The sequence below is a fragment of the Mus caroli genome, unplaced genomic scaffold (genome assembly GCF_978045245.1).
Source record: "Mus caroli unplaced genomic scaffold, Mus_caroli_1 scaffold_4, whole genome shotgun sequence".
Classification (NCBI taxonomy): Eukaryota; Metazoa; Chordata; class Mammalia; order Rodentia; family Muridae; genus Mus; species Mus caroli.
In genome coordinates, this window is record NW_028227259.1 from 25,302,904 (window position 1) to 25,374,572 (window position 71,669).

Consider the following 71,669-nt stretch of genomic DNA (forward strand, 5'->3'; position numbering starts at 1 on the left):
CATTGTCTTCCTAGGGCACCTCAATTTGCACATCAGGAATGCTTACAGGCTCCTGAGGGCTTCCATCAGGGCCTGGCTACTTGAACTATACTGTCAGTAGATCTGTCCAGGCCTCACTTTTTGAAGATTTTGTGTAGTCTTGGCCTCATTGTTTTAACTTTATTTATTTATTTATTTTTCCTATTTTTGCTTTGAGGTTGTTGTGCAAGGCTTAAGCTGAGGAGAGTGGCGTGAGCACCACAGTAAAGAGAGAGGGCAGTGAACAGAGAATGTGAACTGCACAGTGACTAGGGCGGGGTTGAGGGGGCGAGTTCCCTGTGCTCACTGCATCCTGGGGAGTTGCCAACAGCTCAGACTAGGTGCATTCTGGGATGAGGGCTTCCCAGCAGAGGGGCCTGAGGTAGCATCTGCTGCTGTTCTTTCTTTAACTGGATCTTACTGTGTAGCCCTGGCTGGCCTGGACCTCTCCATGCCTATAGCTCACATAGCTTTACCTGCCTCTGCTCTCCTGATGCTGAGATTAAAGATGTGTACTCTTACTCCTGGCCTGTTATTTTTAATGCAATGAAATTAAATATAGCCTTAATATTTTGGCTTGTTTAATTAAATGAAAGAGAAAATACAGGAAAGCTCCCGGATCCCACCCACAAAAGCACACTAACATTTCCTCTTCCTGTTAAGTAAACACATACAGTCAGGTGCTCCATAAGGAAGTGCTGGCCAGCGCTGGCCTGAACTGGACACAGGCTTTGGAATGTTTTAGTTGGTGTAAGTGAACTTGCTTGCTATGCTGTCACCTGAAGAGAGGTTCACAGATGACAGCTGTCTGTGATGACACCTTTCGGGCTCAGTCTCAGCCCCTCCTTCCTGTTCCTTCCTCTGGTGGATATTTTCTGCCTAGATTATAGTGTTATGTTTCAGCGTTATGTCCTATGTATAAAGGTCCACTGTGCTGTGAATCTTTAAAGCAATTTCGTACAACGTTTCAGCATTATCTTAAGAAAACCTCTTCAGTGCTGTCTTTAGTTTCTATAACTGCTAATGTATGCAGTTCTGAAGCCAAGTCTAGTGAGACTATAAAATTTAGCCTCCTTTTGAAGACTCCTCTTGCTTCAGCTTCCCCATGCTGGAATTACAGACATAGGTCATTAGGTCCAGCTAACATTTTAGCAACACAAATATTTTCCAGTTTTTCTATTATATAGAACGGGTGGCCTTGCCCACCTGCCCGAGCAGGGATCCGAGCTGCTCTGGTTGTGTGGCTGCTCTGCAGCTGGCTTCTCAGGAATCCAGTATTGGTCTCTGCTCACTGGCAGCTCCAGCGAATGTAAAGTTACCTGGCATTTAGAATTTGATTTCTATGCTTAGGGGTAAACCTGAGCATCATTCCTTAGCTGTTCATGTTTTTTTCCATTTTTTTAAATTGCATTTTTGGCAAGTTTTGTGTTGTGGGGACACTAGGCATCATGTACTGATTTGTTACAGTTATTATTCCTATTTTTGTGATTATTTGTTTATTTTTGTGGTGTTTGTGTGTACTAATCACTGAGCTACATTCCAAGTGCACTGTGACATTTTTAAAGTGTGAAATTTTAAATTTGATAGAGTCAAACATTTCAATATTTTTCAGCTCATAATGTTGCTATTTTTAAAAGTGCACTCCAATTCCAAAGGAATTGTGGATTTTCTGAATTAAGTTTTGAATTCATGTGAAAGATAGCTAGCTGATTTTATTTCTAAGTCTAGGCCAGTTCCCCCCTGCTCCGAACCAGTGATCAACAAGTGCACTCCCATTTGACACTCCTTTTCTGTCACACCGTGGTCACATTTATGCTTGGTAATATTGTTCTGGAGATAGGATTTTACCAAATAGCTCAGAACTGTTAATCTTCTGCCTCAGGCTCCAGAGTGCTGGGCTTACAGATGTGAGGCACCATGCCTGCCTATGCTTAGGAACATTTGGTCTTTATTTTCTTCATTGATGTGTTTACCTGTCTCTGCTCCAGGAATGCAGTTTGAACCCCATTTTGTGTTACACAGTTTTCTCTAGTGGGTTTGATGTTTTCCCTCCCTCCCTCCCTCCCTCCCTCCCTCCCTCCCTCCCTCCCTCCCTCCCTTCCCTCCCTCCCTCCCCCCCTCCCTCCCTCCCTCCCTCCCTCCCTCCCTTCCTTCCTTCCTTCCTTCCTTCCTTCCTTCCTTCCTTCCTTCCTTCCTTCCTTCCTTCCTTCCTTCCTTTCTTCCTCCCTCCCTTCCTCCCTCCCTTCCTCCCTCCCTCCCTCCCTCACTTCCTCCCTCCCTTCCTTCCTTCCTTCCTTCCTCTCTCCTTCCTCCCTCCCTCCCTTCCTCCCTCTTCCCTCCCTCCTTCCCTTCCTTCCTTCCTTCCTTCCTTCCTTCCTTCCTTCCTTCCTTCCTTCCTTCCTTTTTCAGAATGATTTGGCTTTTCCTTTAGATTGTAAATTTTAGAACCAGTTAGATAATTATAAAAAACTAATAGGGATCTTGATTTGAGATACTCTTTTTATAGGCTAATTTAAGATTTTTACATTTAATTTGATATTCATGAATAAGAATTGAGTCTTCATTTCCTGTTCATGAAGGCAGAGCAGGTGTTGCCATTGTTCATTCATGTATTGTGAGTTTTTCAAAAAAGTTTTATCTTCTTTATATTCTTCCACATGCTTTTTTGGTTAAATTTATCTATAGCAGTTTTTATGTTTTATTGTGTGTAAATTTATTTTTATAATTAAACTTTCTGACTAGTTCTTGCTAGCCACACAAGCACACTCTCGGGACTGCAGCAGCTGAGAGCGCATATTGCTCTTTGCAAGGAACTGAGTTCAGATCCCAGTACTCATGTTGCGCAGTTTACTGTAGCTGCCAGTAAGCCCAGCTCTAGGGAATCCTATGCCCTCTTCTGGACTCTGTGAGACACATGTACATTCCTACATGCAAATGCCGATACACATGCATAACTTGAAATCAAATAAATCATAACATTTTTGAGATTTGTAAGTTATTTTTGCATGCAGCAACATTTGTTTGATAGTCTACAGCTAAACCCTCCCTCCCTTCCTTCCTCTCTCTCCCCTGACTGTTTTTGTGGTATATGTGCTGTGTGGACATGAGCATCTGTGAATGCCTGTGGACAGAGGCGAGAGGTTGATGTTCATGTCTTTGTTCATTGCTCTGCATCTTAATTTTTGAGACAGTATCATTCTCTTACCTTGGATCTTATCAACTCTGCTAGGCTGCCCTGCCAGCTAGTGAACTCCTGTTTCTGCCTTCCCAGCACTGGGACTCTGCATACATAAGTCTCTGCTCGGCCTCTACATGGATGTTGGGGAGCTAAATTCTGTTCTGTTGCTTGCACAGCAAGCGCCTTACTGATTGGGCCATCACCCAGCCCCATCTGCAGGCAGGCCATTGCATTGCTTGCAAATAATGGCTGTTTGGCTAATTCTAATCTAATTCTAATTCTAAAAATTCTAATTCTGATTCTGGTCTTCATTTTGCTTCCTTATCATGGCTGTTTGTAATATTTGCTCGTTCTTTTGGAACATTTCTTTCTTTATTGTATGTGGGGTGCACATGCCATACTATGCATATGGAGATAGAGGACAATGTCCAAGAGTCAGTTCTCTTCCTCTATCACATGGGTCCCAGGGATTGAACTCAGGTCGTCAGGCTTGGTGGCAGGCACCTTTACCCACCGAGCCATCCTGCTGGTCTATGGGTATGTGTGTGTGTGTGTTATGAGGGCTAGAACTTCTATTAAAACAGTAATTAGAACTTTGTCTTACTGACTTTGAAGAGAGCACAGTTTTAGTGTTTCATTAGTGGTTCTATATAGGTGTTTATGGCCGTGCTATTTCAGGTTTAAACAATGTTCCAAGATCTGTGTCCAGTGACACATGTCTGGAATGAGCCCTTGGGAGGCAGAGGCAGCAGGACCAGGACAGTTTATCTTCTTCATCTTGATTATATCCCATTTTTTACTTTCTGAACAGAAAACTTAAGACAATGATTTAAAATAATAAGACACGGTGTATTCTAAACACTTAATTGTTTTTCTAAAGGCAGTTGTTTAATTTGACTCCTACAGTTCTGCTGTGATGGTTTTGACATTCTTAGTATTTCTAACTATTTTATCATAACTCCAAATGTGCTAAACAAACAGTTACTCTCTGTGTACTTGAAGTCTTACTTTAAGGATACACTCGATGACTACTTAAAACACACATACAGAACACGTTTTTAATATTTGCAGAACACAGTATTTGCAGAACACAAGAAGTCTGTTCAGACACTTGGATTTTGTTTCTTTGCTCATACTGAGATCCACAAAAAAGCTAGGTAGCAAGATCTCATTCACTTCAGCAGTGCCACGGATGGCCCCACCAATGTCCACTAAACAAATACAGACATGCTCAGCAAAACTTAATGCCTGGAAGTATGATTGAAAAATATGTGGTGCACACCTTTAATCCCAGTACTCAGGAGGCAGAGGCAGGCAGATTTCTGAGTTCAAGGCCAGTCTGGTCTACAAAGTGAGTTCCAGGACAGCCAGGGCTATACAGAGATACCCTGTCTCAAAAAACAAAAACAACAAAAAACAAAAACAAAAACAAAAAATAAATAAACATGAAGAGGTCATAAAGAGTCTGGTTTTTACTGAGCAGCTTTCCTCAGATGAAACAAAACCCAAAAGAGAAGTAACAACAAACTAGTTACAAAGAAACAGTCTGGGAGCTGGGCAGGATAACCCAGCACTATAATCCAATCAGGAGGCTGAGGCAGAAGGATGGAGAGTTTGTGCCAGCCTGGATCACACAGAAAGAAGATCTGTCTCAAAAACCAAAGTGAGGCTACTAAACAGAAAAATCCTATTCTGCTCCAGGGAACTGACTTTGATACAATGGGGGTGCGCAGTTCTTGATTTGAAACTTCTGAAGAGTGTTATGGACTTGTTCTAGGGCCCCCTGTTTCCTAATGTAAGATCTGTGACATCTCCATCCAATCTGATTTAAGTTGATGTTTCAAGTTCTTGCTATATGGTTTAATATGCTATGAGATTCTTTATTTTGTTTAAAGGGAGGAATGTCTCTTTGTTTCTAGCAATTTGGGGTCAAAGGGCAAGGTTTCCTCTTGGCCTTTTTGGACACTTAGTTGGAAAGGGTCTGTGTTAGGGCTGGGTGGGGAGGAGGGCAGGGCTCTGTAGCTTGCAGTGGGTGCTAGGGTTGCTGAGCAACCTAGGTTAGACAAGTGCTCTGCCACTGAGCCTCATCTCCAGCTCAAGCTTGTGTGTCTTTATTGCTTTGCTTGGATTTTATTGCTTGCCATACAATTATGAAAATAAGTACCATCTCCCTCCCCCACTTCCTCTCTCCCACATCTCTAGTCCCCTCTCCTCCCCTCCATGCCACCAAAACTTAGCTCTGTTAGGGCCTGGGCTCAGAACAGGGAGGGATAAGATTTACTTTACTGTCATTTAAATTCCTGTTTGTGCTCCTTTATTTCCTGTCAAGTCTTAGGCTTTTGCTGGGGTGGGGTTGGGCTATGGCTTTCTTTCCCTTTGGGTTCATGTTTTGCCCCCAGATTCTTGGCAGACTTGAGCTATGAATTGTGGGATCTTTTCCCTCACCCCCCCCATTCTGTACTACTAACTTGACAGTTTAATTGGAAATTTATACATAATTAATTAAGCTTGTTCTTGCCAGACAGTAGAATAACTCTATCTTTTCCTTTTTTTTAGAAATATATTTTCTGTGTGAGTGTATCTTGCTGCACATATGTCTGTGCACCACATTCCTTTCTTGCCCACAAGGTCAGAAGAGGGTGCCAGATTCCCCAGGACTCTAGTTACAGGTGATTGTGAGCCAACTGGTCCTGGGAATAGAACCCAGGTCCTCTGTGAGAGCAGGCGCCCTTGACCACTGAGACATCTCTCAGGCCCTTCTTGTATCCTTCTCTTTTCACTATATTTCGCTATATTTTACTTCATGATGCTCTTCTCAGGAAAAAAAGACTTCCCATTCACTTTTAAATGCTGCTTTAATTCTGCCTCTGTAATCATTTGAGGGTGTTAGAAAACCCTCTTTTTTTTTTTCTACTTTTAGAAATAAGTTATGTGTATACTTATTTGTTTTGGAATAATGTTTTACATTTACTTATTATTACTATTATTATTATTATTATTATTATTATTATTATTATTATTGGTCTGTGTGTGTGTGTGTTTGTGTGTGTACTTGTGGCACAGTGTGTACAGAGGTCAGAGGACGAGCTGCTAGTATCAGTTTTCTCCTTCTACCGGTTGGTCATGGAGTTGAACTCATGTCATGAGGCTTGGTCGCAAGTGCCCTTACCCCCAACCCGACATGCAACCCCTGGAAAAGTTTTTAAGATGAATTTTCCACAAAGTGCATCTTACAATTCCAGATAGGCGAGTAGTTGGATTTGTTAAACTTCCCACTGTGGAAGTAGTGGGCTGTGCTGCAGCATAGGCTGATAAGGCTGACACAAAGTTACAGATTCACTTAATTCAGTTGTGCAGTGAGCTTGTAGATGACAGCTTTGTGTAGCAATGCTAAAAGCTGGACACAACCTGCTAGGGAATAAACATTTGAATTTTGTTCTGTTATCTTCCCTTCCAGCCCCATAATTGAAAAGCAGATATGCTGCCCAGGGTTAGCTATGCCTGGCTTTGATTGACAGTCTCAGGCCCACACACCAGGTGGTCTGTAAGTTACTGAAATGGAGCCTGTGGTTCTGAAAGGCCACTTGGTGGCTCTGTGTGAGGCTTTGATACAGTTTCACCACCTCTCACTTCAGGTGAGTTAGGACCCCTGAGTGTGTGTGCCTTGTCCCCATTGTGATTTGTTCTAAGGAACACTTTGTGTCCTTATTCACTCTGACACTGCTTTAGAGTGACTTTTAGAAGGTAACTTACTGGATGAATCCATTGTTACAGTGTTTCCGATTTCTCCCCTCAGTGGTTCCATCTTACTGCCCATAAGTGTTGAGGCACATTTTCAGTGTGGTGTTCAGTTTGGTGCTCTGTGTTCCTGGTGAGTGTCTGTATGTACTGTGTGCAGCCCTGCATAGGGGGTGGTGGGATGCAAATCATTCTAACATAAGCCTAATTCTGTAATTATGCCAACAGAACATCCTAAGGGGTTTGGTGTATGTCTAGTAAAGCCACAGTCTCCATTGCAAATATGGAGTGCATGCTGAGTGCACTTACTTCAGAGCAACTAGCCTGGGAGTCCTGAGCTCTGTGTGCAAGGGGCTTTCAGAAAGATCACGTACCCTCCCTTTTGAGGCACACACAGGATTCTCATGATGGAACTCTGAGGACCTCCTGTTTATTGGCAGTGGAGACTGTGGCTTTACTAGACATACACCAAACCCCTTAGGATGTTCTGTTGGCATAATTACAGAATTAGGCTTATGTTAGAATGATTTGACATAGTTTGACCATTTTCCAAATTCACAATCAGTATTTCAGAAGAGTAGACTTTTAACACAACACACATTTCATAGTGCTCACTGGTGTCAGCTGCTCAGATGCAAAGCCTGGCTCTGTTTCTTGGAAGCAGCATGACATAGTCCCTACCTGATAGGCTCCCCTGATGACTTGGTGACAGTGCACAAAGAGGAGCAGCAGAGTTCTCCCTAACTCTCTGTGCCTCTTACTTTAGTAATTTGCATGTGCCCACCCCTGGAGATGTAGTAGAAGATGCACTTGGAGGGTCTCCAGTCTCAGGGGTGGATTGGTTGGTACTCTTTATGAAGGATGAATTGATGGGAGGAGGAAGGGCCAGTGGACACTGAGAACATGGCCTCACTGCTTGGTAGTCAGGGAATGTTTCCAGCAGGGGATGGCTTTCCCCAGAGACCCGAGGAGGAGGAGGAATTGAAGGGAGCTCCGACTGTGACCAGGGCTTAGGAGTGTTTCCCAGTTTATTGGATATTAATTCTGGAGTAAAGTTTATATGATTATTTATTACTAAGTGTAGTTGCAAAAATGTACTGTTAAGATCTTCTGCGGTATTTTTCTTTGAATAATTGTATCTGTCATTTTGCAATAGATTTGGGTCTTTAACCTGATAGCTTTATTTTAGTTGGAAGGCACAGTTCCTCCCCCTCTATAAATAGACTCTATATCTAAGAACTATTTGATGTCATTTTATTAAAATGACTTAAGAATATATACACATTCAGTTTCCCTTAATCTTCTATGTTGTATAGAATTTTGCCCCCGCACTGTATTTTATAATCAACCTGTAGTGGGTGTATAGTCTATAACATCCCCTGATTTCTTAAGGGGCTCCTCCAGATGAGGCCGATGAATAACATTGCTTCGGTGCCAACATTAAAAGCAGTTCCCTTGCATCACACTGAGATGATACTGGAAAAGAGCTGTTTGTTTCTCTCTTACTTCACATGCTCACCACACCCCTGGGAGCATCCCAACCCCTATACAACCTTAGCCATCACCATTCACTCATATGGACATATAGATTATGTTAACTGTTCCTGATAATTCAGGCAACTCGTGGAGATTGAAAGAAAAACATCTGTTTCCCCTCAGGTATCGCCGTCCTAGAGTCCGCAAAGGTAGTTGATCAAGCCCAAAGGTGGGTGTTGAGAGGAGTCGATGACCTTGATTTCTTCATAGGGGATGAAGCCATTGACAAACCTACCTACGCTACCAAGGTATAGTTGTGCCAGCAGTGTGATTGTGTAAGAGCAGAGCCAAACGGAGCAGAGCATGGCTGTGTCTGGAGGCTGTACCTGTGAGTTGTGGAACGCTCTTGTTTCTTATGCTCAGGTGGAGGTGGTTAGTTGAACCGAGGGGGTTGTTTTTGAAGAGGTGGATTTCAGAGTGGAGTACCAAGTGAGCTAGCACAGTCCTGAGTCACACAGTTGTGATCAGGGTGAGCAAGACCTTCCCTTCTGGGAAGGTGCATGTTGACTGACATACGTGTCAGATGTGGAGACTGAAGACTGAGTGACTAAGAAGAAGTGCTGATATTAAATGCATGGGGTTTGCTTTGTTGTGTGTGTGTGGCGGGGGGGGGAGGGTTGGTTTTTCCAGACAGGGTTTCTCTGTGTAGCCCTGGCTGTCCTGGAACTCACTCTGTGGAGTATGCTGGCCTCGAACTCAGAAATCCACCTGCCTCTGCCTCCTAAGTGCTGAGATTAAAGGTGTGTGCCACCATGACTGGCTATGCATGTGGTTTTTAAAGAAATAATTTAAATTAGTTTTTAAATTTAGCATACCAAGCGATGGATTGCATCCTGATATTTTCATAAACACGTGTCATTGTACTTTGTTCTTCTTCTCTCACTTCCTCTGATGACCTCAAGACCTCTTTGGTCCACCCACCTATTCTTGCCAGTTCCCTCCTCTCCTCCAAATACTCCTCCTTTCTGCCCTTATGATACATGAACTCCATCCTTCTTTTCTCCCTCCTCCCTTAAGATCACTTCCTTTCCTCCCATGGTACCCTCTTTGCTTTCACTCATCACACACACACACACACACACACTCACACACACACAGACACTCACACTCAGGCACACACAGAGACTCATTCACACACACTCACACACACATACACATGCACAGACACACACAGACACACACACACACTCATACACAGACACACACAGAAACTCATTCACACACATTCACACAAAGACACACTCACACACACATACACACACAGACACATTCATACACAGACATGCACACAGAGTCATTCACACACACATACACAGACACATACACACATATACTCATACACACACACTCACATACACATACACAAAGAGAGACAGACAGACAGACAGACAGAGGGAGAGAGAGAGAATGATTTAAATCAAGGTCCCATATATAAAACATGCAATCTTTGTTTTTCTGAGTCTGGCCTATTTTATTTATCTTAATAATATCCCTTTACATCCATTTTTCCCCAATCATCATGATTTAATTTTTTAAAAGATTTATTTATTTTTATTTATATAAGAACACTGTAGCTGTCTTCAGACACACACCAGAAGAGTGCATTGGACTGCATTACAGATGGTTGTTAGCCACCATGTGGTTGCTGGGATTTGAACTCAGGACCTCTGGAAGAGCAGTCAGTGCTCTTAACTGCTGAGCCATCTCTCCAACCCCTTGATTTCATTTTTTAATGGCTAGATAAGATTCCATTGTGTATCAATATTACATTGAAAAGGAATTCATCCACTTTTGACAGACATCTAGCTGGGTCCCGTTCCTTGGCTCCTGTGAATACACAGTGGTCACCATTGCCATGCATCTATCTCCGAAGTTTATTGACTTGGAGTCCTTCAGTTGTAGCCCTGGTCTATACCGCAGTTCTGTGTTTAGTTCTTATTGGGAACCTTCACACTGACTTCTGTAATAGTTCTGCCACTTTACAGTCCACCAACAGTGCACGAAGTGTCCTTTTCTCCACCTCATCACCAGCAAAGCCGCTTTGTCTTCAGTAAACACAGAAGGACCAGAGGGAGTTGCATGGTAGATGGGTCTGCCACGGCCATCAGGTAGTTCCATGTACTGAGAGGCACTGCTGTAAATACATGTATGTTGCTTATGTTTTTGTCAATGGGAGCTGCCCCCCAGAAGGCCTTCATTCTGTGGGAGCACACAGCCTCCTCTATGTTCCTTTGGTGACACTGCTGCTTCTGCCCTTTTTGCTCCAGTGGCCTATATGACATGGCCTGTTGAAGACTGGGATCTTATGGAAAGGTTCATGGAACAAGTGGTCTTTAAGTATCTTCGTGCTGAGCCTGAGGACCATTACTTTTTAATGGTGAGTAGTTGGAACCAAGAGAAATACACTCCTGAGAGTTCCAAAGTACTTAGATTTCCTTTTTTAAATGCAGAGTCCTCCTAAAGACTTTGCATGAGTCAGGCTGCTTTTAGGGGCAAATACCAGAAAGTGCAAGAAGAATATCAAGATCCTACAAGGCTTAGCATCTTGCAGACCAGGAAGGGCAAAGTCCGGCTGCCTGGGGCTCCTCGGACCATCAGCTTCAGGATGAACCCAGCTTTTAGTGTGGCCTCTTCTGTTGGCTCTCTGGTGCCTCAGGACAGCTTTCCAACTTCCTGTGTTGCTACTTCAGAGTCTTTCCCTATTTCTGCTCAGTAGTAGAAGGGAAACTTTCCCTGCAGCTTTCCTAAGCTTAGGAACCTTTCCGGTGGTTTTGCCCTGTGTGCCTGAGCTGTCTGTGGGTCTCTTAGACTGGGAGGAGGGGTGAATACTGTAACCTCAAGCATAAGGTCCAGAGAGGGAGGCTTGGGAGGAAAGCTCTTATGTCCTGCAGTGTCCTCAGGAGTGGACGCTCTGACTATTATTCTGTTATTGCAGAGGAACCCCAGCCATGAGATCACTTTCCAGTGTTTAGGTTCTATTGTAGGAGGGAACTGATCTGAGTTACAGCCTCTGATGATGGTATGTAAGTGTCCTGTCAAACAACAACTGCATAGAGAAATGAGAAGAAATATCTCCTGGGATCTCTGAGATCTCATTGTTCTATTTAACACAATGTTTCCTTCCATGGAGCAGTCCTTTTACATTAAAGGTAGCCTAAGGTATAATATGCTTGCTTAGTAAACAGAAACTCTGTACAACGTAAGCTGCATATTAAAACTCACATGAATTAGCTTTGGATTTTTCTGTGCAAGTATATTGTTAAATGGTTCCAAATTCAGTTATAATGATTTTCAGTGTTTTCCCATACACACTCTTTAGAGTTGTCTGGCTTAGAAGGTGGTAACTACAAGGTTAATAGTTAAGGAGTCTACAGAGTTAATGTCTGTCAAGGCAGTCTTTGAGGGTGCTCTGAGCTGCCCCTTAGGTGGGATTGTCAGGCATGGCTTCTGTGTCTTACAGGCCTCTGTATTTCCTCCCTGGAGTGGTTATAGTGACTAAAGGAGGCCAGGGGACTGACAGCATGAGTTCCTTTGTCTCAGACTCTGCATGCTGGGCTTGGCGCTTTCCCTGCTCCTGCTTATCACTGACTACCTGTTGGACAGGATTTTAGGGCCTGGTACCACTCCAACTGCTGCCTTCTGCCTGCTTCAGCTTACTGTGCCAGGGCTCTTCTCTGCCTCTGCGTAAAGGGGATCTGACCTAAGGCTTGTGGAGTGAGTGCAGTGCATGTCACAGGACACTTTTCCTAGAAAGAGAGAGAGAGAGAGAGAGAGAGAGAGACAGACAGACAGACAGACAGACAGACAGACAGACAGAAAGATTTTGTTCTCTCCTGTCTCTGCCTCTAATTTCCTCCTGGTCTTCCTCTTGGTCCTCTTCCTCCCCTCCCCCCATCTCTCTCACACATGCACACCCTTCCCTGATTTAGCATATATATAAATGGGAAAAACAATCAGTTTCTAGGAAGAAACGGAGGTGGAGTTTCATGTGAACCTAGAAAAGTCCATTTGCCAAAAATAGGTACCCATGGTGAATTTTAAAAATATTCAAATCCATTTAACAAATACAAAGTAGATCATACTGCACACACTGCACTATGAATCTGCAAGTGTTGAACGTGACTTTGGGAATTTCCTGTTTCTTCCAGGTATATGTGTGTGTATGCGTGTTTTCCACATATGTGCAGGTGCCCACAGAGCCCAGAAGGGGGCTTTGGGTCCCCTGGAGTTAGGGTTACAAACATTGTAAGCTGTCAGACAAGTGTGCTGGGATCAAACTTAGGTCCTCTCTAAGGTCTTAACCATTAAGATAACTTTGTAGCCCTTCTACTTCATTTTTATAGTAAAAAAATGACACTTACAGATTTTGTGTGGTGGTGGTAGGGTATGTGTGTGCTGTGGTATGCAGGTGTGCAGCAGAGCACAGCTTACCGGGTCGGGTCTCTCTTTTACTGTGTAGATCCTAAAAACTCAGGGTTTGGTCTTTGAGGAGAGTGCAGAGCCATTGTGCTGACTCTGCTTTACTTTTTGAGGCAGAGCTTTCCTCTCTGGCTATACTGTCTGTCCAGCAAGCCACGTGGGTCCTTCTGCCTTGCCTCTCACAGGTGTGTTTGCTAATATTCCTGACCTTTTCCGTGAGTGCTGTGGGTGTGAACTCAGGACAAAGGTAGCAGGCACTTCACCAACAGAGCTATCTCCCAGCCTTGTGTTCTTCCCCATCAGTGGGTGGGGTTGGGAGGAGGGAAGTGGATGCAGGAGGGAGGGGAGACATCTAACTGCTTTTTAGGTGAGGACTTGGGGTTTAGTGTGTATAAGCCCGAAGTGACTCATATCACCAGCCTGTTAGGAGCCCACAGGACTGTCCTTTGTGTTGTATCTAGTCATTGGAGGGTTCAGAGCAAGAACGAGCTGGTAATAGCATGTTTTCTTTTTCTTTTTTTTTTTAATATTTTTTATTACATCTTTTCCTCAATTACATTTCCAATGCTATCCCAAAAGTCCCCCATACCCTCCCCCCCCCACTTCACTACCCACCCATTCCCATTTTTTTTGGCCCTGGCGTTCCCCTGTACTGGGGCATATAAAGTTTGCATGTCCAATGGGCCTCTCTTTCCAGTGATGGCCGACTAGGCCATCTTTTGATACATATGCAGCTAGAGTCAAGAGCTCCAGGGTACTGGTTAGTTCATATTGTTGTTCCACCTATAGGGTTGCGGATCCCTTCAGCTCCTTCAGTACTTTCTCCAGCTCCTCCATTGGGGGCCCTGTGATCCATCCACTAGCTGACTGTGAGCATCCACTTCTGTGTTTGCCAGGCCCCGGCATAGTCTCACAAGAGACAGCTATATCTGGGTCCTTTCAGCAAAATCTTGCTAGTGTATGCAATGGTGTCAGCGTTTGGAAGCTGATTATGGGGTGGATCCCTGGATATGGCAGTCTCTAGATGGTCTGTCCTTTCGTCACAGCTCCAAACTTTGTCTCTGTAACTCCTTCCAAGGGTGTTCTGTTCCCAATTCTAAGGAGGGGCATAGTGTCCACACTTCAGTCTTCATTCTTCTTGAGTTTCATGTGTTTAGCAAACTGTATCTTATATCTTGGGTATCCTAACTTTTGAGCTAATATCCACTTATCAGTGAGTACATATTGTGTGAGTTCCTTTGTGATTGTGTTACCTCACTCAGGATGATGCCCTCCAGGTCCATCCATTTGGCTAGGAATTTCATAAATTCATTCTTTTTAATAGCTGAGTAGTACTCCATTGTGTAAATGTACCACATTTTCTGTATCCTTTCCTCTGTTGAGGGGCATCTGGGTTCTTTCCAGCTTCTGGCTATTATAAATAAGGCTGCTATGAACATAGTGGAGCATGTGTCCTTCTTACCGGTTGGGACATCTCCTGGATATAGGCCCAGGAGAGGTATTGCTGGATCCTTCGGTAGTACTATGTCCAATTTTCTAAGGAACCACCAGACTGATTTCCAGAGTGGTTGTGCAAGCTTGCAATCCCACCAACAATGGAAGAGTGTTCCTCTTTCTCCACATCCTCGCCAGCATCTGCTGCCACCTGAATTTTTGATCTTAGCCATTCTGACTGGTGTGAGGTGGAATCTCAGGGTTGTTTTGATTTGCATTTCCCTGATGATTAAGGATGTTGAACATTTTTTCAGGGACAGCATGTTTTCTGATGATTTAGACGCACACTGGCCTGTGAACTGAGCTGGTGGCAGATAGGGGTCCTGTGCTTGTCCCTAACACTGAACTGACCAGACCTTAACATAAAACTGGGTGTTTTGAGGCATTCTGTTGCCTAGACTGGCCCGGGACTCACTATGTAGCACAGGCTGTCTTTAATTCATGGCAGTCCTGCTGCCTCAGTCTCCAGGTGTTGAGATTAGGAGTGTGAGCCACTAGCCACCACATTTGCCAGAATCCTGCTTTAAAGAGGTTTGCTGTTTTTTCTTTTCTTTCTTTGTTCTAGGAATTGATCCTTAGGCTTTGAGGTTTGCATGGCAAGCTCTCCACCACCTGGGTATACCCCTAGTGCCCACTGTGTCTCTCCTTAGTGTCCACCACGCCCCTACTGCCCACTGTGTCTCTCCTTAGTGCCCACCGTGCCCCTGGTGCCCACTGACTCTCCTTAGTGCCCACTGCGCACCTGGTGCCCACTGTGTCTCTCCTTAGTGCCCACCCAGCCTGTGGTGCCCACTGTGTCTCTCCTTAGTGCCCACCGCTTCCCTGGTGCCCACTGTGTCTTTCCTTAGTGCCCACCCTGCCCCTGGTGCCCACTGTGTCTCTCCTTAGTGCCCACCGCACCCCTGGTGCCCACTGTATCTCTCCTTAGTGCCCACCCTGCCCCTGGTGCCCACTGTGTCTCTCCTTTGTGCCCACTGCACCCCTGGTGCCCACTGTATCTCTCCTTAATGCCCACTGTGCCCCTGGTGCCCACTGTGTCTCTCCTTAGTGCCCACCCTGCCCCTGGTGCCCACTGACTCTCCTTAGTGCCCACTGCGCACCTGGTGCCCCTGTGTCTCTCCTTAGTGTCTCTCTTAGTGTCCACCACGCCCCTACTGCCCACTGTGTCTCTCCTTAGTGCCCACCGTGCCCCTGGTGCCCACTGACTCTCCTTAGTGCCCAATGCGCACCTGGTGCCCCTGTGTCTCTCCTTAGTGCCCACTGCTTCCCACTGTGTCTCTCCTTAGTGCCCACTATGCCACTGGTGCCCACTGTATCTCTCCTTAGTGCCCACCATACTCCTGGTGCCCACTGTGTCTCTCCTTAGTGCCCACTGTGCTCCTGGTACCCACTGTGTCTCTCCTTAGTGCCCACGATGCCCCTGGTGCCCACTGTGTCTCTCCTTAGTGACCACCGCACCACTGGTGCTCACTGTGTCTCTCCTTAGTGCTCACCCTGCCCCTGGTGCCCACCGTGTCTCTCCTTAGTGCCCACCACACCCCTGGTGCACACTGTGTCTATCCTTAGTGCCCACCGTACTCCTGGTGCCCACTGTGTCTCTCCTTAGTGCCCACCGTGCCCCTGGTGCCCACCGAGTCTCTCCTTAGTGCCCACCGCACCCCGGGTGCTCACTGTGTCTCTCTTTAGTGCTCACCCTGCCCCTGGTGCCCACCGTGTCTCTCCTTAGTGCCCACCACACCCCTGGTGCTCACTGTGTCTCTCCTTAGTGCCCACTGCGCACCTGGTGCCCACTGTATCTCTTCTTAGTGCCCAACATGCCCTGGTGCCCACTGTGTCTCTCCTTAGTGCCCACCCCTTCCCTGGTGCCCACTGTGTCTCTCCTTAGTGCCCACCATAATCCTGGTGCCCACTGTGTCTCTCCTTAGTGGCCACCATGCTCCTGGTGCCCACTGTGTCTCTCCTTAGTGCCCACCATGCCCCTGGTGCCCACTGTGTCTCTCCTTAGTGCCCACCGTGCCACTGGTGCCCACCGTGTCTCTCCTTAGTGCCCACTGCGCCCTTGGTGCCCACCGTGTCTCTCCTTAGTGCCCACCGCACCCCTGGTGCCAACTGTGTCTCTCCTTAGAGCCCACCATACTCCTGGTGCCCACTGTCTCTCTCCTTAGTGCCCACTGTGCCCCTGGTGCCCACCGTGTCTCTCCTTAGTGCCCACAGCACCCCTGGTGCTCACTGTGTCTCTACTTAGTGGCCACCGTGCCCCAGGTGCCCACTGTGTCTCTCCTTAACGCCCACCCTGCCCCTGGTGCCTATTGTGTCTCTCCTTAGTGCCCACCCTGCCCCTGGTGCCAACTGTGTCTCTCCTTAGTACCCACCATACTCCTGGTGCCCACTGTGTCTCTCCTTAGTGCCCACCATGCTCCTGGTGCCCACTGTGTCTCCCCTTAGTGCCCACCGTGCCCCTGGTGCCCACCGTGTCTCTCCTTAGTGCCCACCATACTACTGGAGCCCACTGTGTCTCTCCTTAGTGTCCACCATGCTCCTGGTGCCCACTGTGACTCTCCTTAGTGCTCACTGTGCCCCTGGTGCCCACTGTGTCTCTCCTTAGTGGCCACCATACTCCTGGTGTCCACTGTGTCTCTCCTTAGTGCCCACCGTGCCCCTGGTGCCCACCATGTCTCTCCTTAGTGCCACCGCACCCCTGGTGCTCACTGTGTTTCTCCTTAGTGCCCACCGCGCCCCTGGTGCCCACTGTGTCTCTTTTTAGTGCCCACCCTGCCCCTGGTGCCCACTGTGTCTCTCCTTAGTGCCCACCACACACCTCATGCCCACTGTGTATCTCCTTAATGCCCACTCTGCCCCTGGTGCCAACTGTGTCTCTCCTTAGTGCCCACCATACTCCTGGTGCCCACTGTGTCTCTCCTTATTGCCCACCGTGCTCCTGGTGCCCACTGTGTCTCTCCTTAGTGCCCACTGTGCCCCTGGTGCCCACTGTGTCTCTCCTTAGTGCCCACCATACTCCTGGAGCCCACTGTGTCTCTCCTTAGTGTCCACCATGACCCTGATGCCCACTGTGTCTCTCCTTAGTGCCCACTGTGCCCCTGGTGCCCACTGTGTCTCTCCTTAGTGCCCACCATACTCCTGGTGCCCACTGTGTCTCTCCTTAGTGCCCACCATGCTCCTGGTGCCGACTTTGTCTCTCCTTAGTGCCCACCCTGCCCCTGGTGCTCACTGTGTCTCTCCTTAGTGCCAAACGTGCCCATGGTGCCCACTATATCTCTCCTTAGTGCCCACCACGTCCCTGGTACCCACTGTGTCTCTCCTTAGTGCCCACCATGCCCCTGGTGCCCACTGTGTCTCTCCTTAGTGCCCCCACTGCCCCTGGTGCCCACTGTGTCTCTACTTAGTGCCCACCATACTCCTGGTGCCCACTGTGTCTCTCCTTAGTGCCCCCCTGCCCCTGGTGCCCACTGTGTCTCTACTTAGTGCCCACCATACTCCTGGTACCCACTGTGTCTCTCCTTAGTGCCCACCATGCCCCTGGTGCCCACTGTGTCTCTCCTTAGTGCCCACCGTATTCCTGGTGCCCACCATGTCTCTCCTTAGTGCCCACTGTGCTCCTGGTGCCTACTGTGTCTCTCCTTAGTGCCCACCATGCCCCTGGTGCCCACTGTGTCTCTCCTTAGTGCCCACCATGGCCCTGGTGCTCTCACTGTGTCTCTCCTTAGTGCCCACCGTACTCCTGGTGCCCACTGTGTCTCTCCTTAGTGCCCACCATACTCCTGGTGCCCACCGTGTCTCTCCTTAGTGCCACCGCAACCCTGGTGCTCACTGTGTCTCTCCTTAGTGCCCACCACATCCCTGGTGCTCACTGTGTCTCTCCTTAGTGCCCACCGCGCACCTGGTGCCCACTGTATCTCTTCTTAGTGCCCACCACGCCCTGGTGCCCACTGTGTCTCTCCTTAGGGGCCACCCTACCCCTGGTGCCTACTGTGTCTCTCCTTAGTGCCCACCGTGCCCCTGGTGCCCACTGTGTCTCTCCTTAGTGCCCACCATGCCCCTGGTGCTCACTGTGTCTTTCCTTAGTGCCCACCGTACTCCTGGTGCCCACTGTTTCTCTCCTTAGTGCCCACCGTACTCCTGGTGCCCACCGTGTCTCTCCTTAGTGCCACAGCAACCCTGATGCTCACTGTGTCTCTCCTTAGTGCCCACCCTGCCCCTGGTGCCCACCGTGTCTCTCCTTAGTGCCCACTGCACCACTGGTGCTCACTGTGTCTCTCCTTAGTGCCCACCATACTCCTGGTGCCCACCGTGTCTCTCCTTAGTGGCCACCCTGCCCCTGGTGCCCACTGTGTCTCTCCTTAGTGCCCAACGCGCTCCTGGTGCCCACCGTGTCTCTCCTTAGTGCCCACCATACTCCTGGTGCCCACTGTGTCTCTCCTTAGTGGCCACCATGCTCCTGGTGCCCACTGTGTCTCTTCTTAGTGCCCATCGTGCCCCTGGTGCCCACCGTGTCTCTCCTTAGTGCCCACTGTGCCCTTGGTGCCTACTGTGTCTCTCTGTAGTGCCCACAACGCTCCTGGTGCCCACTGTGTCTCTCCTTATTGCCTACCGCGCCCCTGGTGCCTACTGTGTCTCTGCTTTTTTCACATTCTGAAGCAGGGTCTAAAGTTGCTGAGTGTGGGCATGAACTCTCTTTCTCTGAAACCTTATCAGGCCTCAAAATTGTGATCCTCCTGCCTCAGCCTTCCGAACAATTGAGATCACAGTCATGTGCTACTGGCCTGATCGCTGTGGCATTGAGCGGAAATCAAGTTGTAACTTTAGAAAACATCTTTCAGACTTTATGAATATAACTCAAAAAGAAAGAACAAGTCAAGGAGCCAAGTAAAGCATTGAGATGGGGTGGGTGCGGCATGAGATGGGAAGGGAAGAAGGGAGACTGGGGCCACTGTGTGGTGGCAGGAGGTGGAGCTGTGTGCTGTGCTGTGCTGTGCTGTGCTGTGCTGTGCGGTGCTGTGCTGGGGCTGGTGATAGTGAGTGTGGGAGAGTAGGAGATGACAAGCAGCCACTCTGTGTGCTCCCTCCTGCAGCCTTGGGCATTGTGCTTCAGATGTTATCCACCCTGTGTGTGTGTGTGTGTGTGTGTGTGTGTGTGAGAGAGAGAGAGAGAGAGAGAGAGAGAGAGAGAGAGAGAGAGAGAGAGAGAGAGAGGAGAGAGGAGAGAGGAGAGAGGAGAGAGAGAGAGAGAGAGGAGAGAGAGAGAGAGAGAGAGAGAGAGAGAGAGAGAGAGAGAGAGAGAGAGAGAGAGAGAGAGAGGTTCTCTTTTTTTATGAAGTCATATAAGGATTGATTTTCTTTTTTTTTTCCTTTTTTTTTTATAGTATAGAATAGAGTTTATTTAGGGCAAGGGGAGGGGAGTCAAGAGGGTAGCAGTGGCAGAAAAAGGCAGAGAGAGGTAGAGAGTAGAGAAGTAGAGGCGGGCCATGAACAAGTGGAGAGAGGGGGAAGGGAATAGGGACGGGAGGGAGAAGGGAATAGCCCAAAAGGGCAAGAGAGAAATAGCTTTTTTTTCCTTTTTAAATATTTTTCATTAGGTATTTTCCACATTTATATTTCCAATGCTATCCCAAAAGTCCCCCATACCCACCCCCCCCACTCCCCTATCCACCCACTCTCACTTTTTGGCCCTGGCATTCCCCTGTACTGAGGCATATAAAGTTTGCATGACCAATTGCGCTCTTTCCACTGATGCCTACTAGGCCATCTTTTGATACATATGCAGCTAGAGACACGAGCTCCGGGGTACTGGTTAGTTCATAATGTTGTTCCACCTATAGGGTTGCAGATCCCTTCAGCTCCTTGGGTACTTTCTCTAGTTCCTCCATTGGGGGCCCTGTGATCCATCCACTAGCTGACTGTGAGCATCCACTTCTGTGTTTGCTAGGCCCCGGCATTGTCTCACAAGAGACAGCTGTATCAGGGTCCTTTTAGCAAAATCTTGCTAGTGTATGCAATGGTGTCAGCGTTTGGCGGCTGATTATGGGATGGATCCCTGGATATGGCAGTCTCTAGATGGTCCATCCTTTCGTCACAGCTCCAAACTTTGTCTCAGTAACTCCTTCCATGGGTGTTTTGTTCCCAATTCTCAGAAGGGGCAAAGTGTCCACACTTTGGTCTTCGTTCTTCTTGAGTTTCATGTGTTTTGCAAATTGTAACTTATATCTTGGGTATTCTAAGTTTCTGGGCTAATATCCACTTATTAGTGAGTACATATCATTTGAGTTCTTTTTTTGATTGGGTTACCTCACTCAGGATGATGCCCTCCAGGTATAACCATTTCCCTAGGAATTTCATAAATTCATTCTTTTTAATAGCTGAGTAGTACTCCATTGTGTAAATGTACCACATTTTCTGTATTCATTCCTCTGTTGAGGGGCATCTGGGTTCTTTCCAGCTTCTGGCTATTATAAATAAGGCTGCTATGAACATAGTGGAGCATGTGTCTTTCTTACCAGTTGGAACATCTTCTGGATATATGCCGAGGAGAGGTATTGCGGGATACCCTGGTAGTACTATGTCCAATTTTCTGACCACCAGACTGATTTTCCAGAATGGATGTACAAGCTTGCAATCCCATCAACAATGAAGGAGTGTTCCTCTTTGTCCATATCCTCGCCAGCATCTGCTGTCACCTGAATTTTTGATCTTAGCCATTCTGACTGTGTGAGATGGAATATCAGGGTTGTTTTTATTTGCATTTTCCTGATGATTAAGGATGCTGAACATTTTTTCAGATGCTTCTCAGCCATTCGTTATTCCTCAGGTGAGAATTCTTTGTTTAGCTCTGAGCCCCATTTTTTAATGGGGTTATTTGATTTTTCTGGAGTCCACCTTCTTGAGCTCTTTGTATATATTGGATATTAGTCCCTTATCTGACTTAGGATAGGTAAAGATCCTTTCCCAATCTGTTGGTGGCCTTTTTGTCTTACTCACAGTGTCTTTTGCCTTACAGAAGCTTTGCAGTTTTATGAGGTCCCATTTGTCAATTCTCGATCTTACAGCACAAGCCATTGCTGTTCTGTTTAGGAATTTTTCCCCTGTGCCCATATCTTCGAGGCTTTTCCCCACTTCCTCCTCTATAAGTTTCAGTGCCTCTGGTTTTATGTGGAGTTCCTTGATCCACTTAGATTTGACCTTAGTACAAGGAGATAGGAATGGATCAATTCACATTCTTCTACATGATAACCACCAGTTGTGCCAGCACCATTTGTTGAAAATGCTGTCTTTTTTCCACTGGCTGGTTTTAGCTCTCTTGTCAAAGATCAAGTGACCATAGGTGTGTGGGTTCATTTCTGGGTCTTCAATTCTATTCCATTGGTCTATTTGTCTGTCACTATACCAGTACCATGCAGTTTTTTTTTTTTATCACAATTGCTCTGTAGGACAGCTTTAGGTCAGGCATGGTGATTCCTCCAGAGGTTCTTTTATCCTTGAGAAGAGTTTTTGCTATCCTAGGCTTTTTGTTTTTCCAGATGAATTTGCAGATTGCTCTTTCTAATTCCTTGAAGAATTGAGTTGGAATTTTGATGGGGATTGCATTGAATCTGTAGATTGCTTTTGGCAAGATAGCCATTTTTACAATGTTGATCCTGCCAATCCATGAGCATGGGAGATCTTTCCATCTTCTGAGATCTTCTTTAATTTCTTTCTTCAGAGACTTGAAGTTCTTATCATACAGATCTTTCACTTCCTTAGTTAGAGTCATACCAAGGTATTTTATATTATTTGTGACTATTGAGAAAGGTGTTGTTTCCCTAATTTCTTTCTCAGCCTGTTTATTCTTTGTGTAGAGAAAGGCCATTGACTTGTTTGAGTTAATTTTATATCCAGCTACTATACTGAAGCTGTTTATCAGGTTTAGGAGTTCTCTGGTGGAATTTTTAGGGTCACTTATTATATACTATCATATCATCTGCAAAAAGTGATATTTTGACTTCTTCTTTTCCGATTTGTATCCCCTTGATCTCCTTTTGTTGTCTAATTGCTCTGGCTAGGACTTCAAGTAAAATGTTGAATAGGTAGGGAGAAAGTGGGTAGCCTTTTCTAGTCCCTGATTTTAGTGGGATTTCTTCCAGCTTCTCACCATTTACTTTGATGTTGGCTACTGGTTTGCTGTAGATTGCTTTTATCATGTTTAGGTATGGGCCTTGAATTCCTGATCTTTCCAAGACTTTTATCATGAATGGGTGTTGGATTTTGGCAAATGCTTTCTCTGCATCTAAGGAAATGTTCATGTGGTTTTTGTCTTTGAGTTTGTGTATATAATGGATTACGTTGATGTATTTTCGTATATTAAACCATCCCAGCATCCCTGGAATAAAACCTACTTGGTCAGGATGGATGATTGTTTTAATGTGTTCTTGGATTCGGTTAGCGATAATTTTATTGAGTATTTTTGCATCGATATTCAAAGGGGAAATTGGTCTGAAGTTCTCTATCTTTGTGGGATCTTTCTGTGGTTTAGGTATCAGAGTAATTGTGGCTTCATAGAATGAGTTGGGTAGAGTAGCTTCTGTTTCTATTTTGTGGAATAGTTTGTTAAGAACTGGGATTAGACCTTCTTTGAAGGTCTGATAGAACTCTGCACTAAACCCATCTGGTCCTGGGGTTTTATTGGTTGGGAGACTTTAATGACTGCTTCTATTTCTTTAGGGGAAATGGGACTGTTTAGATCGTTAACTTGATCCTGATTTAACTTTGGTACCTGGTATCTGTCTAGAAATTTGTCCATTTCGTCCAGGTTTTCCAGTTTTGTTGAGTATAGCCTTTTGTAGAAAGATCTGATGGCGTTTTGGATTTCTTCAGGATCTGTTGTTATGTCTCCCTTTTCATTTCTGATTTTGTTAATTAGGATGCTGTCCCTGTGCCCTCTAGTGAGTCTGGCTAAGGGTTTATCTATCTTGTTGATTTTCTCAGAGAACCAGCTCCTCCTTTGGTTGATTCTTTGAATAGTTCTTCTTGTTTCCACTTGGTTGATTTCGCCCCTGAGTTTGATTATTTCCTGGGTCTCATCCTTGGGAAAGTCTAATTGTTTCTCCCTCAGCAGTGCTCTCCCTCAGCTGCAGTTGGCTGATGTCTAGGGTAGAGCACCGTGGCCTTCCACTTCGGCATGTGTATTGGTCTTGTTGGTTATGTTTCAGTACCATGGGTGAAAAGCTTTCCCTGTCATTCCTAGGAGATTGCTTTGTAGTCTCAAAGCAGACCTCCTGGACCCTAACAATCTTTCTATCCTGTCTTCTCTCATGCTCCCTGAGCCTTAGGTTGTATTTGTTGCAGCTGGGCACCTCATGACCTGATATTCATTGTATTTTGACTAGTTGTGGTTTTCTGTGGTGGTCTCTGTCTCCTACAAAGACAACCTTCTGAGAGAGGACTGATGTCTTAGGGTTTCTATTGCTGTGATGAAACACCATGATCAAAAAAGCAAGTTGGGGAGGAAAAGGGTTTATTCAGCTTACACTTCCACAGCACTGTTTGTTCATCACCAAAGGAAGTCAGGACAGGAACTCAAGTTGGGCAGGAGCCTGGAGGCAGGAGCTGATGCAGAGGCCATGGAGGGATGCTGCTTACTGGCTTGCTTCCCCTGGCTTGCTCAGCCTGCTTTCCTACAGAATCCAGGCCTACCAATGTAGAGATGGCACCACCCACAATGGGCTGGGCCCTCCCCCACTGATCACTAATTGATAAAATGCCTTACAGCTGGGTCTCATGGAAGCCTTTCCTCCATTAAGATTCTCTTCTTTCAGATGGCTATAGCTTGTGTGTCAAATTGACATGAGAGTAGCCATCACAGACGAGATTTACACTTACCTATGGGTATAAGAATAAATGCTTCCATTGCTGTTGGGAGGTGTGCTGGTCTAATAAAGCTGTGTTAGTAGGCTCTCCTCTAGACCCAGGACCTCTCTGACCCCAGCAGGCGGGCTAGGTGGTCAGTACCAGGCTGTTGTGAAAGCCTTAGGTCCGATTGGTTACCAGCAAGTCTGAGAACTACTATTTAGGACTGTCTTGAAGGGCCGGTCATTATTGTGGTTCATCGCATTTTCACAGTCAGGTAGGACTACTAATTGCTAGCCTACTTTGGCATCTTGCATTGCACCTTCTTAAACTATGAAAGCTAGTTCTCAGAGAGGAGGCTTTCTCTGAGCATTCTTTATTTAAAGATAATTAGGGTTTAATTTGGGATTCTCGAGCAGTAACAGTGTTGTGATTATATACAGTCTATAGCTTACCTCACCCTGAGCAGCATATAAAAGGCCTTCTCAGCATTAATATTATTTTTCTGAGTTGATGACCAGTTAAAGACACTTTGGTTTTGCAAAACGTTAGATTGACATTGGGGCCAGATATTATTGGGCTGTCCTTTGTGTCATGGAGACTCTGTGCACCACAGAGTTAAAGTGACCATACTGAAGCCAGAGGCTTTATTTTCTAACTTGAAGTGTTAGTGGTGTGCTCTGCTGCCTTGACAACACCACAGACAAAGTGGTTCAAACAAGAGGCATGTAGTTTTCATAGTTTTGGAGGCTACAGGTTCAAGGCTAGGGTGGTACTGTCTGGGACGGCTCCTGGCGAGGGCCCTTTTCCTGGTCCTTCCATGCTGCCTTCTTGCTTGGCATCTTCCCTGTGCTAACATGTGTAAAGAAGAAGGGAGGCAGAGAGGCAGGTGGTAGGAGAGAGGAAGAGAGGAAGGAAGGAAAGAGGGAGGGCAGGTTTGTGGGTTTAGGGCCTTAATGCATGGACTATGGGGGACCCCCACTTGAGTTCAGAATAAAGGACTTTTTGCCAGAAGGCCTAGACCATTTTCATTTATTTTTGTAGTTTACATAAATATAAGATGTAGAACTTTATTGCTTTGGGAGAATACAGCGCCTTGTTTTAGTTTTTCTGCTGTTTGGTGATTTTTATCCTATTTTATGGTAGTTACTGTTTTTAAAAGGCTTCACGACTTGCTGAGAATCTTTCAAGAGTCTCATCTGCTTTTTTCCATGTCATGCTATGTGCACAACCACTATCCCTTACTCCTCAAAATGTGTGCAACCAGAAGCTTTTGAAGTTTGGAATACTTGAACATACATAATGAGATTCCATGGGCTTAGGACTGAGGTCTAAATGCTAAATGTATTTGGGCTTTACAAGGATCTGTACTTACAACCCCAGGATGATTTTATACTGTGCTTTTAGTGTACATGTGTACTGACTGACACCTGTCATGTAAGATCACTGTGACATCAGCTTGGTGCCCAGAATTTCAGGTTTGGAGTATCGTGGGCTGCTTCCTGTCCATCCGTCTGTCCGTCGGTCCGTCTGTCCGTGTGTGTGTGTTTTCCATTTGTGTTTCATTTACTTTTCTCTTTGTTTTAGTATTTTTACACAATATTGAATGTTAGCATTTGTTTTTAGTGCATGTGTGAGTGTGGGCTTGGTATGCCCAGGGCGTCACTGCCTGGGGAACATGGCGGCCAACCTGGAGTGTGGTGGGCGGAGCCTGCCACTGCTGCTGTGAGTGACAGGTGAGAGGAAGCTTCTGCCTGACCATTGCCTCTTCTTTGGAGCGCTCAGCTGTCTCTGGTCCAGGCACGGGGCCTAGCGTCATGAGTCTTCACTCTTGGCTGTATTCTGTTGCCTTTGGTGTTATGCACCAGGGTTCTTTGTTTCAGGGTGGTTGGGTGTAATGTAGGTGATGAAGGAGCTCTTCCTTGTCTTTGACTTGTTGAACTTTGACCTTTGGTTGAGTCATGAGAGCAGAAGCCCCATACTGCCTTCACTGTACCTTGTCAAAGCTTTGAAGACCCACAGTAGGCGCCCTTAACTAGTCACCTTCAGTGAGGACCCTCTTGGCAACTAGGGAGTTCTAGAATACTCTGGCCAATGTATCTGTAGGTTAGCCTTTTTATTAACTCTGATGTAGTTAATGTTTTCTTACAGACAGAACCGCCACTGAACACACCAGAAAACAGAGAGTACCTTGCAGAAATCATGTTTGAATCATTTAATGTACCAGGACTCTACATTGCGGTACAGGTAATTAAAGAAAAACACCCACATTATCTTTGTGATTCTGTTGTGTAAGAAGCAGTAATTCCAAGGTCATTTGTGCTCAGTCTGGCTGGACACTCATAACTACCACTGAAGTGAGATTGGTCTGGATCTACAGATTTCCTAGGCAGAGTCTCATGTGTTTTTATTTGGGTGACAAGATAGAGATGTAGAGGCCTTCCTTCCTTCCTTCCTTCCTTCCTTCCTTCCTTCCTTCCTTCCTTCCTTTTTTAAAAAAACTTCTCACGCTTACTTTGCCTCACTGTTAAGAAAAAACAAAACAAACCTAATAACAGTGAAAGTGAAAAAAACAGACATCCTAAAATCCATTGGAAAACAAGGTAACCTGGGAAGCGTGTCTCAAGCCTCATACTACCACATGGGGGCATAAGGCAAGAAGTCAACCTGGGATAGATTTGTGTTCTGAGGCAAGTCTGAGTTGCAGAGTGAGATCCTGTCTCAAAAACACAATAAACAAACAAACAAACAAACAAACAAACACCGAGCCAAAACAAAGTCAATGCCTCTAGAGAACCCTAGGATTCGGCTGCGTTAGTTCTGTGCACTCTGGCTTCGGAGAGGCCCTGAGCTCCCAGGGGCTTCAGGGCTCATCTTGAAGCTTTTTCTTGGCTTACAGTCTCATTGTTGCTTTAGTGGTTGTATATGAAGAAGTTGGTTGGAGTTTTGAGGAGTAACTGAGATGCATCTCTTTCCAAGATTCCTGCCTAATATTGCTTCCTTCTAAGAGAGAAGAGTCCCAGGGGAGATGCAGTTTGGAGGTGCTGTACTGTTGTCTCCTCATGATCAGTCATAGTGCCTCTTGACACAGCAAAGGCTCCAACAATTCTTACAGGGGAATCTAGAATCATTATTTTTTCTCCTGGTCTTTTTTGAGATAAGGTTTCTCTGTGTAACCATGACTGACCTGGAACTCACTCGGTAGACCAAGCTGGCCTCAAACTTACAGAGATCAGCCTGCCTCTGCTGGCATTAAAGGCATGAGCCACACTGCCCAGCTGAGACCTATTCATTCTCTTCTCTCCCAGGATACCTATAATGTATAGAATAGGAAGGTACTCAGGAACACCGAACTTACTATTATTATTTGAACTATAGCCTACAGTTGCCTCAAAGTCAGGATGATCCCCCTGTCTCACCCTCTTTGAGTATGTGATGACAAGTGTGTTCCACAATGTCCCACAATAACTATTAGTTCTTAAGATGATCCACATGCCATACTTAGAGTCTCCATGACATGAAGGACAGCCAAATAATTTGGTATCTGGCCACAATGTCAATCTAACATTTTGCAAAACCAAAATATCTTTAACTGTATATCAACTCAGAACATTGATGTTAATGCTGAGAAGGCCTTTTATATGCTGCTCAGGGTGAGGCGAGTGTTGCACTGCTAACAGTCATGTTTTTTAAAAGTGAATTCCTATGTTCTGCCTTGGCCTGACATTCGCTGGACAGTTCCTTGCTGTGGGTGTCCTGTGCATGGCAGAGTGTGGGGCAGCAGCCCCCTTGCCCCCCACATACACACACCGCCTCCTCACCTCTGACAAACTGTGACTGTGGGCAATGGCAGCGGACATGGCCAGCTGCTCTGTGAGGAGAGAGTTGCCTTTGGCTGAGAACTGCTGTCTTGCATCTGTCAGATGAGACTTTCTGAGTGGGGGCGGCCCTCATCATCCGTGAGAGAAGAGCTCCATGCGGGCTGGGAGAGTGCTTGCCCAGCATAAACCCTGGGGTTGATCCCAAGCCCGGAATAAACTGTGTATGGTGACACACATCTGAATTCCTAATACTCTGGAGCTGGAGGCAGGAAGATCAGGAGTTAGGCCATTCTTGGCTGCACAGTGAGCCTGGGTTTCATGAGACCTTGCCTTGAACCACAAACTCCCGAACAAACAAACAAACAAGCAAAGAAAAGCCCCAGCTCCATGTGTCTTACCTTGTAGTGTTTGTGGCTGCGCTTGGACCACCAGCAGATTAGAAGTTAAACCTTATGATTTAGCAGTGGGATTCCACTTCATTGATTTTGTTTGTAAAACTTTATAGGTTCTTGTTGAAAACTTGACTCCTTCATTTGAAGTGAAAACTGGCATGCAGGTTAGCTGAGTGAGAATTGTAATGTAGGAGATGTGGGGTCGGGAAAGGGAAGTTTCTCAGATTTATTAAGTAAGAAAGAGTTCACTGCAGGATCTGAGACCAGCTGAGCAGTGGCTTTTGATCTTCCTGATTGTGATGCCTCTCTTCAGTGGCTGATCAATGTCTCTCTTTCTAGGCAGTGCTGGCTCTGGCAGCCTCTTGGACATCCCGGCAAGTTGGTGAACGCACACTAACGGGGATAGTTATAGACAGTGGAGATGGTGTCACCCACGTTATCCCGGTGGTAAGCACGGGGTTCTTATTTTACTCTCTGAGGTTTAAGCTGACCTGGGGTAAGAGAAGAAATGAAAAGGCAAATCAAAACGCAGCCTACTCAAGTAACATGCCAGCTTTTACGTGGTGTAGTAGAAACAGCTATGGGACCGACCGACTTCTTCCTTCCTTCCTTCCTTCCTTCCTTCCTTCCTTCCTTCCTTCCTTCCTTCCTTCCTTTCTTTCTTTCTTTCTTTCTTTCTTTCTTTCTTTCTTTCTTTCTTTCTTTCTTTCTTTCTTTCTTTCTTTCTTTCTTTTTTCCTTCCTTCCTTCCTTCTTTCTTCCTCTCTTTTTCTCTTTCTTTCTTTCTTTCTTTCTTTCTTTCTTTCTTTCTTTCTTTCTTTCTTTCTTTCCTTCTTTCTTCCTTCCTTCCTTCCTTCCTTTCTTTCTTTCTTTCTTTCTTTCTTTCTTTCTTTCTTTCTTTCTTTCTCTCTTTCTTTCTTCCTCTCTTTTTCTCTCTCTCTCTCTTTCTCTCTCTCTCTCTCTCTCTCTCTCTCTCTCTCTCTCTCTCTCTCTTTTTCTCTCTCTCTGTTTATTGTGAGATAGGATTTTCTTGGCTGGCTTGAACTGACAGACATCTATCTGCCTCTGCCTCTCAAGTGCTGGGATTCAAAGTATACGTCACCATGCCAGCCTTGGCAATGCGAATTTAGAGTTCAGGAAGGTGAGAAAGAGTTCAAAAAGTGGCTATGTTTGTGCCTTCGTTGGTTTTGCAATATGGAGCAAATTATGTAGTCACATGCTTTTTTTTTGGCCAGGATTTTGCTGTATTCCCACGAGTGTCACGTGAGTGTCCTGGCTTGAATGAAAATGGTCCATAGGGAGTGGCACTGTTAGGGGGTGTGGCCTTTTGGAGGAAGTACATCACTGGGAGTGGGCTTTGAGGTTTCAGATGCTCAAGCCAGGCCTATTGGGCTATTTATTCCTGCTGCCTGAGGATCCAGATATAGACCTCTCAGCTCCCTCTTCAGCACCATGTCTGCCTGCAGGCCACCATGCTTCCACCATGACAATAATGGACTAAACCTCTGAACTGTAAGCCACCCCAATTCAATGTTTCCCTTTATAAGAGTTTCGATGGCCATGGTGTCTTCACAGTAATAGAATTCCTAAGTAAGACACTCATCATTGGAGCTGCTGCAGTTAGACATCATTCTGATGTCAACGCCGAGGGTCAGTGACAGGCTCTGCTCATCTGGGGCTCAGGAGAACTTGCTCTTGCCTCTGAATGAATTCAAGAGTGACAATCACATTTGATTGCAGGGCTCCTTATGCTATCACCTTTGGGTTTTAAGTCGTTAGGGGAGTCAATGCAGGAGGCTTTCTCATCTTTCCTTTGGTCCAAGGGATGACTTAAAGGAATAATTTAAAAAATCAACAGTGTCAGTAGAAAGTCAGACAGTCATGATCATCCCCCTTCAGGTTTTCTCAGTAGCCATAGTTACGGTGTTAACCACAGTTACTTATGTTACCCATCGTTATAAACACACACATCAATTATATGAAGTTCTGTGGCTTGGTTTTGTTACTTGGAGGGTGTGTGTATACTGTGTTTGCATGGAGTTGCATGCCATGATCATATGTAGTAGTCATATGAGCTTGTGGGCCTCACTTCTCTCTACCATGTGAGCTCCAGGGATCAAACTCAGGCCGAGCACCCTTATCTGCTAAGCTATTTTACCAGCCCTTAAATAAGTTTAAGTTTTGAAAAAAAAGTTATTTAATGATGTTTGTGTCTCTGTATGGGTTTGTGCACATGAATACAGGTTCCCCCAAGAGGCCAGAGGCATTGAAACCCCTGGAACTGGAGTTATTTTGTCTGCTGTCCGATATCAGCGCTGGCAACGGAGCTTAGTCTGCAGCAAGAGCAGTTCATGACCTTAGTCGCTGAGCCATTTCTCCAGCCTCCTAAATGTAAATTTAAAATGCAAATAAGAGAATTAAAAAATCCAAAACTGAGTGGGGTGGCACAAGCCTGTAATTCCATTGTTTGAAAGGTGAAGGCAGGAGATTCAGAAGAGAAAGGTCATCCTTGGCTTAATACTGAGCTTAGGGCCAGCCCGGGATACGTGAGACCCGTGTCAACCAGCTTCACAAAATTGAACATCTTCTACCTTCATGTCGTGTGTGTATACACACCAAACAAACAAACAAACAAACAAACAAAACCCAACTTGGCTAAAGCCAAGCAAGACGGGTGAACTTCCTCTCTTGCTGCTTTGTGTCTGCTGAAAGGCTAAAGTCATGAAAGGCTTTATGGTCCCTGTCACCCTGTACCCCTGCCCACGTGTCCTCTTCATGGGAGGAGTGGACCCTTCAGAGCCGTCTCAGAGGCTGGCTCTGTGGGAGTTGCTGGAGGAGGTGCTGCCCCTCTGGCTTTCTCACTGCTGTGCTGCCTTGTAGAGCAGAGGGCCTTCGCTCCCAGTGCTGGAGCCCCAGGTCTGCCTGCACCCCTTCTCCATCATCTCCACACTGTGGGCCAGGGTGAGCAGAGGCCCTTCTATCACTTGTTCCCTTTGCCCAGGGTCAAGGGTCACTCAGAAAGTATATGGTAGGAAGAAAAGACATTTCACATAGAGCCCAGGTCCAGAGAGAAAGGGTTTTGTAATTTATTACTGTAGATTCTTCTCCCATTTATAAAAATTAATTTGTTACTGATAATCTGGGTAAAGTTAAGAGAACAAAATTACTCATAAATCCATCTAGACAATCACACTATGAACTGCATAGCCTCTCAAGTGTTGGTTAAAATACACATGCACAAGCACAGAGAATATCTTCTGTCTAGTTTGTGTTCTAACAGAATAAATAATACTAAGGTTGTATTTTGCACATTCATTTAATGATACCTTTTCTGTATGGTCAAACATCCTATGAAAAATTGTCACCTAAAATCATGGTGTGTGATCTAAAGTGACATGGTGGTGACTGTCCTGCTGTTGGGTGCGAAGCACACTGAGAAGCCTACTTAATGCTGGCTTTAGGAATTGGTGTATGTGGGTCTCACGGGGTGATTGGGAAGATTCCATGTGTTAGAAGCTAATGTTTAATTGCTTGTACATACCGTTTCTCTAAAAATATTTTATAAATAGTTGTACTTTGCAGAAAGGACCAATGTTTTGTCTAGAAGTTAGGAGCATGGGGGAGGAGCCCAGGAGGACTTGGGGAGGTGATCCTTACAGCTTAGCATGGCTCTGTCTGTGCCTGTACTGATGGATGTAGTACACACACACACACACACACACACACACACACACACACTCACACAGAGTACACACACAGTACACACACACACACACACACACACACACACACACACACACACATGCGTGTACCCAGCATGGAGCTGTGGTTCATCTTCATGTCCTCTCTTTCCCCCTGGCCCTGTGGCACAGCGACCACAAAGTGCTAGTGTGAGAAACTGACCACCAGTGTCCCCACACCTGAGTCTCTGCAGACAAGCTGCATGGGTGGCCAGGCTTGTGGCTGCAGTGGCAAGTGTGTGCCCACAGAAGGTCAGTGAGGGGACTTTGGGCCCATCACTGCTGTGGGCAGGTGGACTCTAGGCACTCCTGCTAGTGGATGGCAGAGTTATTGTGGACTCCCACAGGCCCCTCACAGACATGCCTTTAGTAGCTCAGAAAGGCATCAGGGAGCATCCAGATCCTAAGATGCACTGGTCTTAGCTAGCACTGACTGGTTAGCTTCTTTGAATCACTTTCAATGTGCTGAACAGAGCCATGTCTTGAATCCTTATATCTGCCCTTAAAGCCCATGTGTGACCGGCTGGGTTTTATTTCATAGACGCTGTAAATGCCCTCAGGGTATTTGCTCCACACTAGGGATGGAGGTTAGGATCCCTGACCCAGGGTTGGGATCCAGACTTTTGGGGATCACCGTCCTCTGTGCTTTTCCACAGTTGCTAACTTTGAGTTAGGAGCAGCTTCATCGGTGGTTTAACAGTGCACAGACAAAGCCTGTTCGGCCTACTTAGAGGAAAGCTTCACTGTCAGGTTAGCTCCTCTCTCAGGCAGCAGCACCTTTTACAAACGATCAATTCTGTGTCGTTGCCTTCATGTTCCTAATGGAAACATTTTGGTTGCTTATGGAGATTCAGGTTATTGGAGTCATTCAGAATTTTAAATATTAATGGAACTTCAGATGCTGTCATTTAAAAAGACCAGAGATACTGAACCTTTTAAGTGGGAGCCATTAAATGCTAGTTCAGTGCTCAGAAGGGTGGACATCTGGGAAGGGGAGGGTGGGGACCTGCTGAGTGCACGGGCTCTGGACTGTGGTTAGTGACGTGGCTGTCCTGCCTCCTCTCCTCTTCTCTCCTCTCCTCTCCAGGCAGAAGGCTATGTAATTGGAAGCTGCATCAAACACATCCCAATTGCAGGTAGAGATATTACGTATTTCATTCAACAGCTGCTAAGGGAGAGGGAGGTGGGAATCCCTCCTGAGCAGTCACTGGAAACCGCAAAAGCCATCAAGGTAAAAACAGAAGGGAACCTGGCTGGTTTGGGGGTGAGGGAGATGGTGCTTGGGTGTTCCCCTCAATGCCACTGCCCCTCCTGCTCCCTTCCTGTCCCCCGTGAGTGTGGGCCTTGGTTGTTTTGCCATTGAGTTTCCTGTGCTGGGGACGTGAGGCTCAGTGTGCTCTCCTACACAGAGAGCGGCTTCTGAGCTGGTGTTGAGCCACCGGTGTGTGGAGTAGAGTGTTGTTTAATTGAAGCCTAATTAAACGAAACCTTCAATTAGCTGCATGCTGCTTCCCCATCTCCCTCCGTGCTTCCATTTAGAATCAGGAGGCGAGTCGCAGCAGTAGCTGTCAGGAATCCTGAGGTGTTTGCGTGCTTTGTGTCCTGAGAGTACACCTCAGAACCCTGCCAGTCTAGATCTCAGGGTCCTTAAACAGAATCCACCTGCCTGTCTCCAGACCTCAGTTACCTGTTACAGCAGTGACAGGAAAATGTGAACTTAGTAACAAAAGAACAAAGTGAAACTTAGTAACAAAAGAACAAAAGGTCATTATTTAGAGGGTCTACTTGACCTCACCCATCTTCCTATTGGTGTGGGTATGGCAGTTACAGACTTTTAAAAGAAATTTTTCTTCTCAGCTAGCAAAACTAAAACATTAAAAAAAAATCAAAATGCAAGAGATTCCTGAGTGTTCAAGGCTGGTTATCATATATCGAGAGGAGGGAGGGTTTTGTTTGAATCTGGAGAAGGGTCTGAGGTGGGGTATGACATGTGACCTCACACAGCTCTGGTTCTGAGCTGCAGCGTAGAGGGGTAACTCTCCTGCTGTTTCCTCTCAGCCAAGCATCTCTGGAGGTTGGTTAAATTCAAAGAGGCAGGGGACAAGATTTCTGAATTTTGGCTGATGCTAGTTGAGAACAATCCTTTTGGGATGGGACAGGTAGAGGGCTGGCTCCTACAGAAAAAAAATGCCACCTGTCCCTCCCTCGTGGGCTTGGGCTTCCCAGGACTGGGGAGACTTGAAGTCCTCAAGCAAAAGGGAAAAACTGGTCGTTCCATGGTGGGGAGAGATTTGAAAAGATGTCCTCAGACTTCTTTGTAGACTAAAATATTTCCAAGGTTTCCCCTCAGCCTTTGTTTCCTTTTCCTCAGTGGGAGCCATCTCTTGGCAGCCCCAGTGCTCTCGCCTGATTCTGCTCTTATTCTACAGTAGCTGCCAACTGATGTCATGATGTTTGCTTATTTCAGTCACCTAGTGTCTGACTCTGAGCTAGATGACCTCTGAGAGGGATCTAAGTGTTTCATCGACTGTGTATCTCCAGTGTTGATCAAGTGACTTAGAATACCTAACCAGCAAGGTCAGGGGATCAAGCAGACATTTAACAGGAGGGAGGGCAGATAGCATTCCCTTACGCATGTGTGCACATTCTCTCTCTCTCTCTCTCTCTCTCTCTCTCTCTCTCTCTCTCTCTCTCTCTCTCTCTCTCTCTCTCATGCAGTTGGCTTCTGGGCCAAGCTTAGCTTGCTGTTCTTGTGGACAGTAGTGAGGCTGGCACCTGACAGGGAGCCTGAGGGGGCAAGCAAAGCCTGGGTGGAGACAAGTAGCTGATGTTTTATAGATAGATATTCTTTCAGACAATATGGCAACAGAATTAGGGAGAACATGGTAGTGATGTGTAACCATTGCAGAGAAAACAGACTTACCTATTCAAGTGTAGTCATGCTTAAGCTGAAAGACAACAGGACACATGCTTGATGGTTCAATCACACAAGAGTTACAGTGTAGGCAGAGATGAGTTCAGAGGTGTCTGTGAGATGTGGGTTCCTGTGTATTTGTCAGAGGGCAGAGACGCTGGTACTTATCAATGCTTTGGCCATGTCTTTTTGTGTACATACAGGAGAAGTACTGTTATATTTGCCCGGATATTGTCAGAGAATTTGCTAAGTATGACGTAGATCCTCGGAAGTGGATCAAACAGTACACAGGGATCAATGCCATCAACCGGAAGAAGTTCATTATAGATGTTGGTTATGAAAGGTTCCTGGGACCAGAAATATTCTTTCACCCTGAGGTAAGATGTCTGAGTGTACTGAGTAGTGTATGTGGAGCGATGCTGCCCTCCAGTGTGCAGAAGGAGCAGTTCCCAGTAAAGGGACCCAGTGAGCAAGTTGGTTTCACATGGTGGTTCCCTCTGCAGAGTGGTTGCCTGGTGTGCCTTGCTGTAGGCTTACCCACTTTAACAGTTAAGGTTGGGGTTATCCTGGGCATGAGGAAGATCTCTGAAGAGCAATAGGAGAAATGGATTTGAAACTGATCTCCAGGCACCTGTAGGAATAAAGCAGTCACTAATCTCAAGGTCTGTGTGCATTGATCCCTGTATGAAAGTAACAGTAAGACGGAGTGTTTTGTGACTGTGCGTGTAAAACCAGTGAATGCCCAGCTGGTGAACTGGCTCATAACTGTCTGCAACTCCAGCTCCAGCGGATATGCTGTCTTCTTCTGGTCTCTGTGGGCACTGCACTCAGATGCTCAAACCCACACCCAGACACACCCACACACATAACAAAGTACATAATTAAAAGTAAAAATGAAGTCTTAACATTTTGTTTGAAAATAGTTTGTGTTACTTGAGAAAGTGTATAATATTTCTTTCCTATTTATATAAAATATAGTTTGCCAACCCAGACTTTATGGAGTCCATCTCGGATGTTGTTGATGACGTCATACAGAGCTGTCCCATAGATGTGCGCCGGCCGCTGTATAAGGTATAAACTTCTTGGGTAAGGTGTTTTGAGTTCCTTCCCACATAAAAGGCCTGTAGTTGTTGGCTATCCATGTAGCAAGTCTTCATCACTGTTTTCCTGCTCCCGGCAGGAAACGAATTCCAGTTGTGTATAACTGAGAGCTTTGACTCAGAGAGGGGATGAGTGGGACGCTGGGAATATGACACAACCAACAGAGGGACTTTTCAAACTCTTTTCTTCCTCCCTTCCCCTCCCTCCTCTGCTTGAGCGCAGACCATGACTTTCCTGTCTCGCCCTCCCTAGCACTGGGGTTTCAAACCCTGTGTCTCCATGCCTGGCGTGAGCTGTCTTTTTGTCTTGACTGTCAAACTGGATTGAGTTACACAGCCTGAGCCATACACACCAATTGAAAGAGGAAGGTTTGCCCTGCTCAGGCTCTCTGGGAACCGCTCTTATTCTTTGCTGGGTATTTACGGTCAGTGCTGAGGTTAGCCCGGCAGTAAGTACAAATATGCACGTGGAGGAGTTTTTCAAAATTCTTTGATTGTCTGGAATTGTAAGAATGAAACGAGAGAAATCTAGTCATTGTTACATGAAATGAATAATGGCTGACAGCTGGTTAGCAAGAGCAGAAATTATCTTCAGATAACATGTGCATGTGTGCATCAAGCCTTCATCCTCAGCTAACGTGCATGTGTGCATCGAGCCTTTGATTCAGCTTCATGACCTCACATTACACTATGCACACACAGGCATCTACATTTTAAACAGAGAAAGGTGCTTAGTGAAAATGTATTAACTACTGCTGTGTTCCATACTAGGTACTACATACCTTTTAAAGAATGGGGTAAATTCCCATGGAAAAGTCTTTGGTGGGAAAACAGCTATTGTCATCCAACTCATATGAGTATAGTGCAAGGGGTTTAATAGTTACTTGCATTTCCTTATTCTTATATATATATCTTTTATTTACAGGATATTGCTGTGCAGTCTAGGTTGACTCTAAACTTGTAGTCATTTGCCTTAATGCTCTGTTTGTTGGATTATTTGTATAGCATTTCCGGGCTTTCATTAATCTTGTACTGAGAGTCACTATACAGTCACACACATACTTCCAGATTGAATTTTGTGTCTCGTTGCTTTCCAGGTCCTGTTGCTGTTGAGAAGCAACCTTGAGCTTCTTCCAGCTGAACAGATTATTCTTGAAAGCACATTACTAATTGTAGGCCTTAATCAATTAACAAATATCTGTGATGCATTGAGTGTGTATATGTTAGAGAACTGAATCAAACAGTTGCCTATGGCCACTCCCTGTAGGCATGCTGTTTCTGTCTGCATATCACAGTCAAACAGAGACGAGCCCTTGAAATACCAGTCCCTGTCCCAAAGCCCATCCATACAGCTCTGAGTTAGTGAGGTTTCTGCATGTAGGGGGTCTAGAGTATACCGTGTCTTTGAACTTGTATGTATTTGGGAGGATCATGTTAACTGCTAAATGGCAAGGTTGGCTTTTGAACCAGTTTCCTGTATCTTTGATAAGTTTAGGCCTTCCCTACTGAGTCACTCTGCCTATCGCTGAAGAGATAGTGAGAAAAAACCTTGCCTTCTTCTCCCTAGGAGAACCACTCCTCCACTGTGGGCTGTAGAGGCTTTAGCTTGCCTGGCCATCCAGTTTGTGACAGTAACTAGTGTACATGACCTTCGTTTGTGTGTATAAGAAGTTAATAGATATACAGGAGTTGTCTCAGGGTTTCTATTGCTGTGATAAACACTATGACCAGAAACAACCGGAGGGATGAACAGTGTTTGGCTTCTGTGTCCCAATCACAACCCATCATGTAGGAATGCCAGGGTATGTGCTCAAGGCAGGAATCTTCAGCCAGGAGTTGGTGCAGAGGCCATAGAGGGATGTTCCCTACTGGCTTGCTCCCCGTGGCTTACACAGCCTGTTTTCTTATAGCATCCAGGTTCACTAGCCTAGGGATGGCTCCACCCCCCAGAGACCTGGACCTTCGCATATCAAGGAAATGTATCACAGACTTAACCACAGGCCAATTTGGTGGGTGGGTGGGGGAGCATTTTTTAACAGGTTCTCTCTTTGGGTAGGCTTCTGGGTGGGTAGGGTGGCAGGGGGCAGGGTGCCAGGTCGGTATGGGGCTGCTAGTTGCTATTGTAGCATCGGAAGTGATAGAATTCAAGTCCCACTGAGCTGGGAAGGCTGAGGACAGTGGAGTTGGCCACACTATGTGTTGTTTTTAATGAAGCTTGAGCATTCTACTCTGGAGAGAGAGGAGAGTCAAAAGAGGCTGCCCCTCCTCTGTCTCCTGAGACATTCATTGCTGTAACTAGATTCTGACAGGAAATGGACCTTGGGGGTTCTTGTCTTTCTTAGGGCAGCAGCCATTGTGGCGCCTCAGTGAGTTTGACATTGTCTTGGGTTCTTTCAGGAAGCTGCCACTCCCTCCTTGGGCAGCCCTTGGGTCACTCTTCTTGCTCTGGCAGTGTTTGGTGGGCATCTCAGCTTCTACTACTACCACTAAGAAAGGGACTGCTTCCCGAAGCCAGGGTGTGATGAGAAAGTGGAATATTGAGAATTATGGATGCCCACTTGAAAAATATCCTGTGGCCTCAGTTTCACAGAGGCTAAATGTACAGACATATAGGTGTTTGAGTGTCTAAAGAAATTAGGTTAGAAGACACAATCTGTAGCACACATGGATGTCTTTCTGTGCATAGCCCAACACCTGCTGTCTGTAGGGGGTGCCTCTTGTTTTCATTTTTGTTCTGAGGCCCTCTCTTCTTCATTCTTGCCAGTGACCTAGGCCCCTTTCACAGTGGGGCAGCAATCAGTGGATTAGAATGATTGGACAACATGTACTGGGCCCAGGGAAACTCAGATTAGACAGGGGGAATAACACATTTGCTGGACCCTGATGGATTCCTGGATGGTAAAATGCCCTCTCCTAGGAGTGCGGATGTTATGTTCCTGATGTCATCCTCCTGTGTGCTTTCCTTCAGGTCTCACAGCTTTATCCAGACAGTGGAGAACTGATGGACGGAGTTTGGAGCAAGCTCCATGGTATCCTGTTCAGCCCTAGAGGTTATCTTTCTTCTTGTTTGGAGCCTTCTTCTTCCTTGAGTAATCCAGACTTGTGGGGCCAAGGCTGTTCTATTTTGCTCATTCAGCCTTGGTGATTTTCAGGGGATTTCTTATGATTGAGTGGGTAAGAGGTGGCTCGCTTTAGACTGTGGAGTGACCCAAGACTTTGTTGGCCATCGAGCCAACATCTTGTCCAGGTTCTCAGGCAAGAAGAAAAACAACCAGTAAGAATAAAAGATGGCTCTGAAGATTTGGACTGTTCGCTTAGCTTTATGGGGGTGTGGTTGACATAAAAACAGTGTGTGTTTGTGGTGTGGACAGGTTGATTTGGTGTATGCATCCACTGCAGAAACCATGTTAAGCTGACTAATTCATTCACTCGCCACCTCATAGCTTGCTATGAGTGTGCATGTGTTGAGAAGCCTAAGAGCCACTGACAGCAAATTCCATGTACAGTAGACTTCACTATCAGACAGCAGCTTGTGTCCTGTTCCACAGATCCTCACATAGCTGGGCCGGGGTTAGGGAGGAGGCATATTAAATGCATATTAAAAACATTTCTAGAGTTTGGCTAAGTTGACAGCTACTGTTAGCAGCTAGTCCATACTTGGATTACCCGGTGTTTAGTAATTTGTCTGTTCTGCACAAAGGTGGAACAGTTATAATTGCTTTATCATGTAATTGGGTGTCTTTTTCTTTAGTGTGTGTGTTGTCTTGAGTGCTTACTGATACTAGCTGTATTGTTAAATTTAAGGAGATTTAATATGTATGTGGTGGTGTGCTTGTCTTTAGGAATTGATCAAAAGGCTGAAAATACTGAAATAACTAATAGGAACCACTGCAAGCTAAATGGCATTAAACGAACCATGCAGTTATGGTAATTGAAGGGTGAGCAGCTTGCTTTTAATTAGAGGGATCAAGGCTTTGGGAAGGTACCTTCCGAGCCAGTCAGAGCTGGCCTCTGGAGCTGGTGTGGGAGAGGCTAGCCTGGTATAGAATCCTGAGCACAGAGGCAGGGATCTAGGGGTGCATAAGGAATTCACCTGTCTTAGTCAGGGCTTCTATTCCTGCACAAACATCATGACCAAGAAGCAAGTTGGGGAGGAAAGGGTTTATTCAGCTTACTCTTCCACATTGCTGTTCATCACCAAAGGAAGTCAGGACTGGAACTCAAGCAGGTCAGGAAGCAGGAGCTGATGCAGAGGCCATGGAGGGGTGTTCCTTACTGGCTTGCTTTCCCTGGCTTGCTCAGCCTACTCTCTTATAGAACTCAAGACTACCAGCCCAGGGATGGTACCACCCACCAGGGGCCTTTCCCCCTTGATCACTAATTGAGAAAATGTCTTACAGTTGGATCTCATGGAGGCATTTCCTCAACTGAAGCTCCTTTCTCTGTGATAACTCCAGCTGTGTCAAGTTGACACAAAACTAACCAGTACATCACCCTTCCTGAAGCCTGGGTGCAGCAGGGCTGGAAGGAGGTGGCAGTATGAGACATCTGTCATCCTGCTTTGGTACTAGGTTGGAAGGTGGGAAAAGATCCTACTTGTTCTATTGTCAAGAAGATGTGACTGCATCTTGATGTGCTCGCAGTTGGCTTTTTCTATAACTAGTGGCTTGAATTTGGTCTAGTATAGTAATTATCTTCGTGCTTGTAAGTCAGAACAGCAGGATGCAGGGTGAACAAGCTGTGTATATTATCTATTGATGTTGAGTAGGTCTGATATCTTCAATAGGTGAAACAGAAAATTAGAAAACATATCTACCAGTGGTGTTTTATCTTTGTCTCTACTTTCTCTCCCTTCAGTACTAGGGATAGAATGCAGGTCACTGTAGGCAAGCACTCTGCTAGTGAGCTACATCTCAACCCAGCATCCTTTACAAATAGTCCCATTCCAGTGAAACCCGGATGCAAGTCCAAGATGCAAGCAGAAGGCAGTTGTTTAGATTTAGACAGGGTCACGGGTTTAACGTTACAGAAGGTTTAAACCTACCCACAACATCTGACTGTGCCTCCTGCTAATGTACTCCAAAACACTAAGATTTCTTTCCGTCTTAGTGGGAAAGGAAGCCTGGTGTGAACAACTAGTCATGGCTGAATTCAGGGATTTTAATGCAGGGGTAGGATGATAAGTGATAAGATCTCTCACAATGCCCGGCCGGGGTATCTGCTGGCTGCTCACTAGGCTCAGCACAGGTGCTCAGGAAGCAGGGATTCAGTGGCATCGAGTGAGGTGAGCATGATGACGGATGGGCACCCGGTTTGAGCCCAGTTTGGTGCTTCAGGGGCTTCCTGGAGCTAATGCTCCCCATGGGGTTGTACCACAGTGGATGTGGCTGCAGTTCTGGCATCCAGGGCAGTGCCAGTGGCCACATGTGGCTGCTGCATCCTTCAAATGTGGTTGCAACAAGAAGGCATATAAAATTTTGTTTAATTTAAATTGATACAGATATAAATAGAAATGTTGGACTAAGGGCTACACTGTGGGACAGCTCAGACTGGTTTCCCCCAGGTTGGTGTGATCTGCTCAGAACAGGGAACACAAAGATGGGAACTAAAATGTAATCTTTGCAAGGTGGTGACACACACCTTTAATCCTGGCTCTCAGTAAGGAGAGGCCAGCAGATCTCTGAGTTCCATGCCAGTCTGGTCTACAGAGTGGGTTCTGAGACAGCCAGGGCTACAGAGAGAAATTGCCTTGGAAAACAAAAACAAAAACAAAAACGAGAGCTGGCTTGCTAGCTAAGAACATGGATTGCACAGGATCCAGCACCCACACTGGGTACTCATAACAGTGTGTACCCCAGCTCCAGGGTTCCAATGCCCTATTTTGGCCTCTGCAGGCACCAGTACATATGTGTAAACATGCACATACAGAGATGTGCACACGCATACACATAACTAAAAAAGTAAAATAAATCTTTAAAGAGAAGAGTGTTTGCAGGGCCAGGAGCAGAGTGTGCTGTGGGTGGGAAGGGACTCAGCATCCCTGGGCCTGATATTTATATACACAGTAGTGATTGAGAAGCCTGAGGCTTGCCCAAAGCCAGATCATGTGGGACCTGAAGGAGACGGGTGTGCCACTGTGTGCTGGCTGGGATTCTCAGGGAAGACATGGCCTTGCACAGAGGTAGAGATTGAGTTTGTCCCGAGGGCCACTGAGGACTTTGGAAGGATACGCAGTGACTCCAGTGGCGAACACTGACTGTGTCATCACCTGCAGCAGTGTGTCACCTCTGTTAGCTACACCTGGGTTCCTGTGTGCTTCAGTCACAAGGTGTGATAGTGTGACAGTTCAACACACACAATCACCCTCAAAGTCAAGTCTCAGAACACTGGAAGACAACTGTCCCTGGCCTGCCTGGTCACTGTCCCCACAGGACCAGAGGCCAAAGGAATGCAAATGAAGGAAAAAGAAGTCATGTAAGTGATTCCTGCAGATTCCTGCAGCCCCTAGAGCCAGCCTGAACATTTGCTTGGATTTCAACAGGGGCGTGGTTGGGTGTCTCACAGTTAGGGGTTTTCTCAAATGTGCACTTTTAGTTGTCAGCTGAGCCTGTAGCTGCTGTGACATCTAAACTGCAAGAGAGGAGAGGCAGCCTGTCTTGAAGCGTGCTTCTTTTTTCCTGACCTGCGCTGGTTTGCAAGCCTCCTCCTTTTCTCCTGTGTTGTGAGGAGATTGGACCTAGGTCCTTGTATATGCTAGGCAAGTGCGGTAGTGCCGCTGAGCTGCGTTCCAGTCCCTTCACATTGTTTGTGAGACAAGCGAAGTTGCTAAAGGTGGCCTCAGACTTGCTCTTTGGCCCAGGCAGGTCTTGAGCTTTCAATCCTTTCCCCTCAGATTCCAGAGTAGCTTGGATTACAGTCCTCCTGCAAGACCAGGTCTTGCCTGAGTGGTTAACACTGCACCTGCAGTTACACATGATGGCGCACAGGTGGCGCCATGTGTCTGTCAAACTGAATCCAAAGTCAAGTGTGAGCTGAGCTGCACTGAGGTTCCAGGAGCAGGAAGTATGGTTGCTTTTGATGTTGTGATACTTTTTTGAACAGGTATGGGAAATGAGACTTAGTGCTTGCACTTGGCCAGCCGCTTACCCCCGAGCCATACCCCCAGTCCATAATATATATTGACAATGAACTTGCTGGTGGTAAAGCTTTTTATTTTAAACCTTTCTGACTTACACTTCAGGAGGCTGACAGGTTGTGTGTGTGTATCTAATGTTGTGTCATGGCATTTTCTACCAGCAGAAAGAGGGCACACTTTGCAAAGGTGACTTAAAATGGAGACTTTTGGTAGGGAGGTAATTTTAGAAGGGCTCTTAAAAAAAAATCTAGACAAGACAGTGGGTTTCATGAACACTTGACACCCCTCACACTGTGCAAAGGGACACATCAGATCCATCCAGAGCCACTTGGGGAGCGGGGAAGCAGAGGGAGGGTGTGGGCAAAGCATTAGGATGTAAAAATGGACTTCTTCATAAGAAGTTTAGATTCTGTAGGTGGGCAAAGGCCTTATCTCTAATTTAAAGTGCACATTCAATTTGGTAAACTTCAGGTGTGCCAGAAATGTGTGTAAGAAAGCAGATGTCGCTTGTATCCCTGATTATCAGTTATTGACATCAGTTATTGATCATCAGTTATCGATTATCAGTTATTGCTGAGCTTTTCTTGCGGCTCTGAGTGAGAAGAAGGAGGATGGATGTGTCCCGTCATGGTTCTATCTGTGTCCTGAGTGTTCACTCAGCAGTGTTGTAAAAACGTCCTTAATAGAGCAAACTCTCCAGAAACATCATCCTTCATGAAGTTGGTTCAGTGCTGACCCTTCCCTGTGTTTGAGTACTTGGTGTTTTTCTGAACTTACATCCCGTTTTTTCTTTACTTTGTTATGTTTTAGGGCATATGCTAGCCTGAGGCTGGCTCTAGGGGCCTCCTCTCCTTCAGATATTTTGGAGTTGGGTGGTTCTACTTTGAGAACCTGCTGACTGGAGAAGGTCTGATCCCTACCTGACTAAGATGCTTTCTGACCTCTCCAGGCCTGTGACTACATTTAGATTTTCAATGGCAGTGTTAAGTGGTTTGTAGAGTTCCTGGGTATCCAGCAGGATCTGATGGAGTGAGGTGATTGTTAGTGAGAGATGCTTGCTTTCTGTCAGGCTCCCTGCAGAGAGACACACTGAGCTCTGCTCCTGCTGAGAGCTTCTGAGGAAGCTGTCTGTATCTCTCTGTCTTCATGGTCAGGAGCGGCTGCTCCAGAGCAGACAGCTGTGTAGCAGCCAAGTCACCTGTGGGCAGCATGAGGCCCGGGTCCCTAGTTTCTTGGCCTTGTTTGCTTGGAGGAGACTCACATAGGGATGTTGTGATGTCAGAGGTTAGTCAGCTGATGTAACTTCAGAGTGCCTGTAAAGGCACACAGCAGCATTTGGCACTTAGGAAATATGTGCAGGGCTAGGTAGTTTAGTTTCTAAGTAGGCATATGTTTTCCTGTTCTCCCAAGCTCTGAGTTATGCAGGTCTACAGCACTGAGATCTTACAGCACTGCAGAGTACTAGGGTATTCTGGTGATCATTTACTTCATTCCCTAGTGGATTATTATTATTTTTTAATTAAGAAATCCATTGCAAAACATGACAAGTAATTGTAAAATTGAGCTGGGTCTTGGACTGGAGGGGAAAAAGGATGTAAAAGTTATTAAAAGGCAAAGAAACAAGATATTGAAGAAGCAGTACTTATGAATGCAGCTTTGAAGATGGCCACTGCAATGTGGGACAGTTTTAGTGTGCACACACCTAAAATGTTTAGGAGGAAGCATGATGCTCTCAGGTGGTTAGACAAAGTTGAGGATAAGAGGGATGGTGACTGACCTAGTGTCCTTGGAAGAGCCACCTGTTATTGCCCGCGCTTTTGTTCCCCCTGGTAAGAACACGCTCAGGGCAACCGGAATCTTCTGCGGCACAAGCTTTATTGCTTACCCCTTCAGGAGCCAGTGGAGAAGAGAGCCAGAGAGAGAGAGAGAGATAGAGAGATTGATAGAATGGCGGAAACCCGTCCCTTTTATGGAGGACTGTCCTCCGCCTCGGACGTGTCGCTCCCTGATTGGCTGCAGCCCATCGGCCTGAGTTGTCTTCACGGGGAAGGCAGAGCACATGGGGTGGGAAACTACCCCGGCGCATGCACAGATGGTTTGATTACATGGGTGCCAGTGCCATCAGCGCCATCTTGTAATGGCGAATGTGAGGGCGGCTCCTTACAACCTGTGTTACAGGAAGGGACCGTGACCGACTCAGTGTCTTTTGACTGACTTAGTGTCTTTCACTAGCTTGGTGAAGATGAACTATTGAGATGGTTAGCAGACCATATGCGTGTCCCCAGCCCCAATAGTGATCCTTTATGAAGAAGGTAGAATCACTATTAAATTCAGCTATTGTACCAAGATCTTCTATGTGAACTGAATTGCATTGTAAGTCCCATTCTGTGTTTGATCAGTTTTCTGCCTCAACAAACCAGTTCACAAACAAGCCTGTGGGCCTTCCTGATCCAGATGACTGCTCACAGGGTGACTCACTAGGAAGACTCAGGGGGAGTAAGGACAACCAGTGGGTTCTCAAAATGTGGTACTTCTCAGGTGACCCATCACCATTATCACCATACTTCTTGCTGCTTTCAGGGACTTCATTTTCCTAAGCTTCACTCTTGCTGTAATATTGACCCACACATTTACACACGATGCACTTTGTACAACTAAATGCCTTTAGAGACTTCTATGCCTGTGCACTGTGACAGCCAGGGGAGTACTGTGACAGCCAGGGGAGCACTGTGAGAGCCACGGGAGCATTGTGACAGCCAGGGGAGCAATGTGACAGCCAGAGAGTACTGTGTCAGCCAGGGGAGCACTGTGACAACCAGATAGTACTGTGTCAGCCAGGGGAGCACTGTGACAGCCAGGGGAGCACTGTGACAGCCAGGGGAGCACTGAGATAACCAGGAGAGCACTGTGTTGGCCAGGGATACAGCCTCTTCCCTTAGCAAGCACTATCACTGGGAAAAGGCACTAAACTCCTAAAGTTGCATTGAGCAGACCATGGGCCACAATGGGTACATTCTCTGGCACAAGAAAGGGCTCATACCTCTAAATCTAAAGATTCTTAAAGGGGCCTATGACTTTGAAAAAGTTTTAAAAATGTAAAAATCACATTTTAAGATATGAACTTCCTGTCATTCTAGAGAAAGACATTTTAGAAACAATATTTGGGACCTACTAACAACATTCATTTCATGTTTTCCAAGAAAATGAACCGTGCTTGCTTTATACATTTAAAAAAGTGAAAGACTGGGTTGGGGAGATGCCTCAGTGGGTAAAAGGACTTGCTGTATATATGTAAGTAACCCAGGTTAGGGTGGCAATCTGCATCCATAACCCAGGTTAGGGTGGCAGTCTGTCTGTGATCTTAGTCTCCTAAGATGAGGTAGGAGGCAGATAGGAGACTCCCTGGAAAGTCATGGGGCAGCCATCCTGAGGTATAGAGTGAACAAGAGTGTGGGTTTCTTGTAGGCTTTCCTAAGGCTATGGGTAGGCTATTAGAGCTGAAATTTCTACATAAACTCATGTTAGAGCTGGACTATGTATCAAGGCAGAAGACTAGATCTGAGATGGCTTTACAGGACTCTGCTCTTCTGCCTCTGTCTCTACTGCCTGCTCTACATATCTCACCTCAGCAGCTGTGGTTCTCAGCTTGGCCATCTCTCACCGGCAGCGAGCAGTAATGAGTGGAACAGACCCAGCCTAACCTGGGCTCTCTGGCCTGGATCTGTGTGATTTTGCTTTCCCATAAACTTGTGAGGGATTGACTGGCTGATGGGGTGCCTGGCACCCAGAAAGGCAGTGTGGGAACTCATGGATCCTTGAAGGATGGTTTTTATTTTCTTTATAGTTTTCTCAAATGATATTTTCTGTCAGAAAGTTAAATGAGGGCAATTTCACTTTCATTGTCCTAAATAATATTCTGTAGCCTGAGAGAATAGAGCTGCCTTTCATTGTAACAGTCAGTCAGTTTCATGATTCTCATCCTGCCTCACCCACCAGACGTCTGGTGTGGTCGCATGATAGAGGCTGGAGCGATCATGGGGCTGTGGGCAGAGGGAGGAGCCATTTGAAAATGTCCCCAGGGGATTTGAATATGCTTCCTTTCAGCATTGCAGCTCTGAAGGATTCCAGTAGGAGGGAAGACCCTGTTGGCTATTATATAGAGCTTGTGGGTCAGTTAATGTGGATTTTCTGGCTTCTTGGCTCTTGTCAGGGTTCTGCCCGGGGCATGGGGAGCGTGGGCATGAATTGCTATGTGTTTTCAGTTGCTTACAGTGTAGGAAGTACCAGGGAAATGTTTAGTATTGTGCTGTCACAAAATATATATATATATATATAATGTACGCCTTTTGGCTAGCGAAAGGTCTCAGGTGAGGGATTCAAGGGGGGCAGTTATTAATGCCATGTAGAATCAGACATGTTGGAGACTCTGAGGAGTTCAGACCCTAGTGACAGAGACAGATAGCATGGTAGAGCTCTGAGGAGAGTCAGCCCACAACGCAGGAGTGTCACCCTTAAAGAAAGCAGGAGCCCATCCTAGAGCCCACTTTAGGGGACCACAGCCAGAAATGCAGATTGGGGTCATCCCAGATTCCATGTTCCAATGTGGAAGCATTTTCAGAGTTTTACAGGATGAAGAAAGTTATAGGTCAAAACAAGTTCAAATGCATTGGTGGGCATGTAAGAGAGGCAACTAGAGCAAGATGGGGGAGCCTTTCTGTAGGCCCCAAATGCAATTCGTAGACTGTCTTAACTTTTGGTTTGGCGGAAACTCGGGATCTTCTAGGCTGATAGCTTACTAAGGCTTTTATACATTAGTCAAAGGATGTTTGTTCTGACACAGAGGTGGACAAGGAATGGCAATTCAGGGGCTAAAGCTAGCCTAAGATAGGCAATTTGCTTCTCGAGCTGCAAGTCCCAGCCTCCCCATATCTCTGCAGTTTGTAACCAGTCTTTGCAAACACAGCAAACCTGTGCTTTCTGGCTGGTGGTGTCAGCTGAAGGATTCCAGGGGACTCAGTGCAGGGAAGAGGAGAGGGTGTGGGAGAGTTGCTGCAGGCAGCCCAGCAGCAGTCTGCCTTCAACTCCGACAGGGGGCGCTCATGCTGCACAGTGTGTTACTTACATAAGTCATCCTGCTGTAGGCAGAGACTGGACCATCACAGGCACTCAGTCTCACCCAAGGCTGTGCACTGTCCACTTTGGTCTTTCAGAACGTCGTTCTTTCTGGAGGCTCCACAATGTTCAGAGATTTTGGACGTAGTCTGCAGAGAGATTTGAAAAGAGTGGTGGACGCCAGGTTAAAGCTGAGCCAAGAGCTCAGTGGAGGCAGGATAAAGGTAGGAGGCTGTGTGCCAGCCGCTGTGGGGGTAGAGCCAAGCTTCACTGGGGGGGGGGTAGCCGAGGGTTGATGCTGGAATTCATGGGAGGTCGTCCTTAAAACCACCTGGGTCAGTCAGGCATCAGTGTGTGTGACCAGGGTGGTGCAGAGACAAGATGGGCTTGTGGTGAGGAAATGTTCTCATTAAATGGAAAAAAACTGCTGTGCGTGGGGAGCCAGGCCATGCTCATCCAAGACCACAGCTCTGAGCTGCTGGGTGCTGTCTGGGCTTCTCCCTGAGGTGGGCTTTGGTGGGGAAGAGAACCTACGGCAGTGAAGGTGCCCGGTGCAGTGTTTGTTTTGTTATAGTGTTTGGGGGTTCACTTTGTTACTGGCCTTGCTACACCCTGTGATTTGTTTGAGGGAAGCTATTGGTTTGATTAATTGTGTGTTTTAGTATTGGAAGAAGGGGTCTCCTGAATCTGTGGGCTGGGCCTATAGCATGACTGAGGCCGTCACCGGAGGAGTCACTGTCTATCATGGACACACTGCTTGGAGGATGCACTGTGCAGACTAAATGCAGACTAAATGCAGTTGCTTTCTTTTGCAGCCTAAGCCTGTGGAGGTGCAGGTGATCACTCACCACATGCAGCGCTATGCCGTGTGGTTTGGAGGCTCAATGCTGGCCTCAACTGTAAGTCCCTGATCTCTTGTCATTTGTGCTTTCCTATTGAGTTTGGATAAGTATTGTCTACAAATGTGAAATAGCATGTGTTCTGTTTGCATGGCTTTAAATATGCAAAACAAATTCTACTTGATATAAAAATATTTTAGTCACTTAAATTGTATGCTTTATTAACAAACACGGTGGTGGCACATGCCTTTAATCCCAGCATTTAGGAGGCAGAGGCCAGCCTGGTCTACACAGTGAGTTACAGGACAGTCAGGGCTACATAGAGAAACCCTGCCTTGAAAAGAACAGCAACCAAAAACAGAACAAAACAAACAAACAAACAAACAAATCACCCCACTACTACCATCACCACCACCAAAAACCAAAAAAAAAAAAAAAAAACCAAAAAAATCCACCCTGCTCATTGTCCCTTCCATGTGGTTATTTTATTTATTAATATTCCCCCCACCCCCAGAGTTTGTTAGCAGCCATTTTTAGTTCAGGTTGACACATTTTTGATCCCAGTAAGGGAAACTAAGTAGATTTGTTGTTGCTTTGTAAAGTTGGGAATTGCTGAGTGAATTTTAAAAAGCGAAGTCAAGTTCTGCCTGGTTTGTTATCAGATCAGGTGTGGTACCATGATTGGCAGAGACCCTTGGATAAGTCCCTCCCATTTGCTCAATGTTTTCCTCTTCCCACCTGCTCATCTTCTTCCTCTTTCTGGCTGCTCCTCCTGCAGCCGGAGTTCTTTCAGGTCTGTCACACCAAGAAGGACTATGAGGAATATGGGCCAAGCATCTGCCGTCACAACCCGGTCTTTGGAGTCATGTCCTAGTGTCTGCATAGGAGCGATTGTCTGACATTGTCCTGTTGGGGAATAAGTGTCCTTCAGAACCCAGAGCAGCCACGGCTCCTGTACATAGCAGTGTGGAATGGGTGTGTGAGCAGCGTGCTTTCATCACCAGTGGGGCCGGGCACGGTCTTCCCAGTAAAGCCATTTATCCGGTATGACTGTTCGTGGTCCTCCTCCCGGCCCCTCCCCTCCTGCCCCTCCCACTCTCTTTCCTTTCTACCCGAGCTTCTAGTCAAGTGTAGCTCTGAAGGAATCCATGCAACTGTAGAAGCTACTAGAGGATGCAGTGGATTCTCCAGGAAAGACTGTAAGGTGGGGGAACCCTGGCCTTCCCAGCCTATTTTTGTAAATAAAATGTTATAAACTTGAAATACAAATTGATGTTTATATTTCCTATCATTTTGTATTTTATGGTATTTGGTATAACCAGCTAATGCTAAGCATGAGTAGTCACAGAGTTCATGGATGTCAGAGTTCTGTAATAAAGTACTTGATTGTGAGGCATGTTCTGATGTGTGTACAGGCTTTATGCCACGTCTGCTGGGAAGTGATTACATGTTGTTGGGGTGGTGTGACATCTGAGCACCAACCTCTGTTGAGTGAGAGTTGGTACAGATGTATCTAACTTCCTGGAGCTGCTTTATAGAAGACAATGGTTTAATGTTGTTGAGTGCGGGATGAAATACTATTGCACTGTTGTAATAAAGGCTGCTAGAATCTTTATAACTGTTCCTTGTGGTCACTTTTGCCTCCCCATTCATTCAGAGAACCTCAGACTCTATAGGTTTGCAGACAACTGATGATTGATACTGTGTGTGTGTGTGTGTGTGTGTGTGTGTGTGTGTGTCTTAAAAGTGCCATCAAGCCTGGGTGGACAGCCTGCCTGTTGTGTTTGGACGGTGGTGTGGACATCCTTGGGGTGTCCAGGCTGCTTTCTTAGGAAGCATTCAGTGCTCTGATGTCTGCTGAGTGACTCCTCACTCAAGTGTATGTTAGTAGATGTGGGGCACCGCTATCTTCCAGTGCTGAGTCATTTCCTCAGTACCAACTCGTAAACATCTAGTTTGCGCCTGCGCTGGAAATCCCCGCCCTGGGCAGCTCCGCCTCAGGGATAACATCATATGGGGTGATCAGTGTTGAGCCAATCATGGCTTGCCACGTCCGAGGCGGGGAGAATTTTCTATAAAAAGGAGGGGCTCGGACTGCCTGGGGTCTCCGGTTGTGAAGCTTATGCTCTCCCTCTCAAGACGCATAAAGCTTGCTGCAGAAGAACCCTATTGTGTGTGGTGTCCTTATTCGCGGGCGAATCAGCGAACACTCACATCTGGTGCCGAAATCCCGGGAAAACGAAGAACAGAAGAACATTGCGAGCACCGTCGGAGATCCCTCGGTGACGGGGAGGGTCCAGAACTGCAGGAACTACGTCTCGGAAAGGTATGCCTGAATTTTACCTGACCCTTTCGCACTCCCTTCAACTAACTGGGCCGTGGGAGGGATTGCCCGAGGCTTTAATTATCGTCCTCGTGGCCTTGGTTGTATGGTTCCTAGCCCTCTTCTTTTGTGAACATAGAAGGTTGTGTTAAATTGAAGTTCTTACGATCTCGGAGACATAAAACTGCAGTCTCCTTTAGAGTATCATGGGGGCTTCTCAATCAGTACAAACTTCATTAAAAGAACTTCTCAAAAGAAGGGACCTGAAGCTTGGGGACAGAGTTCTTCGTCGCTTTGTCGAGGAAGTTGATCGAGTAGCTCCCTGGTATGCGGTGTCAGGATCTCTGACACTGCTGTCATGGAATAAGCTAGGCAACGATCTAGAAACCTGTTCAGACCTCAGGTTGGGAGTTAAGGCCATATGGAAACTAGTTAAGAGTTGTCTTGAAGATGAGGCCTGTGAGGAGGAGCGAAAGAAAGGGCAAAAGGTTTTAGAAGCTATGCAGGAAGGTATGTCAGAATCCGAGCGTAGTGAGAGGATGGGTGTGTGCACAAAAACCGTAAAAAAGGCAAAAAAGGGAAGTGAAAAAGGACCTCCCGGGAGAAACAGAAAGGGAGAGAAGGGGAGCAGCAGGCCCGGGTTATATCCGACCCGAGAACTGGCTGCCCTCCACCTAAGAGATACCTCGGATTCTTCCGAAACCGAGGACAGTAAACTGACCTCGGAGGAAGAGGGCGAGTTAGAAGAAGAAGCAGTTAGATATAAAGGAGAAAGGTATCACCCAGATGAAGGCGGGCGACCTAAGTCAAGTAAGCCCGCGTCCGGTGTCTCCTCTAAGGATAGGAGATTGTTGGCTGCCGCCATTCCCTCCGCTCCCCCACCTTATGAGGCCCGGTCATCCACAACTTCCTTTTTTCCCCAAAGGATCCTCCGCAAGCTACACTTAGCGTTTCCTGTTTATGAACAGGAAGGGGGGAGAATCTACGCTCCTGTAGACTATAGTCAGATAAAAGATCTTGCAGAATCAGTAAGAAAATATGGTCCCAATGCTAATTTTACTATTATGATTCTTGAAAGAATGGCACAAACTGCCATGACACCTAGTGATTGGCAAATGGTGGTTAAGGCCGCCTTGCCTACTATGGGACAATACATAGAATGGAAAGCCTTGTGGCATGAGGCAGCCCAGTCCCAGGCCAGGGCCAACGCAATAGCCCTTATGCAAGAGCAGCGGGATTGGACATTTGACCTTTTAACAGGCCAAGGCCCGTGGGCCGCAGATCAAATTAATTACCATTGGGGGGCGTACGCCCAGATTTCCAGCACAGCCATACGGGCCTGGAAGTCACTTAATCGCAAGGGAGAAACCACCAATCAGCTTACAAAAATTGTTCAAGGGCCCCAGGAGCCCTTTGCCGACTTCGTCGCACGCATGATGGAGGCGGCAGGAAAAATCTTTGGGGACCCAGAGGGAATAGGACCCTTTATTGAGCAACTGATTTTTGAACAAGCCACCCAGGAATGCAGGAATGCCATTGCTCCTAGAAAATCAAAAGGGTTGCAAGAATGGCTAAGAGTGTGTAGAGAGCTTGGAGGTCCACTTAGCAATACTGGCCTCGCGGCCGCCATCATGTTAGCACAAAAGCATCCTCCACAAAAGAAGACCGGTGAACGGACCTGTTTTAATTGTGGTAAGCCTGGACATTTCAAAAGAGATTGCAAAGCCCCAGACAAGAAAGGGGGGGTCTTGACCCTCTGCACGAGGTGTGGTAAAGGGTACCATAGAGCAGATCAATGTCGCTCAGTGCGAGATATACAGGGAAGGCTTTTGCCTCCATTAAATGTTCCTGCTCCCAATGTGTCAAAAAACGGGTCATTGGGCCCACGGTCCCAGGGCCCTCAAAGATATGGGAACCGGTTTGTCAGAACCTCCGGGATGGCGGAAGAAGCGACCCAGGAAGACCCACAAGGGTGGACCTGCGCGCCGCCTCCGACCTCCTACTAATGCCCCAAATGAGTATCCAACCAGTACCTATAGAGCCAATGTCACCTTTGCCCCCTGGGACCATGGGCCTTATCCTCGGACGAGGATCACTCACCTTACGGGGCCTAGTGGTCCATCCTGGGGTTGTTGACCACCTACATTCCCCCGAAATACAGGTCTTATGTTCTAGCCCTAGGGGCGTGTTTTCCATCAGTGCAGGAGATAGGATAGCTCAATTGCTGCTCCTCCCCGACACCCTCTGGGAGGGCTCCCCAGGCCCCAGTCCCAAAACGATGGGGTCGTCAGGAACTGATTCAGCCTACCTTGTTGTATCCCTGAATGAAAGGCCCAAACTCTGCCTCGAAGTAAATGGAAAAAGGTTTGAAGGTATTCTTGATACCGGGGCAGACAAAAGTATTATATCCACGCACTGGTGGCCAAAAGCTTGGCCCACTACAAAATCGTCCCACTCTCTACAAGGCCTGGGATATCATTCATGCCCTGCCATAAGCTCAATGAGTTTGACCTGGAAGGCTCCTGAGGGACAAAAGGGTAAATTCGAACCTTATGTGCTCCCGCTCCCAGTAAACCTTTGGGGGAGAGACATTATGCAACATTTGGGCCTAACCCTGTCCAATGAAAAAATTGTGTTGGGGGAAGGCTTGAACAAGGCAAAAAACATGATGCTAAAGATGGGCTACAGGACAGGCAAAGGATTAGGACGGTCAGAGCAAGGAGGAATTGAGCCTATTTCACCAGTAGGAAATATAGCCCGACAAGGACTGGGTTTTTCCTAGGGGCCATGGGGACGGTTCGGCCTATACCGTGGAAAACAGAGGACCCGGTGTGGGTCCCTCAATGGCCCCTATCCTCTGAAAAAATGGAGGCCGCAATACAATTAGTAAATGAACAACTAAAATTGGATCATATAGAACCTTCTACCTCCCCCTGGAATACGCCCATATTTGTTATTAAGAAAAGATCAGGGAAATGGAGGTTGCTCCATGACCTTAGAGCCATTAATGAACAAATGCATTTGTTCGGCCCTGTGCAAAGAGGCCTTCCTGTGCTCTCCGCCCTGCCCAGGGGTTGGAATTTGATTATAATAGATATTAAAGACTGTTTCTTTTCTATACCTCTATGTCCAATAGATAGGCCCAGATTTGCCTTCACCATACCCTCTGTTAATCATATGGAACCCGATAAAAGGTACCAATGGAAGGTTCTACCACAAGGAATGTCCAACAGCCCTACTATGTGCCAACTTTATGTGCAGGAGGCCCTTTCTCCAGTAAGGGATCAATTTCCCTCGTTAGTCATGCTCCATTATATGGACGACATCCTTCTGTGCCACAAGGACCTTGGCCTGCTTCAAAGGGCCTACCCCCTTTTACTTAAAACTTTGAGTCAATGGGGACTTCAAATAGCTGTAGAAAAGGTCCAAATTTCAAATACTGGACAGTTCCTGGGTACCATGGTGACACCAAATAACATCATACCTCAAAAATTAGAGATAAGAAGGGACCACCTCCATACCCTAAATGATTTTCAGAAATTGTTGGGGGACATTAACTGGCTTAGACCCTTTTTAAAAATCCCCACTTCGGAATTAAGATCTTTGTTCAATATCTTAGAAGGAGATTCGCACATCACGTCCCCCCGAACATTGACTCCAGCTGCTGATCTGGCCCTGCAAAAGGTGGAAATGGCCCTGACACAAGCGCAGCTGCTCCGTATCGAAGAATCACAACCCTTTAGTCTGTGTGTCTTACAAACTGCCCATTTGCCAACTGCCGTTCTTTGGCAGAATGGGCCCTTGCTATGGGTTCACCCAAATGTATCCCCAGCAAAAATAATACATTGGTATCCTGAAGCCATAGCTCAGCTTGCACTCAGAGGCTATAAAGCAGCCATCACCCATTTCGGGCGTAGCCCCCACCTCTTGGTGGTGCCTTATACCTCTGTGCAAGTTCAGACTTTGGCCGCCACATCTAATGACTGGGCTATACTAGTTACAACTTTCCCTGGAAGCATAGACAATCACTATCCCAAACACCCGATCCTACACTTTGCCCAGAGCCAGTCAATTGTGTTCCCGCATGTAACGGTAAGAAACCCAATTAAGGAAGGGCTCATGGTGTATACCGATGGCTCCAAGAATGGTGTAGGGGCCTTTGTGGTCAATGGCAAAATATGTTCCAAACAATATAAAGAAGCATCACCTCAAGTAATAGAGTGTCTAGTGGTTCTGGAGGTATTAAAAACCTTCTCTGAACCCCTCAATATTGTGTCAGATTCTAGTTATGTAGTAAATGCAGTAAACTTGCTGGAGGTGGCTGGAGTAATCAAACCCTCTAGCACTTTAGCACAAATTTTTCAAGAGATACAATTAGTGTTGCTTCAAAGAAAATTCCCAGTTTTCATCACTCATATCAGGGCTCATTCAGGCCTACCTGGCCCCATGTCCCTGGGTAATGACTTGGCAGACAAAGCCACCAAATTAATAGCCACAGCCCTGTCATCCTCTGTGGAAGCTGCAAAAGGATTCCACAATCGCTTTCATGTAACGGCAGGAACGTTGCGCCGTCGCTTCTCCTTGACTAGGAAAGAAGCTCGTGACATCGTCACTAGCTGCCAAAATTGCTGTGAGTTTCTGCCCCTCCCTCATGTGGGGATCAACCCCCGCCGCATTCAGCCTTTACAAATATGGCAAATGGATGTCACACATGTCCCCTCCTTTGGCAAGTTACAATATCTTCATGTGTCCGTTGATACCTGCTCTGGCATTATTTTTGCATCTCCCCATGTGGGAGAAAAGGCAACACATGCGATCCAACACTGCCTCGAGGCTTGGAGCGCTTGGGGACAACCTAAATTTATTAAAACTGACAACGGACCAGCTTATACTTCACAAAAATTTCAAAGCTTTTGTCGCCAAATGGGAGTAACGCATCTAACTGGTATCCCATATAACCCACAAGGTCAAGGCATTGTTGAGAGAGCACATCGGACCCTTAAATCTTATGTTGTTAAACAAAAAGGGGGCGCTGACGAAGCTATACCCCGTACGCCAAAAGTGTCTGTGTCATTGGCACTATTCACCCTCAATTTTTTAAATCTTGATGCACATGGCCGTACTGCTGCTGACAGACATTGCTCTGAACCAACTAGACCCAAAGAATTAATAAAATGGAAAGATGTCCTAACCAACAAATGGAGAGGCCCGGATCCTATTCTAATAAGATCCAGGGGAGCTGTTTGTGTCTTCCCGCAGAGCGAACAAAATCCATTCTGGGTCCCAGAAAGACTAACACGATCAATACCCCAAGATGATGAAGATCGCCCTGCTGATATTGGGAACCACCCTGCCTCTGCAAGTGATGTCCCAGGAAAAAGGGCTTCGATGGGGAATAATGTCAACATTCCCACTCCCCATGCCGGTAATGTATAATGCTCAGGTATTTCCCCGCCTTTTTTCTACCAATGAAAATCATGGGCTTCCATATTTACCGTGGGATCCCCAGCTCGAAAAGGTCACTGAACAGAGAAGACATAATTTGAGGGGGAGCTTATGTTTCTCCCTCAATAGTTCTCTGACCGAGTGCATTGGATTATCCTATCAGTACGTTGTCCATATTCCCAATGCACTTATGAATGATACATTTTATGGTGGAGATCTTGTTGATTTGTCTGGAGATTGGCCCAAGGTAACAAAAATTATTAATCATACTGAGTATCAGCAACCAAGGTTAGCCCCCTTTTGTGTAGCAAAGGAAGAGCTGTCTTCCACCCCGCCTTGGGCCGGCTGCCAAGCGCGTCGAGTGGGGCGAGTTAATGATTATTTCACCTTATCCCCACCCTTGATTAATGGTTCATATAATGTGGCAAGACGCAATGGCGAAGATAATCCCTCAGCCATTGGATATCCCTTCAATTTATGGCTTTTGTGTGGCATTAATGGGAGCTGCACCGATATTGCGCCTCTGGCATTAATAGAGGGAGGCTGGTCCCAAAGGGGTTTCATGCGGTTCAGCCTAAATTCCTCCTCCACGTGGTGGGTGGGATCGCCTCAACAGTTTCAATATCCCCCTACGCCTGTTTGTGTTTGGCCCCCTTTTCTTTGGCTTGTTAGTAATTCTACCTTACCTAATAATTTGACTGACATTCATTGTCAAAATTATTCCTGCTTTTATGCTACATGCTGGGATGCCAAGGCTTTTTCCTTTGCCATGGTTGTCCGTTTGCCCCGCTTTGTTCCAGTCCCGGTGGTGGCCCCCAGCTCCCTGTCCCTTTTTAGGGAAAAGAGGGATTTTGGTGTCTCTGCAGTGATCGTAGGAATTGTGGCTACTGTAGGCATAACCGCCTCAGTAACTGCATCAGCTCTGGCCCTGTCAGGGACTGTGCAGACTGCAGACACTATTAATCAACTGTCGGCCGCTGTGTCTGCAGCAATTGAAGATAGCCATCTTGCCTATACCCAGCTCCGGGGAGGATTATTACTGGTTAATCAACGTATAGATTTGGTTCAAGAACAAATTGATATCCTCTGGCAACTCGCGCAGTTGGGATGTGAAGTCAGAATGCCAGGGTTATGCATCACATCAGTACAATATAATAATTTCACATACGCCGCTAATCTTTCTAAGAGTTTGTCTCAACAGCTGCTACACAATTGGACGTTTGATTTTGATCAAACCCTCCAGAAACTTAGATTGGCCATCGTCCAAATCAATTCCACCAGACTTGACCTCTCCTTGACCGAAGGCTTTTCGTCATGGATTTCTTCTGTTGTTTCTTATTTTAAGGAATGGGTGGGGGTGGGTTTGTTTGGAATTCTCCTTTGCTTCGGATCGGTATTTAGCTTATGGTTAATTTGCAAATTATATAAGAAAAATAATAGAGACAGAATCATGATATCCCAGGCGCTTGCTGCCCTGGAGCAGGGGCAATCTGCACAGGTATGGTTGGCGGCGCTTAAACAAAATTGATTTGCACCACTGGTCGCTGGCTGCCCACGCTTTAGCGGGTGAGCTTCAGCAGCCCTAGAGGATTGTAGAGCAATGCATCGCACAGGTGGTCCCCCCCGTCCCACCTGGGGAATATGCCATCTAGTGGGGGTTTCCTGCCCTAGTCTTCCCCTCCTCGAAAAAATGGCAGAGGGACAGGTCGGAGCAACTTCGGGTCCCACTCAAGCCTAGTTGTTGCTTGCGGACATAGTTCTTACATCTCTGAGTAAGAGGATTCGGCCAATGTTCCCGTCCTCTCATACTGGGTGTCCAGTTGGTTTTATTAGATAAAAAAGGGGGACCAACCGCTGTTGAGTGAGAGTTGGTACAGATGTATCTAACTTCCTGGAGCTGCTTTATAGAAGACAATGGTTTAATGTTGTTGAGTGCGGGATGAAATACTATTGCACTGTTGTAATAAAGGCTGCTAGAATCTTTATAACTGTTGCTTGTGGTCACTTTTGCCTCCCCATTCATTCAGAGAACCTCAGACTCTATAGGTTTGCAGACAACTGATGATTGATACTGTGTGTGTGTGTGTGTGTTTGTGTGTGTGTTTGTCTTAAAAGTGCCATCAAGCCTGGGTGGACAGCCTGCCTGTTGTGTTTGGACGGTGGTGTGGACATCCTTGGGGTGTCCAGGCTGCTTTCTTAGGAAGCATTCAGTGCTCTGATGTCTGCTGAGTGACTTCTCACTCAAGTGTAGGTTAGTAGATCCAAAGCTCTCCCTTCTCCCGGAATCCTTGTTACTTTAAAAATTGTTGTTATAGTCCTCCAAGTTGTGAGGCATGTTTTTCTCTCAGACACAAGTTTATTTTGGAAACTTGAGCTTTGAGGCCTCCTATCTCTCCACATTTGATTCTTCCTGTCAGTAATTCACAGCCATCCTGAATCTGAGAATAGTCAATGATTCTGCGAACCAGAGAGACTACCTCCAGGGAACTGTAAATACTTTAAAAAAATATTAGTTAGTGTGTGTGTTTACACATACGTATGGTCTGTATTTATGTGTGTGTGGTGTATATATCTGTGTGTATATGTGTTCATGGTATGTGTGTGCATGGTGTGTAAATGTGTGTGTGTGCAGTGTATATATGTATATATGTGTATGCTCAGTGTGGTGTGTATAGATGTGTATATGAGTGGTATGTATATGTGTGAGCACAAGTGCCAAGGTTCCCACATGAAGGTCAGAGACAACTTGATGTAGTTGGTTTTCTCTTCTTTCACCTTCACTAGGTCTGGGATTGAATCATGTCTGCAGGCTCGCATGTGCCTTTTCCAGTGGAGCTGTCTTACTGGATCCTTGTGTAACTTTCATTGTAGCATAATTATTCTTACTCTAAAATGGACTTTATTATTTTAAAATACTTAATGAATATTTATTACATGAATATACATTTCATTCACTTTGCTTGACAATGTGCTTTGGAGTGCTCACGTGCATATATATATATACACACACATACACATATATATATAATATATATATACACACACACACACAACTTTGTAATACTTGTATGCTTATAATCTCAGCATTTACCTTGCAGAGGGAGGAGGGTCACTACAAGCTTGAGGTCTGCCTGTGGGTTTTAGGTCAGCTAGGGATATACTTGGTGTTTGGGATGGCTCACTGAGTAAAGGCTGTGTTGTACAAGCCCAACAACCTGAGTCTGATCTCTAGCACTCATAGTGCACAGAAAGAGAACTGAGATTCCACGGTTGTCCTCTGACCTCTATCTATATGCTGTGATATATATGCTAATATATGCTAATGTGCATACACATGTACACTACTAATAAAATGTTCCCCACAGTTAAAAACAAAGCAAAACCCAACATACACACACACACACACACACACACCACACACTGTCTGTGTGTGTGTGTACATACACACACAGACAGTGTACTCATCACAGTCATGTGTGGGCAGCATCATCTAATACAAAGCCAGCTTAGCAGGAGACTGTTGAGTACACACGGGTGCTGTGCAGATAGGATGGAAAACACCATTCTACCATGCTGACAGCATGGTCCACCGTAGAGCAGTCTCTCCTCTCAATAGCATGTCTGACTGTATTGTACCTTACTGCTGCTGTCACACTGCACAAGAGCCAGTGACAGGCCATGTTGCTAGAAAAGAGCAACACTGGGAGCGTGAAAGTCCAACAATAATGCACGTGAGGGTGTTGTCTGCAAGTGTGAATTAACTGTATTAGTGTAGTATCAGGTGAGGCAGGCTACTAACAAAGGAGAGAGCTTTGTTTAGCTGCCAAGCTCAGGGGTTCAAGGGCATCAGTTCGGCTCTGGTGAGGGCCTTCTCATTTGCTCATGGTGTGGTAGATGGTCACAGTGGGAACATTGTGGGAGTGAAGACTGCATCTGGGTTCAGGAAGCCACAGAACACTGGGTGAGCTTCTGTAATGACCCTCTCTTGGGCATTATCTCAGTCTCTTCGGAGGGCAGAGCCCCCAGAGTGACCCAAAGGCTCTTTACATAATGGGTTCCTATTATGGAACCCTATTAGGCTAGCCAGGGAGATGTGTAGTGATAGTCTTGAGATATATAGCAAGCCAGTGAGAAGGCTCTCTGAGCAAAAGCTGTGTGAGCCTGACATGCTGAGTTTGATCCCCAGCACCCACTGTGGAAGGAGAGAACTGACCCAAGGCTGGTCATCACTTGAGACTTGTCATCATTTGAGATTTGCATCCTGCTTCCCCTGCCCCGAATAGTGGTGCCCCAGGACCAAGCCTCCTACTCACGAGGCTAGAGGAAGGAGCACATCCATGCTGTAGCTGTAGGTATTTATGGATAGGAAAGGACAGAGTGTAGGAGCCGCACGGCCTGTTGATTCAAGCAAACCCTGAGGGGCATGGAGCAAATCTGCTACCATGGAAGAAACCTACAGTATCCTGTGCTGTTTCCTGTGTGACAGAGATGCTCAACCACAGTCTCCCAATCAAGGGTTCGGGGTCTTTAGTTGTCTTTCATCCAGACACACATTTCTCTGCACTTCCTTGGGAACTTTGGCTCCTCACCACCTTCCAGCTGCTTTATTGCAACCAATCCTGCTTGGTCTGTCTGCCTCAGCCACATCCTCTGCATCTATATGTCAGTGTTGACACTCATGTTGGCCAAACTAGAGCCAGTGTAACTGGCTCAAACCCAGAGTGTCTACCTAATTCTATTTGCCACAAGATTGTTTTGAAACTCTTTTATTCATTCATTTTTTTAAATTAAAATTGTGTGTGTGTGTGTGTGTGTATGTGTGGGGTGTATGTGTTTATGTGAGTGCACATGCCTATGGAGGTTAGAGGTCAGCATTGGATGTGTTTCTCAATCACGCTCTAGCTTTTGAGACAGTGTTTCACGACCAACCTGTAGCAAACTAATTCGACTATACTGGCTGGCCAGTGACCTCCTATCTTGCCCTACCCTGCCTCCATGCTAGGCTTCTAGCCATGTGCCACTATGTCTTGGCTCTTTACATGGGTAACAACTCAGACCCTTAGGCTTGTGTGGCAGGCACACGTTGAACCTCCTTCCCAGCCCAGTGATCATTTTAGTTTAGATATAAAATATAGAGAGCAATATGTTCTTCTGCAATGCAACTCCACGGTGCTGTCCTCTGCAACCCCGGCTCAGACACATCTTAGAGGAAGTATGTCAGAAGTGGGCAGTGGGGAGAACAAGGAAAGTGCCCAGAGCCTGCTTCCATTCTCAGTCTCCAGGGTGGAGCTGGGCTGCAACTGGGTCTGCAAGCCCTGAGAAAAAGACCCAGAGCTGTAAGTATAGGCTCAGAGCTGTAAGTATAAAGACTGGCTACCCTTAAGTCAATGATACCTACTTTCCTCTTCCCTCAATTTCCCAAGCATTCTAAGGACCTTGTTGCTGTCAGGAGGTTTAAGGGTTTTTTTGTTTATTGATTAAAGCTGCCAGATATTGTATAGAAAACTAAAATATGATTTGGTCACTTTATAAAGAAGGACTATGTTAGAATTATATCACTAATTAAAAAAAATTCCCACACACTTTTGGTTCAGGTTGACTTAGCCTAGATTGCAATGTGGTAGAATTGGGAGGAAAGGCAAGCATCCCTGAGGGAAAGGCCCATGACTTCGAGTGAAGTTTCCTGTAGACTACTTGTGTCCAAGTTGGCTTTCTCTTGCTGTGATAAAGACCATGACCTAGAGCAACTCCAAGAAGAATGAGTTTGTCTGGCTTACATATCCTCATTACAGTCTACCAGGAAAGGAACTCAGACAGGAACCTGGAGGCAGGAAATGAAGCAGAGGCCATGGAGGAGTGCTGCTTTTTGGCTTGTTCACCGAAGCTCGCTCACCCTGCCAAAGGGCGGCCCCATCCCAAGGCCCTCCCACATCAACAACTAATCAAGAAAACACCCATGGACGTGCCTATAGGCAATCTGAAGCATTTTTCTCAATCGAGGCTTCTCTTCGCAGATATCTCTAGTTTATGTCAGGTTGACAAAACTGAAACCAAGACACCATGTTGATCAATATCATCTTTAACAAACACACCCTAGAATTATAAGCCAGCAGTTCTTAGACCTGTTAAAGTGCTTTGATAGAGCTTTGCCCTGTTTGACAGGTTGAGACACCAGCTCTCATCTATGTAGAAAAAAGTATTATAAATTATATGGCTTTAATGTAGAAAAAAGCTCATGATTTAGCTGTTCCACAATGAACATGGACTTTAAAGCCTCATGTTGTACAAGATAAATACAACCAGCTTTATCTGTCAATTGTGACTGATTGGTGAATCTCTCTGCCTCTCTCTCCACCCTCTGCCCAGCCCTGCCTCTTGCTTCAATGCCCTCCCCCCACGTGCTCTCACCCTCCTTTACCTCCTCCTCCCTGGACCAAACAAGGCTTACCTGATGAGTCACAGTGGCTAGCTCAGAGTTGTTCTTTATACTCCAGGAAAAGCCCCATTTTAAAAACTGCAGCCACTCACAAGTGCTTGTTCTGTTACCACATAGGCTGAGATTAAGGGGAAAATAAATATAGGGGGAAAATAGAACTTGCCAGAGTTGGGGACTCCATTGCTGCTGCTCCAGGTGACGTGTGCACTACTGCTGAGGTGTATCTATCCTCTGGCCACTGCTCTCAGCGGAAGCTGGGCTCTGAGTGTTCGGATATGAATGACTCTTATCATAAGGATTCTAATAGTATCATAAAATTAGAATAGAATTTCAGAGCTGGCGGATGCACCTGGAGAGCAGGTGACTGAGCGTGTGTGTTGATGTAGCAAGTCTCAGCTGGTCCCTCCAGTCTGGTTAGAACTGGAGGGTGGCCTTGAGAAATGTCCCCTCAGCAAGAGGCAGGAGAAATCACCCACGTTAGACCTGCTGTGTGAGTGTGTTTCAGGGTGACAGTGGTTCCTGCTACAGCTTCCTAAGTGACTAACAGGCTCTCATGAGACTAAAGTGCAGACCTGGGGTTCATTCCTTCCTTGGGCCCCTCCCCTTGTGTCTCCTCTACAGATGGTCAGGCTTAATCAGCACAGCTGATTTCAAAGAGTGCCCTGCTAGGAAAATTTACTTGTTACATGATCTGTATTTAATTAAAGAGTATTTTATAATGTTACTTTTTAAATGTATTGTCAGGCTTGCTAAATAGAAATATAAATTGATTGCAAGGCAATTGTAATGGATGACTGACAAGGAAAGAAATCTTTATTACAAAGTGACAGGGGTCTGCAGAGATGGCTTGGTGGTTAAGGGTGCTTGGTGACTTTCCGGAGGATCTGAGTTTGGCTACCAACATTCGATATGGGATGGCTCACAACTGCCTACAACTGCGGCTCTCCTCTGACCTCCACAGGCACATTGTATGCTTACACATATATATAAATAAAATTAAAAAATAAGTATTATAAAAAGAAGCTATCGCTTGATCTTAGGATTATAAAGGTTGCATTTTTACAAACCCTGACTTATTCTCAGTTAAGGAAGCTGCTGTGTAGTCTCTCCTCTCAGATAGTATATGAGTACTGGGAATTTTTAAATTTTCATTTCATGAAATATACTTTTAAATTATTAAAAGTGAATAATTATAAACCTAAAGGTTTATGATGTCAAATAAAAACTTAATGACATGCTTTGGCTGCAGTTCCAATATCTGGTGGTCAGATCAATGCAGTAGTCTTGCCTACTTTATACCTACTGAGTGAGTCTGATGTTTTCCCAGCACTGACTCATGGAAATGCCAGGAATGGTAGAGCTGACACCCCAGGTGTTAACCACAGGCTTTTCTCTAGTCACTGAGCAGACCTGGGGAGGAGAAGAGATACTGACTGCATATGACCCATGACCTCTGCTGACCAGCAAGAAGTGAGGAAACTGTACCTGCAGCTGCGGGAGGCAGGTGACACAATGAGGGAGGTGTTCTGGTGTGTGTGTGTGTGTGTGTGTGTGTGTGTGTGTGTGTGTGTGCCTCAATGTGACTGATGTTAACAAGGGCTGTGAGAAGTCACAATGAATGAATGAGAAGTTACAATGGCTGGATGCAGTCACCGTCACATGTGTGCCACAGATGGCCACAGCTTATTATCATAGAGTACAGGAATAGTGGGAAGGAGTTTATTTTTATTTTTGGGTATGGGTGTTTTGACTGCATGCATGTCTGTGTACCAGCTGCATGCCTGGTGCCCATGAAGTCTAAGTAGGAGCGCCCTATTCCTTGAAACTGAAACGGGTAGTGTGAGCTGCCACAGGATACTAGGAATTGAACCAGAATCCTCTGGTTCTAGAAGAGCAGCTAGTGCTCTTAACCACTGGGCCATCACCTAGTCCCTTGTTTATAATTTTTAAACCGGAGCTACCAATAAGATCATTTTCTGGCCAAATTTAGAAGTATTTTCGTTTCTACTCCCCTCCCCCTACCTCACTGTGCTTGTTTATTTTGTAAAGAAAAAGAAAACTCCCAGTGTGCTCTGTCTGTATAGTGGTACTAGAGAGCTACCAAAGAAAAGCCCAAGGTCCAGCAGCCTACAGGAGTCCTATGAAACTGATAACTAGAAAAAAGCTCACTAGCAGAGCACGCCTGCTCAGTATGAAGACATAGAAGCCTGCCCATGACATCTTTTATCTTAATTAGGGTAGTAGACTCAACTTGCCATTCTGATAATTCGGCCATTTTCTCAAGCTGAATTAGCATGTTTTAACTTATTTATTCATTAGGTCTTATGTTCATAATAAATTAAACTTTATTAAGGCATGGTTGTGTGATGTAATTACAGTTCTCTGAATTAGAGTTTAAGGAAGTTACTGCTATACTCTATGTGACCTCAGTGTTCCCTAAGAACAAGTGTTACTAGCATTATAAAATTTCTGAAAATGCACAGTTTAGGTCTTGGTTGATTTACAGATAGTTGACCTCTACAGAGCTGGTATTCTGAGCAGAGAATTTAGGCCCAGCAGTGGCAACCCCAGTAGGGTTGAGAGTAAGCAGACACTAACAACATGGTGCATCATTTCCTGAGGTGCTTCCTTGGGAAGTTGTTATGTTCATGATGCAGGGAGGTGGTGCTTGTCTTTGCTCTGAAGTGGGGTGGGGCAGTGGTGTAGAAACCATTCCCCTTGACAGCTTTGTGGGGTTCATTGCCAGGTTTAATTACCCCCCCCTGGTGTGTGTGTGTTTGTATAAAGGCATGCACACATGCCATGACACACTTGCGGATGTCAGAGGACAACTTGTGACAGTTTTGTCCTTTTATTATGTGGGACCCAGGGATAGAATTCAGGTCACCAGGCTTTGCCACAAACACTGAGGCATCTCACTGTCCTCCTCCTCCTCTTCCTCCTCTGCCCCTCCTCCTTTCCCTCCTTCTCCTTTGAGCAAAGACAACTCACTAATGCAATGTTCTTTTTTTTTATTTTTAATATTTTTATTACATATTTTCCTCAATTACATTTCCAATGCTATCCCAAAAGTCCCCCATAGCGCCCCCCACTTCCCTACACACCCATTCCCATTCTTTTGGCCCTGGCATTCCCCTATATTGGGGCATATAAAGTTTGCAAGTCCAATGGGCCTCTCTTTCCATTGATGGCCGACTAGGCCATCTTTCGATACATATGCAGCTAGAGACAAGAGCTCCGGGCTTCTGGTTAGTACATCATGTTCTTCCAACAATAGGGTTGCAGATCCCTTTAGCTCCTTGGGTACTTTCTCTAGCTTCTCCATTGGGAGCCCTGTGATACATCCAATAGCTGACTGTGAACATCCACTCCTGTGTTTGCTAGGCCCCGGCATCGTCTCACAAGAGACAGCTATATTTGGGTCCTTTCAGCAATGTTCTTAAGAGAGAGAGAGAGAGAGAGAGAGAGAGAGAGAGAGAGAGAGAGAGAGAGAGAGAGAGAGAGAGAGAGAGAGAATGCATACTTACGCAGGCATGCACACACACTTATGATCCCCCCACCCCAAGTACTACAGTTCCAGTGGATTGTCTGAAAAGCCATCAGCCATGAATACTAGAATTACTCCAAGGCCCCATCTCCAGGTGATCAGGAAATAGATATGATCTCTACCCACCCCCACTATTGGATAAGGACTAGCTTTCCTCTTGTACTCTCCCTCTATACCATGGAGGCAATGGGAGAGACATGAACTGAGCTCACCATCCTATGCTGCATCCCATGGGCCAGTGCCAGTTCAAGGGGCACACAGGAGTCACTTGTGAGCCTCACAGAAGGGACAAATCATGGTGACTCCATTGGCTCCCAGTGGCCTGGGCTTCATTCTCAGCAGTTGTTCCTGAGCCTGTGCTGGATAGTGGAGCATAGGCAAGCTCCAAGGGTTAGGGAGCTTTGGGCTGACAGTGGGACATGGTGCCTCTCAGGGCTTGTGAGAGGTTTTAGGATGCTGGAGGCTCTTGCACTTTCCACAGCCTGGGCCGGCATCTGGGACCTACCTGCAAACCAGTGGGAACAGGCTTGGGAGACAGTCTTGGCCAGACACCCTGGAACAGCTGCCTGCAGATGGGTCTGTCTGTTGGTCCCCCAGCTGGGTCTGCTAATGAAGGATGCCTTCATCGCTGCTCTTGGAAGACTCCATTGAATATGGAAGAGAACCCAAGCGTTTTAGAAAGGAAAAACAAAAACAAAAACCCTAAGCTTCAGGATATTGCTTTCATTGTGAGCTATGAGAAAAGAGTATCTTTTAATGGTCATTGGTAAGAAATAATTAAGGAGAATTTTAGTTACAGGGCACTTTGCAGAAAGGGTGTAATTAGCAAAATGGGGCTCCTGTGTCTTGGTGCATCTTTCATCTCCTTACTGTGCTCATCCTCATCTGGCTGAGCAACATTCGATCCGTAGCTCTCCTCAAGCTGTATTGACATAGCCTTTGAAAAAGAAGCCTAGTTCTTTAACCGAGAGTATACTTGAAATTCAAACACAATAACCCAAGGGGAGGGAATCAGACACCTGGGGATGGCAGTGGTGCTGACTGATGGGAACTGCAGAATGTGTCCATGGGTCCAGGTGACAACAGACTTCTGTCCCTTAGGACATGAGCCTTTGGTCATGAGTGAAAGAGAGAGAGAGGTTGTTATGTTGAATGGAACCCATTCCAGGAGGAACTAGGAGCCTCGTGCTCCATATTCATATTTAAAAGTTATGTGCCCAAGGGAGAATTTTATATTAGATATTTTCTTATTTACATTTCAAATGTTATTCCCTTTCCTAGTTTTCTCTCTGAAAATCCCCTGTCCCCTCCCCCCTCCCCCTGCTCCCCAACCCACCCATTCCCATTCCTGGTCCTGGCATTCCCTTATACTGGGACATAGAGTCTTCATAGAACCAAGGGCTGAGGGAGAATTTTGAAAGAGGGAAATAGTTTTTATTTGAGAAATGTTAGTGACATCCTATTTGATGTTTCCAACATTACTCATAGACTGGGTGATGGTTTGTCCCTGTGGGTTCTCCTGTTTCTACTCCTGTTCCTTCCCTTCACTGCAGGACTTGAGAGTGGACCCATGCTCTCTTTCTCTAGAGAATGTGAAGAAAAAGGAAATATTCAAACTCTTCTCTGGCCTAAGCAGATGGCCCAGTGGGCAAACACTTGCAGCTCACACATGAAGTTCAGATCCTAGCATCCAGATAACAAGGCAGAGACAGAGACAGAGACAGTACAGTAGCTGGAGCTTGCTGGCTGCCAGCCTAACCCCAAAGCACAATTCATGGAGAGACACTTCCTGAAAGGAATAAGACAGAAAGTGATGAGGAAGACACATGCTGCCCTCTTCTGGCCTTCTCCCATGTGCATAGGTGCATAGGTGTATTCACTGGCACCCATTAGTGTTCATATATGATATACTTGTGACACACCACACACACACATACTGTACTGGCTGGTTTTGTGTCAACTTGACACACGTTAGAGTCATCAGAGAAGAAGGAACCTCGGTTGAGGAAATGCCTCCATAAGACCCAGCTGTAACTCATTTAATTTCTCAGTTATTGATAGATGAGTTGGACCCAGTTCATGGTGGGTGGTGCTGTCCCTGAGCTGGTGGTCCTGGGTTCTATTAGAATGCAGGCTGAACAAAAAGCAGCACCCCTCCATGTTCTCTATATCAACTCCTGACTCCAGGTTCCTGTCTTGCTTGAGTACCTGCCCTGACTACTACTATTGTGTGAGGTTCAATGTGTGCTTTGAGCTTCAGTATTGTTTCTTTTATAAATGTGGGTTCCCTTGCATTTAGAGCATAGATGTTCAGAATTAAGAGTTCGTCTTGGTGGATTTTTTCCTTTGATGAATATGTAGTGTCCTTCTCCATTTTTTTTTTTGAAATTTTTGGTTGAAAGTCTATTTTATTGGATATTAAAATGACTACTACTCTGGCTTGTTTCTTGGGGGATATTTGCCTGGAAAAATTTTTCCCAGCCTTTTACTTTGAAGTGATGTCTGTCTTTGTCACTGAAGTATGTTTCCTGTATGCAGCAAAATGCTGGATCCTGTTTGCATATCCAGTCTGTTAGCCTATATCTTTTATTAGGGAATTGAGTCCATTGATGATGAGAGATATTAGGGCCAATGATTTATGGTTCCTGTTATTTTTGTTGGTAGATATGGAGTTATATTTGTGTGTTTCTCTTATTTTGGGTTTGTTGTGAAAAGATTAATTTATTACTTTTTCTTGGGTGAAGTCTTCCTCCTGTGTTGGACTTATCCTTCTATTATCCTCTGTAGGGTTGGATTAGTGGAAAGATATTGTTTAAATTTGGTTTAGTCTTGGAATACCTTGGTTTCTCCATCTATGGTAATTGAGAGTTTTGCTGGGTATAGTAGCCTGGGCTGGCATTTTTTTCCTTTTCCTTTATTTATTTATTATTATTCTTTAATCATGTTTTACAGTCCAGTCATTATCCCCTTCCCTGTTGACCATCTGGCTGTTCCTCATCTCATACCTCTTTCCTAAGATGATGTCCCCTCCCCAACACACCCTCCCCACCATTCCTCCCCACTCCCTGGGGACTCAAGTCTCTCAAGAGTTATGTGCACCTCTACCAGAGACCTGGGAGGTGAGAGATATCAGGACTCAAAGGGAGGGACCTTAGATAAAATTGGGCTGACATTTTTGTTCTCTTACGGTCTGTCTCACACCTGGCCAGGATCTTCTGGCTTTTATAGTCTCTGGTGAGAATTCTGGTGTAATTTGGATAGGTCTGCCTTTGCCTTTATATTTTACTTGACCTTTTTGCCTTCAATATTCTTTGTTTATTCTGTGCATTTGGTGTTTTAATTATTATGTGATGAGAGGGATTTCTTTTCTAGTCCCATCTGTTTTGTTTTCTATAGGCTTCTTGTATGTTTATGGGCATTTCTTTCTTTAGGCTAGGGAAGTTTTCTTCTATAATTTTGTTGAAGATGCTAGTCATTTGAGTTGGGAATCTTCACTCTCTTCTATACCCATTATTCTCAGGCTCAGTCTTTTCACTGTATCCTGGATTTCTTGAATGTTTTGAGATAGAATGTTTTTGCTTTTTGTTTTTTCCTTGACTGTTGTGTCGATATCTTCTATGGTGTCTTCTACCACTGAGATTCTCTCTTCTATCTCTTGTATTGTTAGTAATGCTTGCATCTGTGACTCCTGTTCTATTTCCTAGGTTTTCCATCTCCAGGGCTGTCTCCCTTTGTGTTTTCTTTAATGTTTCTCTTTCCATTTTTAGATCCTGGAGAGTTTTGTTTAATTTCTTTACCTATTTGATTGTGTTTTCCTGTATTTCTTTAAGGGATTTTTATGTGTTTCCTCTTTAAAGCCTTCTACTTGTTTACTTGTGTTCTCCTGTGTTTTTCTATGGGATATATTTATGTCCTTCTTAAAGTCTTCTATCATTTTTATGATATGAGAATTTAGATGTCAATCTTGCTTTATAGATGTATTGGGGTATCTAGGACTTGCTGTTGTGGGAGAACTGGGTTCTGATGTTGCCAAGCCAAGTTGGTTTCTATTGCTTATGTTATTGCCCTTGCCTCTTGCCATCTGGTTATCACTGGTGTTTTTTGGCCTCTCTATCTCTGATGAAGCCTGGTCTTCATGTGAGCTTGTGATCATGTGATGCTGGATATGCCAGGATACCTGGGGAGTCTATCTACAACTGGGGTGAGGGCTGTGTATGTTTGGATCCAGAGCCAATGTTCTGCTCCCAGCACAGATGGAAACTGGAAGGCATGTGGGTCTTTGGTTGGGTGGGGTATCTGCTTCCTAGGATTATTGGAGTCCCAGTTATGCCAGGTATTGGGGCAGGGTCTGGGGTCTCACCTGTGATCCTGGATGTGTCAGAATATCTGAGGAGTCAAGTTGGAACTGGGGTGTGGGCTGTGTGGGTTTGTGTCCAGAGCCCAGGCTCTGCTCCCAGCACAGGTGGAAATCAGAAGGCCAATACACTTCCTCTTGTGGTAACCTCCAACCTTATGGATTTATATTCATTTTTGTTGCTAATTCATAACTGTAATTTTGCTACTGTTATGAATAGTAATATAAATGTCTGTGTTTTCTTATGGTCTTAGCTAACCCAAGGAGTCACAAGCCACAGTACTGCTGACTG

At 45.9% G+C, this 71,669-nt stretch overlaps 1 protein-coding gene across 1 annotated transcript; it reads left to right on the top strand.

The window, feature by feature from the left end:
* The first annotated feature begins 10,771 nt into the window (after window positions 1-10,771).
* Window positions 10,772-50,541, top strand: LOC147005035 (actin-related protein 3B-like). The gene is made up of 9 exons (XM_085836135.1): window positions 10,772-10,847; window positions 26,372-26,467; window positions 28,773-28,880; window positions 33,260-33,403; window positions 35,290-35,463; window positions 36,065-36,157; window positions 48,532-48,657; window positions 49,249-49,332; window positions 50,051-50,541. The coding sequence occupies exons 1-9, from the start codon at window positions 10,776-10,778 to the stop codon at window positions 50,144-50,146; spliced, it is 993 nt and encodes a 330-aa protein (XP_085692261.1). The 5' UTR covers window positions 10,772-10,775; the 3' UTR covers window positions 50,147-50,541.
* Window positions 50,542-71,669: the final 21,128 nt, after the last annotated feature.

Coding starts and splice junctions, on each gene's coding strand:
- LOC147005035 (XM_085836135.1), top strand. CDS start 10,776: ATGGAAAGGTTCATGGAACAAGTGGTCTTTAAGTATCTTCGTGCTGAG. Junction 10,848..26,371: donor AGGACCATTACTTTTTAATG/GTGAGTAGTTGG, acceptor GTTTTCTTACAG/ACAGAACCGCCACTGAACAC. Junction 26,468..28,772: donor GACTCTACATTGCGGTACAG/GTAATTAAAGAA, acceptor CTCTCTTTCTAG/GCAGTGCTGGCTCTGGCAGC.